The sequence below is a fragment of the Vigna umbellata genome, chromosome 2, assembly GCF_029865625.1.
Source record: "Vigna umbellata cultivar VRB3 chromosome 2, Vumbellata_1.0, whole genome shotgun sequence".
In the NCBI taxonomy this organism is placed as follows: Eukaryota; Viridiplantae; Streptophyta; class Magnoliopsida; order Fabales; family Fabaceae; genus Vigna; species Vigna umbellata.
The window spans coordinates 2,820,448-2,887,640 of NC_142166.1; the positions used below are offsets into that span (position 1 = coordinate 2,820,448).

The 67,193-nt window shown below is 30.4% G+C and overlaps 7 protein-coding genes across 11 annotated transcripts in view; 2 read left to right on the plus strand and 5 right to left on the minus strand.

The window, feature by feature from the left end:
- Positions 1 to 1,902: 1,902 nt before the first annotated feature.
- LOC124843116 (CBL-interacting serine/threonine-protein kinase 9-like) lies at positions 1,903 to 6,153 on the minus strand. 4 transcript variants are annotated; one of them, XM_047319757.2, is made up of 13 exons: positions 5,796 to 6,153; positions 4,933 to 5,004; positions 4,727 to 4,834; positions 4,540 to 4,614; positions 4,396 to 4,449; positions 4,182 to 4,307; positions 3,984 to 4,073; positions 3,749 to 3,871; positions 3,555 to 3,662; positions 3,153 to 3,269; positions 3,008 to 3,064; positions 2,584 to 2,658; positions 1,903 to 2,324 (listed from the first exon to the last, which is right to left on the minus strand). In XM_047319757.2, the coding sequence occupies exons 1-13, from the start codon at positions 6,033 to 6,035 to the stop codon at positions 2,262 to 2,264; spliced, it is 1,308 nt and encodes a 435-aa protein (XP_047175713.1). In that variant the 5' UTR covers positions 6,036 to 6,153; the 3' UTR covers positions 1,903 to 2,261. The 4 variants fall into 4 exon arrangements, with proteins under 4 accessions (XP_047175713.1, XP_087961870.1, XP_087961871.1 ...); XM_088105744.1 differs by having other exon boundaries at positions 4,933 to 5,032; positions 5,796 to 5,933; XM_088105745.1 differs by having other exon boundaries at positions 4,933 to 5,009; positions 5,796 to 5,931.
- A 5,468-nt stretch (positions 6,154 to 11,621) lies between these two features.
- LOC124843147 (uncharacterized) lies at positions 11,622 to 12,117 on the minus strand. The gene has a single exon (XM_047319794.2). It carries the CDS (start codon positions 12,055 to 12,057, stop codon positions 11,758 to 11,760), a length of 300 nt encoding a protein of 99 aa, XP_047175750.2. The 5' UTR covers positions 12,058 to 12,117; the 3' UTR covers positions 11,622 to 11,757.
- Positions 12,118 to 20,229: 8,112 nt separating this feature from the next.
- On the plus strand, positions 20,230 to 21,337 carry LOC124843143 (uncharacterized). Its single transcript, XM_047319790.2, has one exon. The coding sequence runs from the start codon at positions 20,339 to 20,341 to the stop codon at positions 21,227 to 21,229; it is 891 nt and encodes a 296-aa protein (XP_047175746.1). The 5' UTR covers positions 20,230 to 20,338; the 3' UTR covers positions 21,230 to 21,337.
- Positions 21,338 to 23,096: 1,759 nt separating this feature from the next.
- On the minus strand, positions 23,097 to 24,669 carry LOC124843104 (glucan endo-1,3-beta-glucosidase, basic isoform-like). Its single transcript, XM_047319742.2, has 2 exons — positions 24,547 to 24,669; positions 23,097 to 24,176 (listed from the first exon to the last, which is right to left on the minus strand). The coding sequence occupies exons 1-2, from the start codon at positions 24,632 to 24,634 to the stop codon at positions 23,209 to 23,211; spliced, it is 1,056 nt and encodes a 351-aa protein (XP_047175698.2). The 5' UTR covers positions 24,635 to 24,669; the 3' UTR covers positions 23,097 to 23,208.
- A 4,732-nt stretch (positions 24,670 to 29,401) lies between these two features.
- On the minus strand, positions 29,402 to 33,663 carry LOC124843105 (glucan endo-1,3-beta-glucosidase, basic isoform-like). Its single transcript, XM_047319743.2, has 4 exons — positions 33,576 to 33,663; positions 32,199 to 33,133; positions 30,703 to 30,795; positions 29,402 to 29,623 (listed from the first exon to the last, which is right to left on the minus strand). The coding sequence occupies exons 1-4, from the start codon at positions 33,661 to 33,663 to the stop codon at positions 29,402 to 29,404; spliced, it is 1,338 nt and encodes a 445-aa protein (XP_047175699.1).
- A 2,919-nt stretch (positions 33,664 to 36,582) lies between these two features.
- Positions 36,583 to 39,104, minus strand: LOC124843109 (glucan endo-1,3-beta-glucosidase, basic isoform). Its single transcript, XM_047319746.2, has 2 exons — positions 38,946 to 39,104; positions 36,583 to 37,675 (listed from the first exon to the last, which is right to left on the minus strand). The coding sequence occupies exons 1-2, from the start codon at positions 39,034 to 39,036 to the stop codon at positions 36,654 to 36,656; spliced, it is 1,113 nt and encodes a 370-aa protein (XP_047175702.2). The 5' UTR covers positions 39,037 to 39,104; the 3' UTR covers positions 36,583 to 36,653.
- Positions 39,105 to 49,523: 10,419 nt separating this feature from the next.
- The window catches only part of LOC124843146 (uncharacterized), a 24,679-nt gene continuing 7,009 nt past the window's right edge, over positions 49,524 to 67,193 (plus strand). The window contains exons 1-15 of one of the 2 annotated variants that reach the window (XM_088105746.1): positions 49,524 to 49,762; positions 50,029 to 50,123; positions 52,648 to 52,995; positions 53,133 to 53,287; positions 53,922 to 54,158; positions 56,027 to 56,136; positions 56,245 to 56,322; positions 56,427 to 56,533; positions 57,092 to 57,186; positions 57,264 to 57,379; positions 58,037 to 58,140; positions 58,223 to 58,300; positions 58,444 to 58,522; positions 58,682 to 58,850; positions 61,222 to 61,292. In XM_088105746.1, the coding sequence (XP_087961872.1) occupies positions 50,077 to 50,123; positions 52,648 to 52,995; positions 53,133 to 53,287; positions 53,922 to 54,158; positions 56,027 to 56,136; positions 56,245 to 56,322; positions 56,427 to 56,533; positions 57,092 to 57,186; positions 57,264 to 57,379; positions 58,037 to 58,140; positions 58,223 to 58,300; positions 58,444 to 58,522; positions 58,682 to 58,850; positions 61,222 to 61,292 (1,794 nt within the window). In that variant the 5' untranslated portion in view covers positions 49,524 to 49,762; positions 50,029 to 50,076. The remainder of the gene's footprint in view (positions 49,763 to 50,028; positions 50,124 to 52,647; positions 52,996 to 53,132; positions 53,288 to 53,921; positions 54,159 to 56,026; positions 56,137 to 56,244; positions 56,323 to 56,426; positions 56,534 to 57,091; positions 57,187 to 57,263; positions 57,380 to 58,036; positions 58,141 to 58,222; positions 58,301 to 58,443; positions 58,523 to 58,681; positions 58,851 to 61,221; positions 61,293 to 67,193) is intronic. The other variant, XM_088105747.1, reaches the window with a different exon arrangement.

The following is a 67,193-nucleotide window of genomic DNA, read 5'->3' on the forward strand; positions in this document are numbered from 1 at the left end:
TCATCTTTCTCCAACTACAAACGAATTCAATCAATGTGTTTGAAAATAATGGCAATCATAATCATGAACCACACGGCTTCACTTCCTCAATTCATTTAAGTGCAACAATATTTTTTTAATCACTTTCTGGTTAGCAAGTGAAAGTGAATCCACTTGTCATTATTTGGAGTAAAAATAGCTCATCCATTTTTATATAATATAATATAATATAATTAATATAATATAATATGAAGAGATTGATTAGTTTCACCAAAAGTTAACATCAATTATAATTAAGAAGTGATACTATAACAAGTGAAAATAAAAGTAAAGAGATATACAATTATGGAAAGAAATAAATTATCTAAATTATTCAAACTTTATCCAACCATATTATAATGTTAAAAGAACTCAAATTCAAAGTATTAACTTATAAAATTAAAACTAAAAAATAATTATAATGAAAATGATAAAAAAAATACTTTATAGGATTATGAATATTCTTATTTTTGACTCTGATCGGAATAGATTAAATAAATCAAGATTCCTTTAATTCAAATTAAAAAAGAAAACAACTAACTTTTTTCAATCCAATCAACTCAACTCAAATGTGTGATTGTTGCAAGATGCATCATTTGTCCTTTAATATAAATTAAGTAAGCTAAGTCACAATTAAATGATGATGTTTGAGATGTTGTGCTCTTAAATAGAAATATTTATTTATGTGTTGATTATGAAATATAACCTTTAACTTAATAATAAATGTCTAATTTAACAATTGATGTTAAAGTCAGGATAAAAAATGTCATTCCCAATTAAAACAATTGTTAAAGAGAAAAATTATTATAAATTACATATTATGTTGTCAGTATGATTTATAATTATTGATTTAGTAATAAAATGATTTAGTAATAATTATATTTTAAGTAGTAGTGCTCGCTTAGTTAATGTTAGACATCAACCAAGTTAAACAACTTTAAGTCAATATCATCTATTTTTAATAAGTAAAAATATTAATGCGGGTGACATTAAATTCTTTTAAAAGAAATTATTTTTTTATAGAAAAATATTAACGGTGATTTATTATATTCTATAATTTTAAACATTTTATAATATGTTAATGTCAACTTGACACTAAATTTATTTATTTTTAATATTTATATTTATTTAAATTAATATTTTAATTCAAAATTTTATTTTTAAAAACGAAGAAAATGTTGTAATCCGTTTTGATTTGACTTTAAATCAGTCGCAACACAAAATTTTTGGCTAAACACGAAGTTCTAGTTAAATTGATAACAATAGAGGAATTTTAGTCATTTTTTGGATTTTGATAAGATTTAATATTTAAACGTGATATTTCTATCATACAAAGGTATTTGTAGTTTAGTAATTTAAGAGTAATTACCAATAAAATCTATAAAGAATCAAGATATAAGATGCTGTTGAATTATTTTAAAATATTTTTAATTTCTGTTATTGTTTATTCGGATTAATCTGTAGACAAACTTAATGGAAGGACCTAATAGCAGATATTTTTATAAGGGAACAATTTGAGAATGTGGAATACCATGGTTGAATTTATAATTTATATAAAATTGCATGTATTCAAAATTAATTATAGTGTAAAATTTAGTTTACCAATCAGTCATGAAAATGATGTTTATAAATGCTCACCCAAACACAAAAAATTCTAGCCAATCCTGTTTTCGTTGTACCCGACAATAGGTGCAACCGAAAAGTGGCTACGCCAAACTTAACCAAAGTTTAAGGTTTTTTCTATTAATTTTACTAAGAAACAAGATATTTTTTTTTATAGAAATGCTAACATAAAAAAATTATGAATATGTCAGTAATTATGATTTTTAACAAATATTAATTAATATTAAAAAACATTACTAAAAATGTCAAGAAGATATTGCAAACTTTTATGGTTAGAATTATGTGCAGTAGTTTAATACAACAGATAGCTAAAATCTAAGTGCAAGTATTACACACACTCCAAGGCCTACTTGTATTAATTTTTCCCTATTTACATTCTACTCTACACTGAAGAAACAACATCATTTGACCATATACACACTATTTTTCTCTCATATCCAACACCCAACCAGACACTTCCAAAGATTTTGCAAATCACTGGGTGTTCCATGAACCACAGGATGATAATGGCACTAGAAACAGAACATAACAAATCATTGAAACAGTGACCCTATTCAAGAGCTTGCTGTGGATAAAATGTTACATGATCAAAACGTTCTCTTTCAAGATACTTTAAAGCTTCATTTTTTTTCTTCTGTATGCCAGAAAATATCTTGCAACCCTGATGAGAAGATTTTGTAGAACTGCATGTAAACCAGAGAGGGATGTCATCATAATATATTACAAGAAAAAATGAAAACAGACAGAAAAAAAGATGTAGTCTTTAGTAGCTTTCGTTTGTTAATGGAACTAAAAGTATAGGTTCAAGCAGAGAAAAGGGACAGGAAAAAGGCTTCAGCTTTGGTAAGAAACCCAAATAATAAGTTGAATTTGGATTCCAGATTTTGAAAAATTGGGTCTTGAATTCTGGATCCGAAGCAAAGAGTAGGAACTTTCACATGCCTTATGAAACTCAAGTGTATCACCCCCTGTCTTTCGAAGTTCCACCATGTGCACTGAGGGAGCCACTTCAAAAACCTGACGCCAAAGAAAACCAGTGTTAGCAATCAATTTCGGTCAGAGAATCTTGGAAAGAAGCCAACGAAAATGTATTGCTTCATATGTTCTTCTGACACAGTAATTGTGATCAAAAGACTAAAATTTATGTTCGAGATCATATTAAATGCTATAGTTAGAGAGGTGTATCATACTAATTCAATGAGAATATAACTCATCAAAACGAAAGAAGTTATTGGGGGAGACAATTTTTTGTACTGACTTGCCATCATTTCATCAGGGACAAGAAAAAGGGACAGATAATTTGTCGTGTGACCACAAATAAGAAAGAGAAAAAAGAAGACTTTATCATAAACAAATGTTTCAGTACCTCAGTAGCCATTGAAAGGTGACCCTTCCTTCCGTTCTGGTCACCTTGCAGCTTCATCTGCAGTATTTAGATATGCGTAAGAAACAATACTCTACAGACCAATGTCCAATGCATACCAAAATTTAAGAGAATCAATCACCTTTACCTTATAATTTTGGATTTGTACATTAAATCCCAGCGGCTTGGCTGCTTCTTCAATTTTGTGCATAATTTCAATTGCAGGGCACTGTGAAGTAAAACAGGTTTCTTGCTTTACTTCATCCTACAGTGTCGAGATACATAAAACAGAGAAACAACAAGCATCAAGCAGAAGGAATAAATATAAATATAATCATTTGATATAATGAGCAGGCTACTACATTGAATTTAGATCTGATTAAGAAATACAACACAAATTGATTCAAAGACCATAGTCCACAAATGATCACAGGTTGTTAGTTAAATTTCATGGATATTGACAGCTTATGATTTTAAAACAACATTAAAAAAAAACTATGAGATATGCATGAAAACGTCAACATGATCAAAGAACAAATCATTCACCTACCGTTTGCATCTCGAACAAACTGTCAAGATTGAAACTTTGTGACCTAGAAATGAGCTCAAAAGCATTCATGTAGACGGGTTTCACTTTTCTTTCTGTCACTAGATTTTTCTACAAACCAAAGTGAATGAATAAACAACAGAATTCCCACCGTGGATGAAAGAAGTTGACTACAAACGTTGACCAAAAATCAGTACATTAGACTCGTTGAAAGCGAAGGCTACATCATCCATGCTTAGGTCCTCTTCCTCAGTAAAAGATGTTGGCTTGTATCCTTTCTTGAACCACTCGTCTTTTAAGAGCTCAGGAATTTTTATCCTCTGCAAAAACGCAAAGACAAGAACTTGAAGGGTAAATTACAGAAGCAATCAGCCACAAACAAAATCAACAGTAATGATCCAATATGAAATGAGGCAAACATTCAAAGCTAACCGTTTGAGGATTTGGGTCTAGAATGCGTTTCAGCAGTGTCTTTGCCTGTGGTGGAAACCATGATGGACAAGTGAATTCTGCCTTGATAATCTGAAATGTAGTAGTATTATAGATTAGGACTTGTATAAAGAACGATAAATTCTCATGCCATAGGTAATAAAATATTAATAGTAATAATAATAATCTAAAATGACTTACTTTCTTGAACAGAGCCATATGAGTTGGCGCATCAAAAGGCATGAACCCAGCCATAAGTACAAAGAGAATGACTCCGCAAGACCAAATATCAGATGTAGAACCAACATAGCCTTTATTATGAATCACCTGATGCAAATGGCACATGACATACCATTTAATGAAAGTTTCAAGGACTAAAGACCAATGTAGTTTACAATGTGTGTGAAGTAGATACCTCAGGAGCAACATAATTTGGGGTTCCACATGCAGTGCGGAGCAGTTCATCCTCCTGCATTACGTAAGAATTTGAAGAAAGTCAGGCCTAAGGTCACATGCAAATGAATCCTGCATCAATCCAATAAGGAAAAAATTATCTTACTTTCTGCGTGTATGTACTCAACCCAAAATCTGAAACTTTAAGAACACTATTCGAGTCCAGAAGAAGATTCTCAGGCTGCAAAATACAATGAAGATGGCCATAAAGAAATTGAATCTTTATCAATTTTATCAATCTATATTTAAAAGTAATGGTGCTGGGAGAGAGAAGATCAGGGAAGTTGAAAGACCTTCAAATCTCTGTGATACACGCCTCTACTATGGCAGTAGTCAACAGCATTAATAAGTTGTTGGAAATAATTTCTAGCTTCATCTTCTTCAAGTTTCCCCTTTGCAGCCTGGAAATCGAAGAAGCATTCCGAGAATTGTATGTACTCAGATGCAAGAATATTAACAAAACAAAATGAAAAGAGAAATAACAAAACATAAGACTTACTATTTTGTCAAATAGCTCTCCTCCATCAAGTAACTCCATAACAATGTAAATCTTTGTTTTGCTCGCCATCACCTATCCTTTAATAAAGGACATATATTGACTGAATAAAGTGAATGCATGCAGTGGATTCAAAGAATGAGATAACATTAGTTACATTATATCCACCATTTGCAACTGATACGTAATCTAGGTAATTATACAATATATGCCTATCTATATATCTTTTGACATCAGATCAAAGTTTCAAGCATGATAAAACTCCAATCAGAAAGTTAGTTTCATAAAAAGAGTTTTGCAGAAGAGTCAAAAACGTTGATTAAAAGAAATAAAGAAAGTGGTGCAGTGGTTCAAAAGAGACTAAATCTCCCTCAGGACCATGCAATGTTTTTTATGAATTAACGTTGAACAGTTTTTCCACTAAACCAGATCAGTTCTGGAAGTTCTTAGTGAGCTTAACAATTTAGAATCCGATTTTCAAACCATCAATTATTTCACAGGCTTGTCTAAATCGGTGATGAACTTGTGTCAGCATGGTCGTAATGATGATTCCATCTAACTTTGAAATTACAGAAAAAGTTTGAAGCTTTGTGCTATATCGGCAGTATCACGTGTAGAGTATATATGTTTCATAGGATAGTGGGATACTTTTTGTTCTTTTTGTATTCATGCACATGCTATTTAGAGTGACCATATCCTAGTATTTTTTAAGTACCTTACTAGAATTTCTTATATTATATTATTTATCAGAAACATTAGAAACACGTTCTTTTACGAAAAAGATAAGATTAAAAAAGATAAGATTAATTTTGAATGAAAATAGATGTTGAAAGAGATAATATATGAAGAAGTGGTATGGTAGGAACCTCAAATATTTTAGTAACATTTGGGTGATCGATGAGTCTCATGGTGGATATTTCTCGCTGCAGCTGTTCCATCATGTTGTGGCGGAGGACATGTTTGCGGTCGAGGATTTTGATGGCAACGTTGTTGCCGTTGTTGACATCTCTGGCGAACTTCACCTTCGCAAAGCTTCCTTCTCCAATGGTTTTTCCCAGCTCGTATTTCCCAACCACGACACCACCTTTTGCTACCTTGAAACTCATTTTTCCTTCTTCCTATGTTGGTTTCTTATCCGTTTCCTCATCTGGTATATATGTGTGTACATGAAGCTCCTACATGTTTAATCACTCGCTTGAAACTTGAAATGATTGTGGTAGGTTTTCTCTTAATGGTGAGAAGCTGAGAGTACCAATGGGGAGCAAGGAAAGGAGATATGTATGGGAAAAAGCGAAAAGTGCAACAGGTCCCACACGACAGCCTGTGTCACTCATTCATTCGATCTGGTTTTTCCCTTAATGCCCTAGTTCCACGTTTGAAACTCTGTTGGCGGGTTTCGTTTAACAAATTAAATTAAATTAGAAATAAAAAAATTTCACGTAGCTTTTAAGTTATTTGGCATAATTATGAGAAGAAAAATTAAAATTGATGTTTGGTGAAAATTATGATGTCGGCACACACCATTAAGTAACTAATAATAAAATGACTAAATTAATTTATGGTATGTTATAAGTTTAAAAAGATAACACATTTTATACTAAAATATTTATGGGCAGTCTCACGTCAATACGAGAAGATTTTGATTTGTCAGAATTTAAGGAAGAAAAGAATGAAGTTCATAAATGTCTCATGATTGGCACAATGTTTGAGTAATCATATGATACATTTGATAAGTAAATTTTAATGATTTACTAAAAAGTTTACTAAAAGGTTAAAGAATGTTTGATGATGTTTGGTGGCATTAGAAAGGAAGAATAATTGAAGTTAGTACAATAAGTATGGAACATTAACTTGTAAATTATGTTTTTGTTGACGCATTAAATAAATTGATATAAGATTGAATTAGTTGAGTTATCAACTCATAATATTGCTTGATTTTTGGAAGATTGTTCTTTAATTAACTTTTGGAAGGAATCTTGGTGCTAGATTTGTCTATTGATGCTTTCGATATCCTTAGCTCTATCTACAATAACACTTTTGTCTATGTGAAATGATAAGTTGAATATTACTAGTGTTATTTCAATTTTTTTTTTTTTACAAAAGAAAGTTTTTTGTATTACAAGTTGGCAATCTCCAGTGTGAACTTGTATCGAAGTCGAGTTTTGATGGTATTTTCTTTTTTAAAGAAGCTTTGTTGAAAATAAGACTTTTTTTTTTATTCTTTAAATTTGAGTTTTTCTTCTCTTTTGGGTCTAAAGTCATTATAGACTCCATATGGACGGTTTCTTAAAGAAGAAAATGATTTATGAAAATTTGTAATTGTGTTTTTATGTTATTTCTGGGTAAGGATGTAGAAAATGCTCATAGTCTTTCGCTTACCCTATTGATACATATTATATTATATATGAAGCATTTGGAAAATGAGAAACCTTAACTAGTTTGATAAATTTTGTTTTTGGCTGTGTTTTCCCGTGTTAAATTTAAAGTTACTTTCTTTTTTTAAGTGTCGCTTCAACAAATATTGTGGTTGGCTCTACTCTTTTGGATGAGGTTTTTGGTATTATTATTTTTGGAAAATGTGGACAAATTAGGTTGGAGGATTCTTTGGTTAGAATGCAACTTCTTTTAGTCTTGATTGTTTTTATAATTACAAGAAAAAAGTATTTTATTTTGTACTCTAATGTGACATTTTTAAACATGTATTATGTATATAAAAATTTATTTAAATTTAAAATATAATAATTAAAAAGGTGTATTTTCAATATATATAATTATAAATATAGTTATAGATTACTAGGGAAGTATACGATTTAAGTATAGAAGTTAAGAGACAATGTTACAAGTCACCCTACAATTTAATAACTGAAAAGTAATTTATATATATATATATATATATATATATATATATATATATGAAAAAACACTAACAAATATGATAATAAAAAAGATGTAATAAATATATATAAAATTATAGTATATATGTTTGTCATTTGCATCTAAGCTTTCAGAAAAATATCTCTGATAAAAAAAAGTGTAGTGAATAGTCTTCCTGACAAGTTGCAAATATCTCTGTCCTTTCTGAGAACTTTTTGTAGTTATCCATGCACAGAAATCCATAAAATATTTAACATTTAACATTGCCGTAGATAGTGTTCATGTTGTTGGAAGTTTTTGAGAAACCATTACTTTTCACCTTTGTTACTGTAAGGATATGTACCTCTTTGATTCTTTTATATAAAAATAAATTACATATATATATATATATATATATATATATATATATATTCTGAAATAATATTAAAACTGCAAAACACCATGTTAACAAAATTTAAATTTGAAAGTAAACTCTAAAAAAGTTAAATTCTTTTATGTATCTTTTTAATGTTTTTTTAACAATTTTAAGATATTTCTAATCTTTTAGAAGACTTCACATTTAAGACAAGAATAAATTATGAAAATTAAAGAATTAAACAAATTTGAAGATTCTTAACAATATAATAATATGTTATAATACGTAATAATAGCATAATAATATCAATATAATAACGATACAAAATTATTATATAAAAATTTAAATAATTGAATAATGACATAGTTGAATTAATAGTATTAGAGATATTTTGATATTTTCTTTCAATTTTTTTATGATTTTCTATGTATTTTTTTAAAATTCAAATATATTTTTCTCTTATAAAATACCTAAGTTCTTTTTATGTTCTTTTCTGCTTGTGTTTTAAGGAATATTTTTGCTTCTATTTTATTTTTCTTATTTCTGTCTTTTTAGTTTTTCAAGATTTAACACATGATTAGCACATTCATTCGAATGAAAATTCATTTCTATTATAACTTTAATTTTCGAAAGCCTTAATTATTATAGTTAGATTTATACGATGACGATATTATTACAGGAAATAATTTTAATTTTCGAAAGCCTTAATTATTATAGCTAGATTTATACGATGACGATATTATTACAGATGAAGAACAAGTTTGGTTTTATAGATAAATTTATGCCTTGACCAATAAATTAGAATATTAATCCTAGATAGGACCAAATTGATGCAACGTTTTTATGCATGAATACGGAGTGACCATAAGCAGATTGAGGGATAAATCTATATCTATAAAATCAAACTTATTTTCTTATGTAATGACATCGTCATTATGCAAACTCAACCATAATAATTAGGACCTTTTGAGAATTAAAGAAATCTTTTATTGAAAGTATGAAAACTTAATTATTTTATAATAGAGAAATAGAGTTCAATATAAAAAAAAACAAGCAATAAAAAATCATAAGAGAAAACTTAATAAAAAACTTAATAGAAAATAATAAAATATCAAATATATCTTTAAAACATAAATTAAATAATTAAATATGAAAAACAATATTTCATTCAAAATTACAATACATTAATGTCAAATTGAAGATAATACAAATTTTGGAAATTAATTTTCTTTTGACAATTTTAACAATATAATAATATATTATAATAAATAATAAAATTTAACATTAATACAATAACATAATAATACCAGTATAATTGTATAATTGTATTTGCCGATGGCTATTGATAAAACTATCATGGCCAATATTAACATTTTTATATCATGCCCAAAAATGAAGGTGTTAGTGATTTGGAAAAGGAAATTTTTTAATAATTTTTTTTTATAATATTTTTACAATTATCTATGTGATAACTTGTGATTAGTCCGTTTCAAATATACAAACCAATAAAATAATGACATATAGTTTATTGTAAAAAAAATTATTAACACATCATAATATTTGAAAAACACCCAACTTTACGAAGTTTATTGCTTGTAGAGGTAATTTTAAAGTTAGTGTTATATATTATCTTGGACTTTTAATTTTAAACTTTGATCTATACAGAGAGAAACTTTTAACAAAAAAAATTACTAACTACTCAAAATTGATAATTGACATTTTTATTTTTATCTTTTCATTTCTATTTTTATTGTTATCTTTTTATTGGATTCATCTATTTAAATTTTCTTAAAATTCTTTAAGAAATTAATTGAGTCTTTGTGTTGGTTTTTAGATGTTTTCATATTAAAGACAGAGAGTGTTCTATATATAAAAACCATTATAAAACTACTTTGAAATCAATTTATTCTATTTTCTTTTGATGCTTAAAAAGTTTAACCTAAAACATTTAAATTGAAATAATGTACGATCGATAGAAATAAAAATGAATATACAAAATTTGATTTACTTTTGAGTTATATTAAGTTATTAAATTTTCCAAAGCAACTATCTAATAGAAATCTAATCTGAATCGCAAACTGAAGTGTTTGCAGAAAACCATGCAAAGAAGAAGAAAGCATGAAAGCGAAAAGCACATATATTGGGATTAAGATATCATTACAAAACCATTAGATTTATTGTATAGAGACATAAGTCGACATTATTTATAGGTTTGTAGAACAAGAAAATACGTAGTAGATCATGGTTGTTGCCGACCTTAATTATATGAAATACAGATAACTAATACAGACGGCGACCTTTGAAGCCATCCATGATAATGCCTCCATTACCATAACCGCTGAAAGCACCAGGATTATAAATCTGTTGTTCTTTGTAGTGCTCTGGGTTATGCCTGCTACGACGATCATTATTTTTTGGCTCTTTGCCTGCTTTCTCACCGTGCATCATTTTCTTCACACTCTGCATAAAGTCTACCATTATGATCTTCTCTCAAATTATTTTCTTGATAATTGCCTTAACGTTACCAACCAATTAGGGCAAATATATAGATGCAACCAACCAGAGGAATCCAATTCCTTTCTCGTTTATTCAAAGTTATGGCCATTTCTCGTTTACAGTTTGTTCCTGAATTAACTAGATGGAGAATATATCCATCTTCAACTGTTGCAAAGGAGAATATGTCCATTTCGAATTATACTCTTTGCAAAATCTGTGTTTAGACTGTTTCTTTACCGTCATGTAAAAGTAATGATATCTTAAAAAGAAGATATCAACTAAAAAGTCAGTTTTGCAGTGAATTTGCAGAAGAGAAGTTCCCTGCACTTACAAAGGTTCATTCTACACCATCAAAATTTCAAAAGTTCGAGAGTCGGTTAACAAATTTACTTAATGGGTGTTCAAACATCGGTTAAGAAATGTACTTAATTGCTGTTCGAACAACGGTTAAAAAAATTATTTAATTGAAGATTAATTTTTTAAGTAATAAAAATAATTATAATAATAATATGATAATAATACTAATAATAATAATAATACAATAATAAAATATATAAAAAAATTATAAAAATTTTAACCAATTTTGAGGATTTTTTTATAATTCTTTTAGTTTATTTTTTATTTAATAATCCTAATAAATAATAATACATCTCTTTAGGCTTAAATTCTTTTTGGACCAAAAAATGATAAGTTTGCTAAATTTTCAATGTCACCGTATTATGTTATCCTTTGATTTCTTTATAACCAAAGTCTACCGAAAGTCTTAAAAGTCCATTTCTATACTAGTATATGTTGTGTCAGAATAATGTAAAAAAAATTGGTATGAAAATATCTTTTTTCTTCACATAATGCCCCATAACATCATACACAAATATTCGAAAATTTTAATTCCATTATAACTTATGTTATTTTTATTATTCAAACATATTAGGGTTTAAATAACCCTCAAAATAATTAGGGTCTGATGTGCAGAGAATTAGAAGATTAGATTAGGGCTTAGATAACAGTCGAAAACCATTACATTTATTACATATACCATTAGAGCTGCAGCTCTGCATTATTTATGGGTATATGTATTTCCCAGTTCGTATGAAATAAAGAAACTAATAATAAGGACGACGGTAGAAGTTCCTCGTTTGGGCGTCAAAGCCACCCTGGATAGTTCCACCGTTGCCGTTACCATTAAAAGTACCACTGTTATTCAGAATCTGTTCATCGTAGTGGTTTGAGTGGTTAAACCTGTTACGGTTTCCAGCATATTGGCCACTGTTGATGGTTGCGCCGCCGAAATCCTGGCGACCGGAGGAGTGATTGTTGAATGAGTTGGAAGAACCATTGTTGGAGGCTTTGGCTGCTTCCTCAGCCTGAATCATTTCCATGATTCTCTGCATCAAGTCTGCCATTTTGATCTTCTCTCTGTAACTCACCTTTCTCTCTCAACTTATCTTCTTATTGCCTTACTGACTAGGCCACATATATATATACAGATGCAACCAAATTAAAGAATCCAATTCTTTCCTTCCTCCTTCAAAGTAAATTTGTCCTCAGATGAATATGATAATTGAAGAGTAGATTTTTTGATGATAAGAGTTTCAGAAAATACTCTTAATTTGAAGAATATATCCATTATGGAGTGTTGGAAAGGGTGATTGTTCTCCATGTATAATTGCTAAAGAGAATATATCCATAAGCAATTTGTGTTAAGGACGTTTGTCTCGGTCAGTTAACGTTTGACAACGACAATAATAGTATGGCGGAGTGGTGAAAGGTATTTTAGTCTTTTCCTGATATTATGGGTCTGCAATTAGTGATTATGGTGTATAGGAAGCAATAGCCCAAAAATTGGGGACTAAGGCTACGCAACTAATCTTTGGATCCTCACTTTGGACCAGCCCGATGGCTAAATTAAACAGGATTACCTTATCAGAATTGAAATTCGATCATTTCTTCTTGTAATATATTTTGGATTACGGAAGATATTTTTAAATTTAGAACTATGTTTTGTATATTTTGGAATACAATATTCGAAATGCATTCTAAAAAAATATTTTCAATTGTATATTTCTAAAGCTTTGTTCAGTTGAATGAATTTGAGAAGAGTGATTGAATGAATTTGAGAGGATTTGAACATAAATTTTTTGTTGTTTATATGAGTGAATTTTGGAGGTGAGTGAGAATGAATTTGAAAGTAAAGTTTTTTAGAATTAGTGTAAAATTTGATTGATGTGACAGATTAAAAAAAATTATTTCCAAATCCACTCTCACTTACCTCCAAAATCTACTTAAATAAACAACAAAAAATTTACCTTCAAATCCTCTCAAATACATTCAATCACTCTCTCCCAAATCCATTCAAGTGAACAAAGGGTAAAAGAAATTTCAAATTTAAAAATATTTTCGATATATATATACCGTTTTAATGTACTTTTTTTTAAGTTACATTTTTTATATTTTGAAAAGTATTTTTAGTTTATAATTATTTTCCAAAATATACAATTCAGAATATATTTTTTAAAATACATTCCAAATTATATGTTTTGAAATATAGTTTTGAATTCAGAATTACCTTTTTAAAATAGGCACTTCCATGGATACAACAGAAGCTCCAAAATACGAATTTAAAGCTTACAATCTATTAATAATATGACAGATTAATTATTTAGAGAAGCATTAGTGTAACCACTGGCACTAATATTGAAAATTTATTCGGTATTTCACTAGAAATTATAATCTTATTCTTAATGGTTTCCATACGCATATTCTTTTGAGTTACACTCAAATTTATATATTAATCAAATAACTAAATGTACAATTAACTTTTTATAAAAATTAAAATTACATATTAATAAAATTATAGAGGCTGAAAATAAATTTAAATCTAATCAAATTGTTACTATGATATATCACAATATAAAAGTGTAGATTAAAAAACTCTTAAAATTTTTTGCTTAAGGTTAAAGTAAATTCAATAGATAAACGCTAGTTATATATGAAACTTATTACTCAAACGTTCAACTCCATCCCCACTTTTTTTTTTGGTTTTAAGTGGATTTTAAGAAAGAGAAATAAAAATAAAATAAAATAAATGAAAACAAATAAAAGGAATAAAAAAGATGATGAAAAAGCTCATAGAGATGTGAATAAAAAGACCAATAATAAGAGATCTAAAAAGAAAATAGAAATAAAAGAGAGAAAAATTTCATATGTAATAAATAACGTGATAAAAAAGAAAGAAAGAAAAATAGAAATAAATATATCAAAAGTCGAAAGAAACAGAACACGTATTAGCACAAAGCACACCGTGTGTGGATTATTCGTCGTAGCAGCACTAGATAATGAATATGTTCTCCACGACTTTCGGTTTATATGTTTTTTATTATTAGAAATATACGTTGGAATATTTTAGGTAGTTAATTGTTAGATTAAAAATAAGTTATAGAAAATAATAAAATTTTAATTTTTTGTACTTCTTATCTTCCATATATTTAATACCGTGGAATAACTTTTATATTATGGTGCTCCATAAAAATTGAATATATACTCCAAAGTTATAAGTACATAAATATAAAGTACTTAAAGATTAAATGAGAAACGAATAAAACTTTGAATTATATACTTCATATATTTTAGACGAACGAATAACTTTAGACCCTAATGTTCCATAAGAAATGGATTTATATCCAAAACTCTTATCCAAAGATATGAATATGTTGCCAATTTATGTTAGAAAATTATTGATATAGATTTGTGTGGTCTACCAAAAGCATTGGATTCGCTTTCTTGCATGTGTACATTTCTGGCTTAGATCTTCATAACAATAACGTATAGTACAAACATATATATATATATATATATATATATATATATATATATATATATATATATATATATATATATATATATATATATATATATATATATATATATATATATATATTTTACTCATTCAAATAATTTAAAACAAAATTTAATGGAAAAGTAATAATATGGTAATATATATTAATATTTGACACATATTTGTTAGAAGTGAACTTTAAGCCTAACTCAACCTACAAAACCGGTTTGTTGGGTGAGATTTTTACTCACTTATAAACTATGAATTGGTCTTATTTCTAGTCGTGAGATTTCCAACAATATTATCATATTTTATTTATTTAGTATTTAGTTTAATTTTTTTTTTGAAATTGACTCTATTTTGATAATTATACGGAATAACTTCTTGATCATATACTGTATTACTGGTATCAAGATAAGATGGTTATGAAGTTTGATTAATCAATCAATTATCAAAGACAATTAATTCTCGTGCTAAACAACTTAAAAGTAAAATATAAATATTAATAATTAGACCGTTAGTTAATTAAATATCTATTCTAAAATTTATAAATATATAAATTTGAGTAAATAAGCTAGGTAAATACATGTTATGTCATTAATATCTGAATTAAATGAGCTAATTAGAATGTCTTTTACGTAAACTCTCAAGAATGATTTTTTTACATATACTTCCCCAATAGTTTTGGACCAAAATCTTGGAAAAAACTTGAAATAAAAGATAACTTTAAACTCTTAGAAGATTTTCTCTTGAAATCGAACCGTTTGCCAGGACCCTCCTGAAACAGTAAGAAAGGCTTTCCATGCATTTGTGATGAAGGAATAACTTTAAAACATAGGAGTGTGTCCCATCCGAAATGGATATATTCGCCGAAACTCTTTTCCGACCAAGTTGCTATTTCAACATTAGAATATTATTAATGAAGAATTTGGTGCTGTAGCAAAAGCATTGGATTCGGTTTTCTTGCATCTATATAGTGCTGGCTTAGTTGTTGATAACGTTAAATAGAAGAAGAAGGTAGAAAGCAGTACAGAAGCAAAAGATCTGAGAATTATGTCAAACTACTACGATCGTATGGCGGCTGAAATGGCAGCGAAATGGTCGAACAACGGTACTTCAAACTCATTCAACAACCATGGCAGTGGGAACCAAAATTTCTCGAATGCAAAGATCAACAGCGGCGCATATTCAGGCGATCGGAACAGGTATAACAATTCAAAACACTACGGTGAACGTGTTATTAATAACAGTGGAACTTTCAATGGTAATGGTAATGGAGGCTTTATAGAGGGTGGCTTTAACTCCTCCACGAGTAACTACTACTATTAGTTTTATGCCTTTCATATAAGCTGCACAATCTTATGGTCTAATGTGTTATGCTCTGTTGCCAATAAATGTAATGCTTTTCCAGTTATATATCACTAAACTTGTAAAGCTCGTCCTCAATAATAAAGACCTTTACGTTGCAGTTTATTTCTCCAATTTTTTTTCTTTTTTCTGTGTTAGAGATGTCCAAGATAAAATAAAAGAAATGAATGCTTTTTAATTTATGTGGGTCTATCGAGGAGAAAGTTTTTTGTGTATTACATAAGTAACAATGACATTGGAGCTAACACAAACAAGAATAATATCTGAACTAATTATAGATCTAACACCACTTTTTATTCAAAATCTTAAGATAATGGTTAATGGATCTTTTACCTTTATATACTGCTTCTCTTTCTTATTTTTATCCAACGTGGAACTTTCACTGAGATTATATTCTTAAGCGTGTGAAAATATATATACTTTTTTACTCTTATATCAATTCTGAGTTTTAATTGGCTGTTTATTTATTGACTAAGTACTTAATATGATTTCTTTTAATAAACTTAATCCATCATGATACAAATTTGAGTTAAGATATCACACATTTATTAATCTGATTCAAATTTGAGGTTCTTCGTTATGAAATTAAAATAATTAATAATAACTTGCATATGGTTCCAATTTCTAGAGTAATTAATATAACTATTTAAGGAGATTAAATTTCTAAAAAGTTTGTCATTTAAGTTTTCTTTTAGTATTTTTTTTCTTTTTTATCTATACCTGTATATAAAAATAATATATATTTAGTGTACACTTCTCCTTTTTCTTATTTTACTGTTAATAATATAATTCTTAACTTATTTATTAAATAAAATTATAAAAATGTCATCAATTTTAATTTCACTTTCTTTTTTATTCATTCATTCACCGGATTTTTATTTATTCATCTTTTTTATTTATTTCAATATTCACTTATAGGTATTTTTACTATTCCTATTATATTTGTTTTTATAAGTTATATTATTTGTTTCTTTTCTTTTAATTTTATTTTTCAGTATTGTTCACGTAAATCGAAAATATGAAAAATATTCATAGATAAAGAGAAACAGAAATTCAAAACTTTAATAGAAAATGAAATTGAAACGAAACTTTAGTGTAATTTAAGAAGAATTTAAAAATCATACATCATCATATTAAAATACATGCCAAATAATATCCAAACAAGAGGACTGTAAACAGCAGAACATGAATGAGAGGTTAAAAGTTCATTATGAAATAACTATCATTGTAAGATCCATAACCAGAAGACGAAAGACAATTATGACAAAAATAGAAAAAAGAATGAACCATTGCATTTGTTATACTTTCAAATTTGAATTAAAGTTTTAATAAAAATTATTTATATTTTATTTGATAATGCTTCCTTAACTCACCTTTTCATCATCTTTATAATCTAGTTACTTTTATTAATGAAAAACTTTCAACCTATATTTTCTATTTTATTTTATGTGCTTATAATTTTGCGCTTCCAAAAATTTGTAATTTTTTCTAATAATTTCATTAATTATTCATTATTTATAAATATTTTAACATCTCATTTTATGGTTTAGAAATCAAATTAACTGAACTTAAAAAATTACAATAATAAAATATTTAAAAATACGTAAGTACAGTCACGGCAATACCTGTGTTTATGCTAGTAATTTTAAAGCAATTTAAAATTATCATTTCATCACTTTAAAATTATTAATAATTTAAAATTATCGCGAGAGCAACACATCATTTTAAAGAATATTACCTAAATATTGATTAGAACACTCCAAATGCTTTATATATATATATATATATATAATCCAAATACGACAATAAAAATATAATATAATATTGAAACATGATGCTCCAACTCATTTCTAAATATATAACTATTACAAATTATTATATTTAATGTACACAAATATTATTTTCTTATTTTTCCTTCGTAATATTTTTAAGTTATAATGTAATATTCACAATAAAGATGTCAATTTAAAAAATAGTTAAAAGAATAAATCAAAACAGTGAAGAAAAACAGGAAAGAAAGCAAAATTTTAGAAAAAGTTCATATAAATTAAAACGAAGTAACTGCTCGTAGTTTAAATATAAGTTTTTAAAGTGTTTGATTTTATATAATTAAGCTTTGTATACAATACATAGATAATATATTTAAGTATTTTATTGGGTACGAAAAGTTTTATATTAGGTATGATAATATAATATTTATTGTGCATTAATATCATTCTAATCAGCTCAACAATATTTTTTAGAGGGAAGTATTCAGATATAGAAATTTGAGATTTTCATCTCAAATCACATTTTAAATATGTATATGTTATTATAATCTTCATTTAAGGGCTTGTTAAAGATTACTTCTAGCAAAACATAATAGTAATAATAATAATAATAATAATAATAATAATAATAATAATAATAATAATAATAATAATAATAAAATCACCAACACTTACCTTAACATTCTATCGCCTTAATAAAAAAATTGAATAAAATAAATATATTGTAGCGGAATCATTTTAGAAACCATACATAGATAATAAACAATGACAAAACTATTTTTTCCTTCTCCGCATGTGTTTTAGCAACCACAAAATGCAAATACATATTTTAATTAAAATGAAAATGGAAGAAACTTTACGATTACTTGTTGTGATCTTGGCTTTGGATTTAATAGTTCTTCGTTTTACTATTTATCTTTTTTTATTTGAGAACAACAATATTAAATTTTAATATTATTTTTTTTCTAACCTTTTTGTTTTACTTTGTGTGAGTTTATTTATAGACCAACAAAGTGTATTGATGGTCTTTTCATTTTTGTTTTTTTATTTTTTGAAAATGAATTGTGTCAATTTTTATCAGTTTTGATTAAGAAAAATGAATGACGCAACATAAGAGTAAAATACACGAAGCAACATAAGATAATTGAGAGTGATACAGAGAAAATTTTATTGAATAAATTTGTAGATGATTAGTCTTCTATCAACTTTGATTGAAGAAATTGGAAAAATGAGAATTAAAAGGTCAATAAATTTGAAACATAGTAAAATTACAAAAGAAAAATGCAATGTCATTGACTGATTGAGAAAGATAGTTGATGTTACGTAACAACAAGGATGGAAAGAAGAGAAAAATAGAGAAAAGTGTCTTAATAAAAAAAACGTGAATAATACTATTTTTTGTGTTTTTTAATGGGTTGTAAGATTTGATAAATAATAAAACAACTACTTACCAAACATTGACTAAATAACCTAACAAAAATATTTTTATTAAATTTTGAAAATGCTTTAATTCACTTTTAATTTAAATATTGGACTGTTTTTTTCATAAATTAAATAAATATAATTAAATCAATTTTATTTAAATTATGAAAATGTTTTTTATTTTTTTAATTTCAAGAAAAAACACAAAAACAAAATCTTTGAATTAACATTAGTAAAATATATATATATATATATAATATAAATGATTTAATTTACATTATTGTATAACCATGTGAGAAAAAAAAAATTAAAAATTCACATACACCTTCCATCTATTCTCTCTCTTAAATCTGTGCTCACAAAACCAATCGCTCTTCCTTCTCCATAAACCTTAAATCACTCAAATACGATGTTAATTGAAAATCTTAACAACTTTTACTTGCGTTAGTTAATTTATTTTAATTTATTATTTATCACGTTCAATAGTGTTTAAATATATTTTTTTCATGTACAATGATTAATTCCAAATTCGATAAATTTGAAATTGGACTATTTTTTTTTCTTAGGGATATTAAAAATGAAGAATCATAAGGTAACCTGAAACCACGAAAGGGAAATTGTCCTTATCATAACGTCTAATTTTTGTTTCTTTCTATATATATAAAAAAAAAGAAGAAGATGAAATAACAATGATGCTGAAGAAATTTCAGTGGATCCAAATAGAAATCTGAGTAAAGAGGATATATTCTCTGACCAAATAATAAAAGGTTATATATTATAAAAGGTTTGTGCTAATTTTCTTATTTGGAAATTGGATTTGAACAGAGGATTGATACCCTCCCCATTATTAATTCTTTGGTTTCACTCATTCTATTCTCTTTATTCATTTTCAACGATGTACAAAGCCCAATAACCCAACTCTTCCCTTCACTCGCATCATATTCTCCATTGTTATTTCCTATTATTAGAGCATCCTTCTTTTCTTTTATAATAATATAAATATAGTGTCCCAGTCCTCACAATAAAAAAAATAAAATTAAAATTTTAAACTCAAGTTATTGTTGCATTTCATGCTTCTTTTTTGTTCAAATTTAAAAGATGTTATTATATTATTTATGATTACATATGATATTATATATATATATATATATATATATATATATATATATATATATATGCCTCATATAATTATGTAGCTATAAAAAAATACTGAGACTCATTCCCAGTGGTTATGGCTCTGCTATAACCTTCTTTGTCGAAATTTAGTTACATTGTCGTGCTCATACATACATGGGAACAGCTCACAGTAGTCACACTAACCTTGGAAGCGAATGCACGTCTTATGATGCCGGTGCCACTGGTAGCATAGCACGTTGGGGGAAATCATTTGAAGTTTCCATGGGCCACAACAAAGAAAACGACAACACAGAAGTGTGGGGTGTGAAATACAAAACATGTCACAAAAAGAACACATGTGGTTTTAATCTGAAGGCAAGCCGTGACAGCAACGGTGTGGAGAGCATACATTTCGGATTAGGTGACTTTGGCGACAACAAAACCGAATTCGCGGTGAAAATCACGAGGGTTGGTCGTGATTGTCTCCGAGGAGGGATAAGCGGAATCGATTCTTGTAACGCTCCGGTGTCCTTCACGAGGGCGAAACAAGATCACACAATAGAGACAACCTTGGTCGCATACGGTTGTTCCTTCAGAGAGGGTCTTTTTGTTTTGGAGATGAAGAAAAAGGTTAACAGTGAGCATGCTTATATGGTGAACATGGCACACTATTATATCACGAAAGATGTTGGTCTTTCTGTCGAGGCCAAAATTCATCGCAGTAAAAGTTGTTTCAGTGTTGAAGTGGAAGGTCCTTTCAAGCACCCCAGTGAGGAGTTGCGTAAGGTCCTTGTCAAAACTCGTAGAACCGGGATTTTGTCGCGTAGTGCTTGTTCTCATTGTAACGTTGCAAAGGCTAATAGTAGCAGTGATGGTGGCAAGAGTGGAGAATCCAATTCATCTTTGAAAGCACAACCAAGTTCACAGAAGGGGCATGAAATTGCTAATAATCATGCTTTCTCTAGCATTATCAAGGAACAGTACAACAAAGGCCTTATCAATTCAACTGGATACACCACAGGTTCTCTAAATAATTCTATAATCTTCATAGATTGTAATTTTTGAACTATTTACTTATGTATATTTAAACATCACTTTATTCAAATAACAGATGTACAAGTAAATTGATTATTGGATTTTATACAAATCTCGGAACAGGAATTATGTTTGTAAACGGAGGCTAATTATATATCTTTATAAAGTACAACTTTTCTTTCTGATGAAACACACAAAAACCTAGTTACCTTTACTCTTTATATAAGGGTAATTCTTCATACCACTATTCTTAATAGTTCTTAATATATAAATTTTAGATAAATATCTGATAATCAAGAAGTTAACATTTAATAAGTGTACGAGGTTTCCACGAGTTTCACGATATGATGATAAGTATTTTTTTTTTTTTTCACAATTGGGTATGTGCAACATGCACTAAAATTAAAGTTTTTGATAATATGGATTGGTAATGTTAGATAACGTAAAGAATTAATTTCACAGTATCTTATAAAAAATTAATTCTGTTTTTACCTTACTCAATAAGTGTATTTGGAGAGTTTAATAATATGATTATTATTTATGAAGATGAATCAGTATATTGTTATTATATATTTAAAATAAATATTATTTCAATGAATAAATATAGTTGGTATTTTTTAAATACTCGGATATTCATCCAATGTTTTATACTTATAAATCTTAAACTCTTTTAAAAAAATTGAGTGGTAACATCAAATTCCAAATCTTTGAGTGGCAAGCTAATGAGGTGTCTCTTTCTCTTTCACACAAATCAAATGGTCTAACTTAAAGTATGGACATACAAAATATGGTATACGATTCGTTATGCTTGCAAATTCCATTTTCCTACAAATTTTATAACTAATATCATATGGACCACCTTTGCGAGTTGCCTACTTTGAGTCAGTGCAAAGCTTCTTATATAAAGAAATTGCAATCACAATATGTAGATTATCAAAATTGATTTTCTACTACCACTATCATATATTCCTATGGCTGAAAAGTATATATATCTAGTTATATAATTTAATTTTTTTTTCGAGGTTTGAGTTACTCAAATAGAGATTTTGGTTTCGATTTATTTTTTAAAAATAATTTTAATTTCCCTTTTAGTAAACATTTGAGAAAACATATGATTGTGAAGGTATATGGAGAGTTAATCTGGTTCGTATAGTAATGTTATTCCAAGTGGTGTCTTTCATAAAAGTAAAATTAAATAATAAATATATTATAATTGAAAAAAATACATTTAAGAATAAGTGAATATTTTACTTTTAATCAACTCAATATTTTAATTAATATAAAAATAATGAGTCAATACCTTTAAAAAATGTAAAAGAAATATTATATTTATTGAAAAAATTAAAAACCATTCATAATAAATCATAAAACCAATAATAAATATAAATAATAAAAAATATTAAAATAATTAATAATATATAATAATAAATGATAATAAATAAGAACAAATAATAATAATTATAAATAGTAATAAATAATATGATTAAAAATAATAGTAAATAATATAAATCTATAAATTTATTTAAATGATAACTAAGTTTAGAGACCAAAATGATTAGTTATAATTAGAGATCATTTTATAAACTAAAATTTATCATTATCTAAAATAATCTCAAAATTTTAAGTGAATTTGGTCTAGCAAGATTCAAACCTTTTGTCTTATGCACCACAGCTACAAACTTTTCATTAAAAAATACACACAACAATAATATCACACACACATATATATATATATATATATATATATATATATATATATATTAAAGATTCTTTGACACACCTAACTATTTTACATTCATTTGACATTATTTTTATTTATTTTTTATTTCCTTCTTTCTTGAAACAATACAAAAATTTATACTTTTTTAACCATTTTATTCATGTAGCCTATGTCAAATGAACGTAAAAATGTGTCATGATATTATTACTCATGTATAAATCATACAAAATGTATCATATATTATTAAACAATAAAACATAAAATTAGAAATTAATTTATTTTATTATTTCTATATGGATTTGACACAAGGAATTGGAAACTTGTTTTCCTTGTTGGGATGGAAGACCCCCCAATGTTTCTCTATTTCGGGAGTCTTTTGATTCTCATCAAACATACTAAATACATAGATCTCTGTGGGTTTCGAAGGTCTTCTAGGGCTACCTGTTTTAGCACGACGAAACAAACCCTCTAAGTAGGTCTTTGCATTGTCATCACTGGCGCCAAACCCTCCGTCCGACGGCCACCCACTCTCCGACACAATAACCTCAACATAACCAATTTTAGTGTTATCAATTGCAGCATGCACTGAATCCAACACAGCATCAAACAGATTCTGGTATTTGTATTCACCATCTGTTACGACAACATCCGGTGAGGTGAAAAGAGCATAAGAAAGTGCTACATGATCAGGGCTACTAGAGTAACCATAATAAGGGTAGACATTGGCTAGCAAAGGTGCATTTGCATATACCAAGTAACCGATTATGGGTTCGATGTATGACTTCACTGCAGCTTTAAAGGAGGATTGTGATGGAGGGTAAGTGTTTCCTAACATGGTCATGTCAATGACGGTTGTGACCTTAATTTGATCTTGAAGACCTTTAGCCCTAATAGCTTGGTATATGTTTTGGATTGCAGGTAGAACGTATTTGGCAACCTTGTAGGTATCTCCGACGGCGGGATTCACTTCGTTGCCGACTGCCACGTACTTGATTTTGACATTAGGGAAGAAATCTAAGACATTGTTTTGCACCCATGTAATAGCCTCGTTAGGGAAGGTGGCGAGCTGCTGAAGGTCGATGTTTGGAATTCCAAGAATGAGCTCGATGTTTGAATTATTCAGTGCATGTAGAACATCTCGTTTAGGATCAAAGAGTCTCATTTTTTGGATACAGTTGTCTTGGTAAAGACTGACAACTTCATTTGCTGGAGGTAAATCGTCGCCGAATGTACCATAACACATGCCAACTTGAGCATCTGTTAGCCAAAACATGAAAATTGTAATCTATATGAAATTAAAATGTTTGAAGCATATGTTATAAATAAATAATGCATATTAAGCAATGTAGGGAATGGATCCTTCAAACATATGTCCACATGTTTGAAACTTTACAACAGCGGTTGAACATCATTTTTATATTAGCTTGTATTCTTTTTCAAGATAATTTATTAACAAGTTTTACTACACTACGTTATAACTATGATGAGGACATATATGATATTTTTGTTAAAGATCTATGCTTTGTAGAATATATAGTATATGTTGTGAGCATTATTATTATTATTAGAAAAATTTAAAAAGTGATATGCTTCAGAAAATACTGTAATAGTGGAAATAAATGAGAACCTATAGTGCGAAGGTTAATTGTGAATAGCTGGAGAAGAAGCACGAGAGTGGAGAATGAGAACATCTTGGTAGTGAAGAGAGAAGACATGGTTGTAGTCAATTCAAAGAAGAAATTGATGATCACACTGCTTCCTACAATCCTCTTATATAGCTCACCATCAATGTCTTACAAGTATTTTCAATTATAAAAATCTATATGAATAAATATCGTACGTGCTTTCTATGTATATCCACATAATTAATACTCAATATCCTTATCTTATAATATCTCCATAAAAAAAGAGAAAAAAAGATGTAGCTGTGTTTGTCTTTAATTTAATAATATTGTGTGCTAGCACATTATCTATATTACATGATCACATTTTGAGTAAAAATAACAAAATATAGTATTTATCTTATCCTTTACGAAAGTTTGACTGAAATTTTTATTAATTATTTTTCCTTTTTTTAACTAAATTTGCAGTATATATATATATATATATATATATATATATATATATATATATATATATATATATATATATATATATTATCACATTTTTAGTCAAAATAAAAAAAAATATAGTATTTATATCTTATTCATTATGAAAGTTTGACTAAAATTTATATTAATTAATTTTTCCTTTTTTAACCAAATTTGCATGTTATTTCATCCATATAAGTGAACATATCCACTCATCTATTTTACTTCAAAAATATAATTAATAACTTTATAAATATCGAGTGCCGTACTCTGAAAAGGTATATGTTTCCCTTCTAAGAATTCCCAATAACACATAATCCATATTTTGTACTAAAAATTAGTAAAATATAATTAAGATGATAAACTGTGCAATTACTTTCTGCATTCCCATAATATCAAAAAATCTTAATATCATTAGTGTGTTACCAGTAAGTTTCTGTTTCGTTTAGTTTTTAAAAAAAATCTAAAACTTTTTATTACTTTTTTTTTCTTAATTTAAAAAAAAAATTCATGTATCAAAGTCAATATTGTGTCATATGACAATATCAATGTTACGTGATAAAAAATATTAGAATCATGTATCAAGTAATATCAACGTAGCTTATCAGTGTCATATGTCATTGTCTTGTATTTAATTTTATCTCAATTTTCGTTTCTTTTATTCAATTTAGTCTAATTTTTTTTGTTAATTTTGTTTAATACAATATTATTTTTTTTATTATTTTGTTTTCTTCCGTTCGTTTTCAATTTTAGAAAAAGATATCTTCATTATTTTTAAAATTAGATGAAATTTTTTTCATTATTATTAAAATTAAAAAAAGAAATTATTACTTTTAGAATTAGAAGGATAATTATTGATTATTTTTAAAATTAAAAGAAATTTTTTTCATTATTTTTAAAATTAAAAGAAAAGTTCTTCATTGTTTTTCAAATTATAAAGAAAATTATTTACTTTTTTTAAAATTAGAAGAAAATATTTTTAAAATTAGAAGAACAATCCTTCGTTATTTTTAAAATTAGAAGGAACATTCTTCGTTATTTTTAAAATTATAAGGAAAAATTTTCATCATTTTTAAAATTATAAATAAAAATTATTCTTTATTTTTAAAATTAAGAGGAATATTCTTCATTATTTTTAAAATTAAAATTAAAATTATTTATTATTTTCAAAGTTAGATGGAAAATTTTTAATTATTTTGAAAATTAGAAGAAAAATTCTTCATTATTTGTAAAATTAGAAGAAAAATTCTTCATTATTTTTAAAATTAGAGGAAAATTTTTTCATCATTTTTAAAATTAGAAGGAAACTTTTCATTATTTTTATTAAAATTAGAAGGAAAATTTTAATTTATTTCTATAATTATAAGGAAAAATCTAATTTATTTTTAAACTTAGAATGAAAATTATTTCATATTTTAAAAATTAGAAGAAGAATTCTACATTATTTTTAAACCAATTGTAACCCTATTTTTTACATGTTGAAAAATTAAATATAAATATAGCAATTATATTTCAATGATATAGTTAGAGTTGGTTTAAAAATAATAAAAATATTTATTAAAATTATGAATTTTAATAAAATTTAAATTTAATTTCAATTTAGAAAAAGAAAAAATTAGAATAAAATTAAAAAAAATTGAAACTAAATTAAAAAATAACGATAATTGAGACTGAATTAAATACAATAGACTGACACGTAATATTAATGTTGACCTACTAACTCAACGGTGATACTGACAATGTCTTGACATTGTCACATGAAACAATATGGTTTAATACCTCTTTTGGTCCCTCGAAAGGGGACAAAAGTTCAATTCGGTCCTACCTTTTTTTAGAAGTTCAATGTGGTCTCAACTTTTGTAAAAAGTGTGCAATCAAGTCCTTTTTGGAAACGGCGTTGAGTTTTTAACGGAGCAGCTGACAGGGTGGACTGAAGTTAGCTACGTGGCTGTGTGTGGGTAATACGTGGCTGTGAGAGGGTGATACGTGGCTGTGAGAGGGTAAATGTGATAATCTGAAGTGTGTTGAAATCTGAAGTCCCCCTTCGCAGTCCAGCCCTGGGACTCCGGATCCCTCTGCTTCAAGTTTGTTCTCGGCGGCGCGTCGCCCAGTCCCTGGGAGGACTTTCAGTCGAACCGCAAAACTCTCGGCGTCGTCGGCATCGTCCACTGTCCTTCCTCCTCCGATCTCGACGCTGCCGTCGACCTTTTAACCAATGTCTGCAAGTCCTTCCCCTCTTCCCTTGTTGATCGCTATTTTGCCTTCTGCCCTAACGATTCGCAGGTCGTGCTTCGCTTTCTTGTTCAATTTCTTATTTTCGTGTCGATTTGGTGAAGAAATGGGTAAAATATGAAATAATAATGTAATATTTCTTTGGTTTAATTTCCCACTGAGGGAATGGATCAGAAGAAATGAATTGTCTTATCGGATTTTATAACTTTAATTTCATTTATTTTGGCAATTCGATAAACAAGATGAAGCAATGTTATAGGTTTTTTCGTAATTTTCTCTGTTTTTGGTGATATAGTAAAGAACTGGATCGGAACAAAACTGTTACGTTTTTTCTTTTTACTTTAATCTCCCCTCTGGTGCCAATTTAGTAAAGAAATGGATCAAAGAAGATGAAGGTTCTGTAGGTTTTTTCTCTATATTTCCGCTGTTTTTTGCAATTTAATGAAGAAACAGACCAAAGAAAAAGTAGAAATGGATTGAAGAGAAGTCTTGTATGTTTTTGTCTTGCATTTCCTCTGTTTTTGTCTGTGTTTTCAACACACTTCCTCCACGATGATAAATCTCAAATTACCAATTTCTCTGCAACTCAAACCCTAACTTCTGATTTCTTAACCTCAGTAATATTATCATATTTACCCTCTCACAGCCACGTATGACCCTCTCACAGCCACGTATTACCCACACACAGCCATGTAGCTAACTTCAGTCCACCCTGTTAGCTGCTCCGTTAAAAACTCAACGCCATTTCCAAAAAGAACTTGATTGCACACTTTTTCCAAAAGTTGGGACCACATTAAACTTCTAAAAAAAGGTAGGACCAAATTGAACTTTTGCCCCCTTTCGAGGGACCAAAAGAGATATTAAATCAAACAATATTGACTTGACAGGTACATTTTCTTTTTTAATTAAAAAAAATTAAAAAAATTAAAAAACTCTTTTAAAAAACTATAAAATAACACATGGCACACACCATTTATTTATCATCAATTATTTAGAGGATATCATAAAAAAATGGAATTGAACATAAACTATGAAATTGGGAGTAAATATGAAAAAAGAAATCTCGCATTATACAAAAATCAATATATATATATATATATATATATATATATATATATATATATATATATATATATATATATATATATATATAAGGAAAAGACTCAAAGAGTCTTCACTATTGCACCATATCATATCATGACTGTTATTACGGTCAGTGTCGTCGCACGGCTACACAGGAAGAAGAAAGAAAATGTGGGAAAAAGAAACGCTCATTTCGTGTCAAGTTTTTCGGGAACATGTTTTATACATTAAAAAGTTAATATGTAAAAAAATAATGATAAAAGGACACATATTTATATATTTTTTATGATATATTATAAAAATAAAATAATTAAAAAAAATTATATATTTTAAAAAAGAAAAAAATTATAATATTAAAATATTTATGTATATCAAATTATATATATATATATATATATATATATATATATATATATATATAATATTACGTGTAGATGTTCCCGAAAACTATGAGTTTTGGAAAGTTTTTTCTAGAAATCCCATTCCCAAAAGATTATTTTTCATTTTATACGTTCTGGAAAAACTCTCTGTTCCGAAAATCACATTCTAGAAACTTCATTCCAAAATTTCTGTTCCAGAAATATTATTCCAAAATTTTTGAAAAGCTTATATTAAATATTTTCAAAACATATGTAATTTGAAAATCACATTTCACAAGATAAAAATGATAATTTCGGAACTCTTAGAAATGTGTGAAGAAATTGTGAGAAGAGTCATTCTCCCTGCACCTCACTACCCTCATCCTGCACCTCCAAAAAAAGTTATAATTCCAAACGTGCCCTTTCACAGTCAACGAGGAGAGAGAAAAAAAATTGTTTAAAAAAATTAATAAAATTTCAAACCTTATTTAACTCATCTTCTTCACTGCCGCATCTCACTCCTCCCTGCCGCATCTCACTAAAACCCTAGATCTACACCCCTCCTTCCTCCCTCTTTTTCTCTCCATCCTCTGTCTCTTGCATCCGCTGGTTTGGTCACGTTCGTCGCTGGCGTCCAGTCTCTGGCATCCGCTGCTTTGCTCGCGTTCGTCACTGGCGTCCAGGTTAGTAGCTTCCATCTTTCCTGTTATGTGCTTGGTCATCCTTTCCTGTTATGTGCTTGGTTGGGGTTCGTGGTTCGTGGGTCGTGATCGGATGCGGAGCTGCTGGAGGTGCACGCCGCATTTGGAAATGCGGCAAGGATCACAGCCGCAGTTGGAAGTGCGGCTCGCTGGAGGTGCACGCGCATTTGGAAGTGCGGCAAGGACGTGGAGGTGCACGCCGCATTTGGAAGTGCGGCAGGTGCACGCCGCATATCGAACTGCGGCAAACTATAACCGGAGTTCGATATGCGGCAGATGGCGTTTTTCAGTTTTTTAAAATTATATATAGATAATTTTAGGATTTAGTCTGAGACTGTTTCTTTGAATTTGAATTGAATATGTGGTTTGATCTGTTGTTGGCATGGTTATGATATTTATTTTGAATTCTTTATATTTTTTTTTGAAATGTTTTCTTATTGTTGAAGTGTTTTTTATTTAGACGAAGATAGTAATGAAAAATAATTTTTTTATACTAGTATATACTAATTTAAAATGGTTATTGACACACTATACACACAGTAGATACACAGTAGATACACACTAGTATATAGAAATATAAAGTAGATACACAGTAGATACACACTAGTATTTTAGAATCCAAATATGGATAGTTATCCATCTCATATAATTAAATATGACCTACAATAAATATTAAAATTTAAAAATTTATAAATTACAAATAAAAAATTCAAAAACACTCTCTAATAAAAAAAATTCATATAACCTAAATATTATTAAAAATTCATATAACCTAAATACACTCCCCCTGATCACTCCGTAATGACTAACCATAATCCATGAAAAAAAAATTTAAAATAAATAATCATAACATAAAACAATAAATTTAAATTAAAAATAATAACATAATAACAAAAACATTAAAAAAAAAATAAAAAAACATGTAAAAAAAAAAGGACTGCAGGAATTTCACTAAAAAAAAAAATCATGCATAACCGCACTTCAAAGTGCGGCGAGAACATGAAATACGCACTTCGAAGTGCGGCGGCTACAAATTGTTAAACGCACTTCGAAGTGCGGCGCGGTTACCAACGGCGAGGTTACCAGAATACTACCCACACCTCACTACCTATACCTCACTGTCTTCTTCCTCTCTCGCTCACATATATAAATCTCCCAAAACCTAAACCACCACCCCACCCCAGCATTGTATAATTAAAAAAACATTAAATAAAAAATTTGCATAAACCCTAAACAAGAAAAAATTAAACAAAACATGAAAAAATAAACATATACCACAACGCACTTCAAAGTGCGTCACCCTAATTTAAAAACGCACTTCGAAGTGCGGCGAAGTCTTTCCGCACTTCGAAGTGCGGTTGCGTACCTTCGCCAGCGCAGAGTCTTCTTCCTCTTCCTCCTGCTGCTGTATCTTCAAATCTTACAATTCACTAAACCATAAATTACTTGCTATTACTTGCTACAGTAAAAAAACCATGAACAGTGTACGCACCTAAGGCAGCTCAGGGTTTATAAAAAGGGAATGTGGTTGGGAGTTAGAAAAATGGTTGGGGGTTAAAAAAATTTAATTTATTAATTACGGTTTTGACTTTTAATTAAATGAAGGGTATATAGGTAATTTTGGGGGTGCAGGATGAGGTGAGGGAGGTGCAGGAAGATTCACTCTTGTGAGAATGCAGAGTAAAATCCTGCAAAATAGATTAATCAGATTTATTTAGGCCTCACCCGTTATTGGTCACAAAATGGAAATAGGTTGGGTTGGTCAACGAAGACAAGGTTGTTTTTTTCTGCACCCCCATAAATTTCTTGTTTCACCCTTCATTGTTCTGAATTTCATTTCTACCCTTCTTTATTTAATTTGAAGTTGTCTCCTTCGTGGAGTCGCGCCCCGCCAACTTTCTTTATTTTATATTATATTTTATATTTTAAATAAGATAATAAAAGCTCATCTTTTAAAATAATTTTTTATTTATTTTAATTTAAAAAATAATTCATTCCACCTTGGTGTTGTAACATCAATCTAAATGGAAGTATACTCACAAATAAAAACAAAAATATAAATGAAAAGCTCACAGCACATACAACATTCCACATTAGTATTACAAAACCAATATGACCATAGGAATACTAAAAAACAAGAGAAATATAAATAAAAGACCCTAAGAAATTTAACACGAGGCAAACCCTTCTCGTGTAATGTTTCTGATTAAAAATTGTAAATTTTCTTACAATTTTTCTAGCAAAGATTACCAACCTTCTTTGCAAATTTTCTGAATAAAATAGTAAACAAATATAGGTTCTATATATTTAACTCTCTTATATACCTAAAAATCCAATTAAGTTATGATGGTAACTCTAAAAACAACTATTTACTTTTACACGTATTTTTATGTTTTTCTCTTCATATTACTTTATATGAAATTTTGATGAATACTCACTGGAGAATTGATATATTTTTCTTTCATAAAAAGTCTCTTATTCTGAAACAAACATCTTACACCACTCTTGTTATCAGTGATCTACGGCGAAATCAATGTAACGATAACCTTTTCTTGTTATCAATCCTTATTCTTTGTACATTAGATTTATTGTCGACGACTTTCGTATCATTGTAACTAACAACTCATTAATACTCAGAGAAATCTATTACTAACACCTCAATCAAACCAAACCCAATCACGCATGCATTATATTATGTATTGGCAAAATCATTACACAAAAAGAATGATCTAGACAACTTTTTGATTTTCTCGTGCCGACAAACATTGCACAATACTTCCTATATTATATTTCTTTGGATTTTACACAACCAACTGGATACTTCTTGTCTTTGTTAGGAAAGAAGATCCCCCAATGTTTCTCTAGCTCGGGAGTCTTTTGATTCTCATCAAACATACTAAATAGATAGATTTGCGTGGGTTTCGAAGGCCTTCTAGGGCTACCTGTTTTAGAACGATGAAACAAACCCACTAAGTAGGTCTTTGCATTGTCAACACTGGCGCCAAGCGCTCCATCGGACGGCCACCCGGTCTCGGACACAACAACATCCACAAAACCAACTCCAGTGCTATCAATTGCAGCATGCACCGCATCCAACACGGCATCAAACAGATTCTGGTATCCGTATTGACCATCTGACACGACAACATTCGGTGACGTGAAAAGAGCATAGGGAAGTGATATGTCATTAGGGTTACTAGAGTAACTAAAATAAGGGTAAACATTGGCTAGCAAAGGTGCATTTGCAGATACCAAGAAGCCGAGTATGGGGTCAATGTATGATCTCGCATCAGCTCTGAAGGAGCCTTGCGATGGAGGGTAAGAGCTTCCTAGAATGCTTGTGGCAATGACTGTTGTGACTTTAATCTGATCCTGAAGGCCTTTGTCCGTAATAGCTTTGTATATGTTTTGGATTGCAGGTAGAACGTGTGGGGCAAACTCACCGACGGGATCCACTTCGTTGCCGGCTGCGACATACGTGATTTTGACACTTGGGAAGAAATCCAAGACATTGTTTTGCACCCAAGTAATAGCATTGTCAGGGCTGGTTGCAAGAGATTGAAGGTCGACGTTTGGCACCCCAAGAATGAGCTCGATGTTTGAATCTTTAAGTGCATTTAGAGTATCTCGATTAGGATCAAAGATTCTCATCTTTCGGATACAGTTATCTTGGTAAAGGCCCACAACTTCATTTGCCGGGGGTAGATTGTCGCCCAGTGTGCCATAACATACGCCAACATTTTGAGCATCTGCTACCAAAAACATGAAAATTGTTATAAAATTTAAGCTGCTGCATGCTCATATGGGAAAAGAATAAGTTATATTTCGTTTTGTATATATTACTTTATATATCAATTGAGCAAAATAACATGTTTGAACACTTCATATATATTTCTTATCGTAAAAATTACGTTGTACAAACTTTACACACAACAGATATTATAAAGATATATTCAATGTAAAAGTAATTTACATTGAGAAATAAATAATAATAACTTTTTATAAAAGCAAATAAAGAAATAAATTTGATTGATATTCGTTAGATCAATTCATTTAAATAAAATGGCATTTCTCAAAAAAGTATATACAACTTTTAAAAAAAATAGAATTATTAAAATGTTTAATAATTATTTGAAAAAATAAGATATAATTACATAGTATACTTTTGCTTAAAAGAAAATAAATGAGAACCTGTAGTGTGAAGGTTAATTGTGAATATCTGGAGAAGAAGCACGAGAGTGGACAATGAGAACATCTTGGTAGTGAAGAGAGAAGACATGTTATACGAAATATAACACAGAAGAAATTGATGATCACACTTGGTTCCTGCAATCCTCTTATATAGACTCACCATCAATGTCTTAAAAAAGTAATTTGAATTATAAAATTCTACATAATAAATATATTGTTGTCCATGAATATCCACATAATTAATACTGAATATTATAATATCGCCATAAACAAAGAAAAAACAGATTGTGTTATTAAGAAGAATACCGACCAGTTGTAATGAAGCCAATTTATTCACTATTAAATGTTAATTGTAGAATCAATCTCCACTGTAATACCTTCTATAAATCCATCAAATTTATTTACTATTACACACTAATTACGTAAATGAATTAATATACAGATCTCACATATTATGAATTGATATACAAAATCTCATTTTAAATGTTAGAGACTATACACAGAATGAAATTAGAAAGGTCAATGAAGATGATGAAATTGAATTGATCTTGAATTAACCTTTGTCTGAAGGCGAATATGCTAATGACTTAGCTCTTTATAAAGATGAGTAAAGGTTTGAAGGTTTATTATTTTTTTTAGTTTTGAGAATGAAAATTATTCAAATACTCTTAACCTTAAAACTTAGAATCCTTAATATATGAGAACATTTTTGTCTACTGAAATTCGGTACATATTGTTAAAATGTACCAACTGAAAAAAGAACATACGCGAATTAACAAACCCTTATATATAAATATAAATAAATAAATATATATATATATATATAATTTGTTGATAATAAAAACTCTTATAAGTATATACATATATATATTTAAAGGAAATATATATATATATATATATATATATATATATATATATATATATATATATGTATTACATTATTATTAATTAAAAATAATAAAATATAGTATTTATCTTGTTTATTATAATGTATTTTAAATATGTGAAAGTTTCTCAAATAATAAATATAAAATTCGATACATATTGTTAAAATATACCAACTGAAAAAAGAACATATGCGAATTAACAAACCCTTATATATAAATATAAATAAATAAATATATATATATATATATATATATATATATATAATTTGTTGATAATAAAAACTCTTATAAGTATATACATATATATATATATATATATATATTTAAAGGAAATATATATATATATATATATATATATATATATATGTATGTATTACATTATTATTAATTAAAAATAATAAAATATAGTATTTATCTTGTTTATTATAATGTATTTTAAATATGTGAAAGTTTCTCAAATAGTAAAATTTAAAATTTTTAGAAATATAAATATCAATTGTACTCAATGTTGTTTTTTTTTTACGTGTTATTTAAGTACACACGTGTATTGTCATAAGTGGCACCAATCCTTCCATTATATGGCCATCCACTCTCACATATACAATTTTTCAGTTTCAATGTATATATTTTAAGAAAAATATTTTTTATCAATTTGTTTTTGATAATTTTTTTACAACATTTATACGATACGGTGACTTGTGATTCGTTTCAAATATTATTTTAAAAATAAATTTAAACCTATTAATAAAAGAATGACACATAATATATATTATTAAAAAGTTATTAACGTATGACATCACAGTTCATATTTTAATTTTGCGCTTATGATTTTACTCATTCTTTCTTTTTCGATCTAAGTCCGAGAATATATAGTGTAACCGAGTTATGTATTTGCAAACTAAATCCTTCTAGTGAAATATCTAATGAGAATGAAACCAAGTTATACTCGATTTTCAGGATAACGTTAAAACTAATGTTTCAGAATAACGTCACAAAGTTATGTCTGAAAATGTAATCAACTTAAGCTCAGTTTCTTAATATTTCTCTGGTTGCTGGACATAGAACTTATGATGCTCACTTTTACAAGAAACAGAGTTAAACAACTTTTGGTTAAGCAGAACATGAATATACAGAGAAAGTTGCAGCAAATTTACTAGGAATATATAATATCAATAGTAAAATATTATGTGGTAGTTGGACATTGACCTTAAGATGCTGACTTCTACAAGAAATAACAAATCTTGTTAACAATGCAGAATCAAATCACTGCACATATTTAACAGAACTGAATAAACTAGGAGAAAAGACTGGCATAAGTGTGCATTATACTGAAAGATGTTTTACTTTTGTACCCGGCGGATGTGTACCAGAATATGTTTGGAGGTGACTATAAAGTCAAAAGTTTTTAATATGAAAATACGACGGGAATTGAAGTTATTTTCTTTCTGGTATAATAAATATATAAATATAAAATAATTTGATTATATACATATTTTAGTTTACTTTTTATACAACTTGGTCACCTCAAATACATGGTTTTATACAACATTTTCAACTTGGGCAACAAGTACTGTATTATATTGCATATAAATGATATTATTTATGAGTTGCCCACGAAATAAACCAATAATATATACATTAATTCCAAGTGGGTTTTCTAATGATGCCATTTAGGGGCGGCTACACTGTGGACTTAAATGATTGAACATTCACGCGTAATAGGAACAATAAGTACAAAAGATGTATCATGAAACTAAAAGATATCCTTGAAGATAATGCTAGGATTGTAGCTATGATAAGAGAAACTACAGAAGGAGTTTGAAATTTGGAAAGCAGCCATTGACCGTGATTAAGATTGTTCTCCTTTTTCAAAGAATACGCGTAATGAATTGATATATACACCAATCTAAAGTGGGTAAAAAAAACGAGAAGATACAACAACATCTATTTATATTTGTAAATTAAAAACTCATACTTATATAATCAATTACGAATTATCTTTGAAGTTATTGCTACTTATTACAAAGATTAAAACAGCTTATACTACACACACACACACATATATATATATATAGTATTCAATGTTTGAATGATAATAAAAAAGCTGATAAATCCAACAATTATAACAAAAAGTAAATTTTCTCTTATTTTAATTATGGGTGGAATACAAAGTATAGGTTTCAATCTTACATTACATGTCACTCTTAAGAGGATTTGTTGCATTGAAGTCATCCATAACAATCTTCCCATCCCTTTTGCCACCAAATCCAAAGGGGTACTTCTTCTGTTTGTTGGGACTAAAGAGTCCAAAATGTTTCTCTATCTCTGGACTCTTTCCATTCTCATCGAACATGCCAAAGATATAAATCTCTGTGGGTTTTGAAGGCCTTCTAGGGCTTCCTCTACCAGCACGACGAACCAAATTATCCAAGTACACACGTGCATTGTCGTACGAGGCACCAAAATCTCCATCCGAGGGCCACCCGCTCTCAGACACAACAACCTCAACATAACCAATCCTAGTATTATCAATGGCTGCATGCACTGAGTCCAACATAGCATCAAACAGATTCTGGTACCCATATTGGCCATCCCACACCAGAACATTGGGTGCAGTGAAAAGAGCATAAGGAAGTGATATGTCACGAGGATTACCATAGTAAGAAAAATAAGGGTACACATTGACCAGTAAAGGTGCACCTGCATATAGCAGGTACCCTATTATAGGGTCTAAGTATGATCTAACATCACCCCTGAAGGAACCTTGTGATGGGGGGTAGGAGTTTCCTATTAGGGTCATGTCAATGGCTGTTGAAACCTTGATTTGATCATGAAGACCTTGAGCCCTTATAGCTTGGTATACATTTTGTACAGCAGGTAGAACAAACTGTGCATACCAAGACGACCCTCCAACAGGACTCACTTCGTTTCCAACTGCTATGTACTTGATTCTGACACTTGGCCAAAAGTTCAGCACGTTCCTTTGCACCCATTGACGAGCATTATCAGCATTTGTGGCAAGACCCTGAAGATCAGAGTTTGGCACTCCAAGAATGAGTTCGATGCCTGAATCTCTTAGGGCTTGTAGAGCAGCTTGATTGGGATCGTAAAGTCTCATTCTTCTTATGTTGTTCGATCTGTAAAGACTTATAACTTCGTTAGCTGCTGGTAGATTGTTGCCCATCATGCCGTAACACACACCGATTTGAGCATCTGCTAACCAAACAAAAATCGTATCTGTCAAATTCAAATTCTGCAAAAATGACAGCTTTAAAGACCTTTTGAAAAATGATAATTCGAGAAGAAGAAACTATTATAATGTCCCCTCACATTGAAAATGATATTTTTTGTATATATAAAATATGTTGTAATATTAAGGAAGATAAAATAAGTTAGCTTCAACAAGCCGGTCCTCTGCTCATCTAAGTGGCCAAAATAACAAGATTAGCTTGGGATCAAAATAACTTCTCAAAACTTTGTATCTACTTCTCTATTTCTTCAACCAGGTAAACTAAAAATATTAATTTTTTTAATGTTTATGTATTGTATTAATTTACGTAGCAAACACTTATTATTAATGGACATAAAAAGATACTAAATAGATATATGGGATTTTAATCCAATGAACTAGATAAGTTGAAAAACACCTAACACCTAGCTACCATGTCTGGTAATGGCAAGCGAAGTTGACTTGTCTATCTGTTTTATTTTATTGATGAAGACTTTATAAAGTATTTAAACTTAAAATTTTTAATATAATATATATATATATATATAAATTTTAATGTTATTATAAATTAGCTTTACATTTTATTATTATTGTTGATTTATTTTAAATTTAAATATTTTTTTGTCTTTAAATTATTATAAAAAAATTATGTTCTATCTCTATATTGAATAATAAAATATTTAATTATTATATTTCATAAAAGTTATGTAAAATATTCTTTTTTTCAAATGGTATGTAAAGTATTTTTTATATAACAAAAGAAGTTTTACGGTTGATTATAATATAACTTGTTTGTGAAAAAGATATATGATTTTTATAGATGAAATATCTTATAATTTAGTTTAAAAAATATATATTTTTTATAATAATTTGGTAACAAAGAAAATATTTAGCTTGTTTATTTTATAAATTCAATCTCTTTAATTTGGAAACAAAATATGTTTAAAGAATAAGTTATGAATATATATATATATATATATATATATATAATAAGTTTTTAACTATATTTCTAAATTAATTTTATGAAATAATAATTTGGTTTTTCATTTTAATTTTTCTATTAATTTTCAAACTGCTCAGTGTACTGTTAATTGGTGAACTGATACATCATAACTTATTTTTAAGAGACTGATAACTAGAACAAAATCAGATATAAAAAAATCTGACTAACTATAGTATGTATATATATTATATATCAATCTCTCAGCAAACTTAATAATGAATGAACAGAAAGTAACAATGAGAGAAACAGACCTGCTGTGATAAGGTTTACTGTGAATAGTTCAAAAAGAAGAAGCACAGCAGCAAATGAGAACCTCTGGTTTCTGGGAAAGTGAGAGGCCATGGTGGAAAATGTAAGAACCACATATATGATTAAACTTCATTGCTGCAGTTCTATAAATAGAGTGTTTACACAGCTAGCAACTTGACCATGTCTTAGAAGAAACTTCAATTATTAATATAATCTTGATGTCTATGTTTACCCACCTATTATATTTCCACCATGAAAAGTCTTGGTCTTGCCGATTTTCTCTTCCAATCTACATCTCAAATAATCTCGTACGTATGTAAAAAGACAGTCTTAAAAATTATCCATACACTTTTCTCATCCCTCTTTATCATATTATTTATTTTACTTTAATTTTTTTTCGTTTTTTTTCTATATTTTTTCTACATTTTGTAAAAATAGTCACAATAATAGAATTATTAACGAAAAAAAAATTATTTAGGCAAATTGATAGAATAGTCAAGCCATCGCACCCGGAAGTGCCAAGGTGATCATGATATATATACTTTAAAGCTTTATCCTATCGACAACTTGGTATAGTAAGGACCCACGTTACCAACTCCGAAATATATTGTATTATATAAACCCAAAATAATACGTGTATGTGCCACAAAATAAATAAATAAAATATTTATTGTATTAACTAACTAGCTTCTCAGCGCAGCCATTAAGTGCAATTGGCTTTTCTAAATTATGCTAGGGCTGCTGAATGAACTTGAAGTGTTTTTTTTTTTTTCATCTAGCAAAAAGAATATATTTAATATAGAAATATTCGGAGTATTCTAACCCATTACAACCATATAGACATTGTAATTAGGAAAAAAAAAATTACATCAACCTTTCCTTAATTTTAACCCCTTTTAATGTTAACGTTTTCAACAATATACCTCCAACAAAACATCCTACATTTCCACAAAAGAAAAATATGGCATGTATTTGATTTTGCCTATTCTTTACTTGTCGACCTCATGACTAAAAGATTGAGTGAACTTGAAAAATTAACTTGAAGTATTAGCCTAAAACTTTTGTCATGTGCAATTTTTAAAGTGTTCAACATGATATAAACACAAATTACATATATTCTATAATATAATGTAGTGATTTATTCGAATTAAGAAATTTAATGGAGCTTTTGATTTTTCTCCATTTTTTTTCTTGCTCTTTATGATAGTGTACGACTTTTTGATAAAATTGTCTCCTTATCTTTTTTTTTTTCTTAAAGTAGGGTTGAGTAAGTGAATTGTTCGGTGAGGTAGCTTGTATAAATCAATTTAATAAATTGAGTTGATATTTGTATGTCGTTAATTAACCCATGTTAACTTACCAATACTCAGACCATTGGTAAGATGAGACGAGTCATATATATATATATATATATATGATATGATAAAGTAATTTAAGAATAAAAATTCTTTTGATTTATCTAATTATAAATATTAATTTTGAGAGCTTTTAGATTATTTAAAAAACATACTATCCTTATATACAAAATCATTTACTTTTTATAACCTCCCTGTCAATCAAATCATATTTTCCTTAATAAAAGTATACTTAATAGAATGAAAAAAAAAATATAAGCGCAAATCATATTTTTTTTAAGGTATAGGTAAATTTTTAAGGATGGTAAATAAACTTGTACTTGAGAGTATTTTTTAACATGTATTTGTGGATACTATTTAAACGTGACTTTGAGAAGAGTACTGATATTCCTAACATAAAAATTACCATTCACGTCATTGAATTGACGAATGACATATAGACAACAGACATAAAAAATCTGTGGTATTAATTTTGTAGATATTTGTGTTTGACGTCTAAAAATTAGACGTATAAAAAATGTTTTTTATATCTGATTTTGATAGATTAGGAGTAAATTTACGTTCAATGTTTACGCATATAATAGTATTATTTCTTTATAACTCTTTCTATAATTCAATATTTGAATATTTTTATTAACTTTTTCTTTATAATTAGATATGTTCATTAATAATAAGTAGGACAATAAAATCAAACAATTATAAAAAAATATAGGTAGAAAAAATAAAACATAAATCTAATTATATTTTAATAATATAATTAGAGTTAATTTAAAAATATTTAATAAAATGTCAATTTTAATAACAATACCAAAATAATATTTATATAAAAAATAAATTTGATTTCAATTTAAAAAGAGAAAAAATTACTTCATTTAAATTTGTCACAGCTAAATGCATGTTTATGGATCAAATACAGAACTCTTCATGTCACATTTTCATATACTGATGACTGATACTTTGTGTTGTCAAATTGAATGGATAACAAAGATATGCACAAATCTGGTTTTTGCCGATAATAGAGTTATAACATGTACTGTTCAAGGAAATAATTTTTCAGATTGATATTACAATATAGTCAATTTATATTGTTTACTTATATTACAGATTGATATTACAATATATTGTTTGATATTACATGTATTGACTCTTTTAACTCTAGAAGATATTTTAAATTTATATATCTAATACTATCTCTCTTTTTTCATTTTATATATATTACTCTTTGTATATATACGGGACAACTTAATTACTTTATTTAAATATATTTATTATTGCTAATGAAAAAATATATGTAATACTTATAAAAGTTTGTGAGTTCTGAAAAGTTGAAATAAATAAGTGAATCACTTATTTACATTGACATTAATTAAATCCAATTTTGAGGTAAAATATTTAAATAAATCTATTTATTTATATATCTCTTTAAATAAATCAAATGTCATAACGACAAGTGGGTAAACATTTGATAAGTATTAGGTTAGTATATCATATCATCGTCTAGTTAGTCTCAATCCAAACAGTTAACTATAGTTTAGATGATTATCCATCAAATCAACTTTGAATCACGAGTTCTTATGAATGACCAAACCACCATAAGATGAGAGATTGAGCCCAAATAGTTATGCATAAGAGTGTGTGATCAACCACCAACTTGGTGAACAAGCTCTTCAACTCGAATAGTCACCTAACAAATCGTCCAACCTTGCATTTGACCGATCGGATTGAACATATCTAAGAAAGATCAATCCTAAAACCAATTAATTTAAAATTATAGTATGATTACTCACATTTGGACCGTAATTAAGCCAACTTAAATCAAAAGTCCATCATCAAACTTATAAATAAATTTTTAAAGTAAAAAGATATGTATTAATTATAATATTCAATGTTATTTATTTAAGTTGAGCTGACTTTGACATTGAAATATCTTTTGAACGAGCACAATAAAGACTTTAAGAGTTGACCTTAGCTCCATTGAAAAAGTTTTCTTATGGAAAAAGGAAGCGTGTGTGAATAATTGGCAAGGACGTATACTTGTCATTTTGTATATAAGCCTTTTTTATGTTTTTTCTTCATGCTCATGATGTTTGGTTTGCAATCTTTGCTTTCTCCCTCTTCCATTTCATGGTTTTGCGGTACCTTTACTTTTATGGTTTTAATTTCCAAAGCTCATATTAATAGATGTTTTCTGCATTATTTTGACTGCATTATATCAATTGTTAATGTTGAGTTTAATCTTTTTTATATTCTTGGACATTCGTAAGTAATTTTGCAGGGATAAAAGTTATAATGTCATTTTGGAGATGATTGTGATTTGTTTGATATATTTTGAAAATTATGTTAAAGATTTGAAATAGTTTATATATATTAAAATTTATTAACTTTGATGTTTTGATGAATGAGGTTATTCATTAACATTTATTGTGTAGAAAAGCTAAATATAAGTAAAAAATGTTTTTGTTTTTTTAATTAATTAATATACAAAGAAGAATCATGTCTTTATACACAAAATATTTATTTTGTAATTGTTTATTTTAAGTAGTAATTTCATAATTTATTTTTAAGTATTAATAATAGTAAAATAAATAAATTCTTTACAAGTTATTTTGTCATTTAAAAATAATAATGATATAATTTTAAAAATTTATTGTAAATTTTTTAATAGAAAAAATATTTATAACTTCATTTTCGCAGAAAAAATCACTTGTGTATTTTTTTTTAAGAAATTACTTGCCAATTTAAAACATGCAAGAAAATTACTTGCGAAATTTAAATTTGTAGGAAAAAGTATTTGCTATTTTTTAAATTGATTTTTTCATAGAAAAAAATGTTGTGAACTTTTTTTCTTAAAAGAATTTGCTGCGAATATTTTTGATAAATAAATTTACAAGAAATTCCTACGATTTTTTTAATGTATGGTAATTAATTACCTACTAATGCATTGCCTATCTATTAAAATTTGTAGAAAAAATGGTAGAAGATGCTTTTTCTATAAATTTTTGTAAGAAATCTGCAAAAAAAAAAATAATCTTCATGAAATATAATTTTTTTAGTAGTGTATATACATATATAATATGTAAAATTTTCTCGTAAGCTTTTATTAGAGTTCTTTGTATCCTGTAATGAATATATAATATGTAATTCTCTCGTAAGCTTTCATTACTTAATGTTTTTGCTCTTTCTAATATGTAGCATTTTATTTTCCCTTTGTTCTGTTATTTATGTATGGTTCTTTTGTTTTAACAAAATTGAATTGATAGTAAGGTAGAGAAATCAAGGAATCATATGTAGTCGCAAAATGGAGAAGAAGACACGGTGATAACAATGACTACAGTGACAGTGATGACCGAGCCTGATGTAATGAAAGGGTGCAGTGGTAATCATACGGGTGCAGGAAGCAAAGGGCGGAAGTGAATATGACAGCGTGTACTGGGCTTTTATGAAATATAGGGATGTTCAAGCAAAAGGGTAAGGCTGTCACTTTCTACACCTCACCCAATTTCTTCCTATTCTATATCATTTCAGATTTTATTTTCCCAAACACATTAAATCAATTTCAAAAATATTTTTTCTAGAGACACTTATTCACATTTCTGGAAAAACATTTACTCACTCATTCTAAATATGACTTTTGTTTGTTTATTTATAGTCATGATTGTTATTCAACAATGATCACTTTATCAACTGAATGTAAAAAATGTGATCCTCAATGAATATTTGTAAGAAGAGATTTATATGAAGCAACCTTCAGGATTTGTTGCTCATGACAAGTCTTATGGATTGATATGTTGTCTTTGTAAATCTTTATATGTCTAAAACAGTCTCTTAGGGTCTAGTTTGGAAAATTTAGTAATGTTATTCAACAATTTGATATGACATTTTGTGTGACAGATCATTCAATCTTGTATCGTCGCTCTAGTGTTAGGTGTGCTTACTTGATATTATAGGTTGATGATATTGTTCTTACAAGCAATGACAACCATGACATCTCCTAAATGAAATAACATCTTTACCACCACTTTTAGATCAGAGATTTTTGCAAACTCAGATATTTCTTGGATATTGAGGTGACACAATCCAACAATGGTATTATTATATCTCAAGAAAAATATGCATTAGATATTTTTTGTTTGGAGATTTTTGGGACTTTCTCTTGTTTATCGATCTTGAAGTTAGGCTTTTCAAATTTGGGAATTCTCCTTTGGGATTTTGGAATCAGTTCTTACCAATTAGTGCTTTTGGATCTTGCTATCTGATTCTTGCCTTCTGACCTTGAAATTTGGGGGTTGTTCTGACCTTGCGTTTTGGATTCTCGTGGTGGTTGCGATGGCAGCGACAACCGATTCGTGGTGGTTCGCAGCAAAGTTGCTCCTTTCACTGACCTGGGATTTGTCGTGGGCTTGACTTGAGTTGGATTGGATTAGTTGGGCCGCAATATCCATTTGATGAAAAAATTTAGAATTTGCAATCTTAAAGATTAATAATAATATTAATAATAAGAATTTTTAATTGGGCTGTAGGCCCAGAGTCTGGCACGATGGACTGTGGTTGATTCAGTTTGAATCTAATCAGGCTGTAGGCCCAGAATTGGACTTGGATGGGTGGACTTGATTTTACAAATTGTAAAGACCCAAAAATAATAATAAGAATAAGATAAGAGAATTTAAAATAAATCTTAAAATTAAAGTAATGGAAAATAAATTAGTAATTATTGATATTAATTAATGAAAATAAATTATAAAGGGAGAGAGATGAAAAGATTAATCTATAATAATAATTATTATAATTTTGAGAAGAAAATTATTATTATTGATTTAGCAATTAATTAGCAATCAAATTAATTTAAATTAAAATTGGAAAGAGAAATTAATTTGATTTAAATATAAGAAATTAATGGGATTTTAAATTAACTGGGAATTTGACTTTAATGATTTATCAAAGTAATAAATGATCTATTATTTTGGATTGATATTGAATTATATTTATTTATTGTTTATCATTTATTGTTTTAGTATAATTTATTGAGTACATTGTATTATTGTATTTTTGAATGAGACTTTAGATAATGATGAATGAATAATGTTAGACAGAGAATGAGAATGGTTGTTGTACTTAGGTATATGATGAACTTTGACTGATGAGTGGAATGAGTGAGTGTTGGAGTTGTACCTGAGTGTGTGGTTGATGAGCATAAGAGTGTGGGATAGGTCCACTTATTGTACCTAGTAAAGCCTGAGACTATCGACCGGTCGAGATAGCGACTCCCTTTGACCTTGTGTGCGAAAAGGGAGTGCTCGAGTATTGAACCTTCTATGTATGGAGGTGATGGTGTTTTCCTTGTTGTGACAGGGAAACATGTTCCTTAGCCAGGTAGGCGGGACTACTCAAGCAGACTTGTAGGAGGGGCTACAGGTTTGAGGTAGGGTATAGGGGCGTGACTAATTCTTTTCACTATGGATTTATGGTATTGTGGAGGCTCATGGTGTTATTCATGATGAAAGATTCATGATGAGGTTAAATCTGATGGAGGTACATGTGATGATGATTCATAGGGACGATGTGTTTGGAGACGATGTTGATAGGTTAACGTTGATGGTATAATCGTGATAGGGTTAATGAAGATACTGATGATGGTAAGAGTGTAAAAATGATTATGTTAGTGGGATAGCGCTATAGATGATTGATTTATTATTAAGTTGTGCTTGTTTCCTATGTACAAATTTTATTGTCTTTGGTTGTGCTATGATAGCTTACCCATATTTGTTTGTGTTGTGGTTGTGTGTATGTTTTGCGATGATCGTATGACATTTGGTTATACGGGAGCAGGGGATGTTACAGATACTCCAGATGCATGATAGAGACGCGAGAGTGGGAAGTCGACTTGGGTTATTTAAAGCTTTTGTGCTATAAATTTTAGAAACAGTGTAATAGGGTTTGTTTTATCTTGATTTTATTAATTTCGATATTATATAAGTTGATTTCCGCAATGGTATTATGATTTTAAAAATTTAAAATTTTTCCTCGTAATCGAGACATCCCAAAAATCGGGATGTTACAAGTTGCGCTGATGAATTCATAATCTGTTGACAAACTCATATACCCTAATACCTAACTCCTACCAAATTAGAGGGTGCCTATGCTAGATCTTGAACAATATAAAAGACTAATTGAGAAATTGAATTATCTTATAGTTACTTGACCTCACATTTCATTTACAATTAGTGTGGTAAGTCAATTTTTTAATTCCTCATGTCAGGATCATTAAAATACACGCATTGGAAAATGATTGCTATATGGTTACAATAACCATATAAAAGTTGTTCGTTGTTAAAATGTTGATTGGGTAGGATCTCCCTCTGATAAAAGATCTACTTCTGGATATTGTTTCTCAATCAGTGGTAACTTTATTTATTGGAAAAGCAAGAAACAAAACGTTGTTGCAAGATTTAGCGCAAAAAGCATAAAATAAAATTATGGCCTCAATTACTTGTGAACTTGTTTGACTTAAGCAATTGTTTTAAGTGTTACAATTTAGAGATGTCACTCAAATGACACTTATATGTGATAATTTATATGCATCAGGAGGAGTTTTAGATTATTAAGTATCTTATATTTATTTTTTATCTTTACTTACTAATCGTTTGTTATTATTCTTTATCTTATATTAATTGTTACTTGTATTAGATTATTGGCTCATATTTCCTTTAGTGTTAATAAAGTATCCTAGGTGTGTTTTCTACATAATGGAGATTAATTATATATAGATGTTCACTATATTCAATATAACGCATTTTTTTAACGTAATTAGGTTAAAAGAACTGTATCAATTTTTTTTAAGGTTCGATGACCAAAATTTATCAAAGTTTTAGATAAGAACAATTTTAAATATCTTATCTAAGTATAAGGACTAAAAACATATTTAACTCAAAAAACTATAATAAAATGGATTTTTTGAAATGTTCCATTTTTTCGTGTTTCGTATCACGTGAATGAATCTTTACCGATTTAAAAAAGAGTTATTGACTAATGAAGTCAAATTCAGGACAAAGGTTGAGCCACTCAAGAGAATATTGAGTTGTACGAGTTCAAGGATACTTAAGCAAAGGATAAACTTCTACTTCAATGTTCTCGAACCTCTACAACTTAATTTTCTTTTGTAATGACCCAATATTTTTCTTAAGTTTAGCTTCTCTATTGAACAACCCTTTCTCAACTTGATAAAAACTTCTTTTGATAAGAATATACAAATTGTAAAGTTTAAAAATGTTAATTTCATAGTCTTTTTTATTGGATGCAGAATTTTTTAAATCAATTTTTTTAAAGAGTTGACATAAATTAATGTCGGTCATTTACAAGGTTTGACATAAATTTTCGTAGACCATTTCAAAGAACTGACGTAAAATTATATTACTCGTTATAACGTCAGATTTGTATTAGATGTAAAAATCCTAAAATAAAGTAAAAAAAAACCTTTCTTGTGTACATCTTTCAAAATTATTTTTATTTATTGAGTATACATTTAAATTTAATATATTTTATTTTAAGATGCTTAAAAAATGAAAAATAATGAATCATATATTTGTTTTGTATCATGATACTATTATGAAAGTAAAATCCTTCACAACATTATTATGATTTTATGGTATAAAACTAAATTCATAAGGACTAGTTAGACTACTTTTTATTCTATAAATGAGATATATAATTCAAATTCAATTTATATTTTTTATATATTATAATTATTAAATTATGAAATACATAAATATTATATTAGGAGTGTCAAATTAACTAACCATTTATTGATTGCCAATTTTAACTTGACACAACCAAAACCTCTTTATACATTATTAATATTAAATTTTATGAAATAAACTTTTTAACTGCATAATTTCTTATTAGTTATTAAAAAACTAAATACTTGAATTAATAAGTATTTAGTTTATTTTTTACTCGTATAAATTTAAAGTTAACTTTATTATTACTTTATAAAATTACTAAAACAACTAAAAGATAAGAAAAATTATATTAAATGATAATTTGATTTAATTTTTTTTATTTAGAACTTAGTAATTTATTTTAGTAAATATATATACATTAAATTTTTTGTTTTAAATAGTTTTAGTATAATTTATTTATTTTTATATTTTGAAATATTCAAATTATTAATTTTAAACTAATAATTATAATGATCTTTTTGTAGATGTAATTGAAAAACTTACCACTCTAAAAAAGTACTACAAAAACATCAACTTTTAACCTATCCCTATAAAACAATAAATTAATAAATCATAGGAATGGATGAACAAAAGTAATTAACAGTGGCGCAAGTGTTACGGAAACAGATGACATTTTAATCAAGATTGTATTTCAAAAATATTTTTATCTAATTTTGTTTCAAAATAAAAAATCTGATGACCGTAGCACGACATCAAAACCCGAAATTGTCAAATAAATTCATATTTGTATGAGACTATATTCATAAGCACATTAATAAAATAATTATTGGTTTAAAATTTATTGTCATGTCAGATTTATGTCTTATACTTATCATTCCCATTTTTTTTTATCAAAATTTAAAATTATTAATAATTTTTATTAATTAATAATTTTTATTTTTTTACCGCCACAACTATCTATAATATTTAATATTGATAAAAAAAATTAATATATATTTATACCTTGTTTTATAATAAAAATAATAAATTCTCAAAATAAAATATAAATATTAGAAGGAAAAATATTTAACTTTTCAAGGTTCAAAGCTTCACGCATTACTTTCTCCACTTTAGATACTTTCTATCAGTTAGTTATTAACGGTATTTTCAAAAGTCAATGATCTTTCTATAATTTTTTATTTTATTAATAAAAATTTAGTAGTAGTTGATGTGTATTTTTTATCTAAATAACTCTATCTAAAAACATAAACTAAATTTAAACAAAAAATTGTATTAAAATATGTATGCAAAATTTAAAATAGTTAGGTTTTATAATTCATTTATTTATAATTTCAATAACATTTAAAATTTTTAGCAGTAACAAAAAATTTATTCTGATTTGTTGTGTTTTTAACCTGTAATTACTTTAGTTTTTTTTAAATTACATCTTAAACTAGATTAAATTAATTTTAAATTTAAGAAATTAAAACAATGTCTAAAATTATTATTTTATTGAGAAATGTACTCTTAGGCCGTGCCAGGAGGTACCGAAAGACATAAAACGCATCGTTTGATTCAATCCCTTCTCTTCTTTGGTCGTTCTCTCTCATTCCTTGCCCCGTTCTGTTTCTGTGCCTCTCCACATCATACTCCTATGGTAGATACTGAAAAAACTATACGCAGCCGAGTTTGTCTTTGAAATCTTAATTCGCATTGTGTCGCGTGATTTACACTCGACACGTCTTGCGGAATTTGACTGGCCCGGACACCATTACTCTTTTTCAAATTTCACTTCTTCAACCTCTCAAGGTATAGCATCCAAGAACAACCCTGTTTATTTATTCTTATGCATACACTATCCAATGATGAAACTGATTTCAATAAAAGTTATTTATTTTGTTTTTACAATTTGAAAAAAATTGGTTCCAGATTTCCCATGGATTGATGTTCTTTTTGGCGTGTGTTGTATTTTCTTCAATTGGTTGTTTTTTGCCATTTTTTTTGCGTGTTGTGGTTTGTTTGTGTGGTTTTTAAGCTTTGTCACGTTGAATTTAGGGTTTATTTTAATGGTGCAGAGGAATGTGTGATGGATTCTCTGGAGGGTCAGGGTTTCAGAGGTGTAGATGAGAGTTCTGGAGAGTGCTTCTCTGGTTGAACTTGTCACTCTTCTGTAAGTTTTTTTTTTTTTTTTTGTTTTCTCCCTTTGAGTTTTAATTACTCTCCGGTTTGATTGATGCTGAATGGAATTTGAGTTTAAGTGGGAGAATTTCTTTGCAAAATGGAGAATGTTTGTTTTCATTTAATGTCTAATGTTGCAGATCATTTGCTTTAATTTGAGTAGTTTCTGAGTGTGAATGTAGGACTGACATTTTGGTGCTTAATTACTTGTGTGCTGACCCCTACCTCGGTTCTATGTGTAGACTTTTATGTGTGTATGCTGGATAGGTTTTATGTTGACAAATGTTTTGGATTTGATGGCTGACCATGCACTGGAGTGGAAGTTGCTGTTTTAAACTGAAATATTTGAAGGGCTAGTAGCTTTGGGCAATGTGTTGCTTGAACAATTAAGGGTTTTCTGATGCTTGAGCATTTCCATATGCTACATATAATGTGGGTAAGGTATGCTGGATGAGGGATAAAGTGGGCAACTCAGTTGATGAGGCACCTAGTGGGGTTTGAGGAGGGTTGATGTATGCAACCTTAATTATGAATGTGGAGTGGAAAAGGGCACCAGAATGCTAGAGTATCAATTTGGAAAAATGTGCTTGCTGGTTCATCTCTTTGAAAGTAAATAAAGATTACAGAATCTGAATATCTTCTTTGTACTGTGATTGAGTTACTTATGGCTTTACAAAAATTTCACTTACAATTTATTAGGAATTAGATTTAAGTCTAACTCAACTTTACAGAAACAGCTTGTAAAGTGAATTTTTCTTCCCTTTATGTATTGTAATCTGACCTCATCTATTTAATGTGGGATTTTCAACACACTCCATCATGCCAAGTACTTGACATCTTAAGCGTGGGACTGAATATTTGTGGATGGTATGATAGTGGCCTAATAATGAGTGACACGATAGGCTTAACAAACTTCGTTAGGATAGACGTTATCATATTAGAAAGTAGTTTTAAACCTAACTCAATTTTATAAAACTGACTTTTAAGGTGAGATTTGCTGTTATTTTTATATTATAATTTGACTTTATCTTTAGTTAATATGGCATCTCTGACACAATTTCATTGAAAATGCTTACTTTCGAAGGAGGTTGATTTCTTAATTACAATTTTTTGATAGCTAGATCATGTAATGTGAAGGATGTTTTGACAATTTTAGGTGATACATTATAAGCAGTGGTAGCTGAGAAATGCATGAGAAAAGAGGGGTACAATATATTGTCCTGTTTTTAATTCATGCTTGTTATTATGCCAATGCCATCATCCAAAGTGCATTCTGTAGGCAAATACTTTAGCAGATTTTGGATCTATTTCCAAAAAAATTATATTTTTTGGAGTTAGATGTTAAGGACCTACACCTGATGCAGAGGACTTGTTGATTGAAAGCAAAGCAAGGACAGTGTTCTGTGTTCCTCGAAGTCAAAGCAAATTGAGGGTTTACCATTAACACATGGGATTATTTGCTGTGATGCGTGGTAGGATCTGGGATGAAGGAGGCTTCCTAGTCCCCAGATCATAGATGAGAGGGTCTGCTGGTAGCACAGCAGGCACAACAGACTTTTTCTAGACCAGTACTAAAGTATTGGGGTGGTTACTGCTGACTTAGTCAAAACCTTCAAACTCTGCTTTAGTTTGATCTTTTTTCCTCCCTGTCTATGTTTGTAAGGGTAGTGTGATCTCATTCTCACTGTTCTCTCATTTCATTACACCTTCCTGCTTGAAACAATTAAGAGTTCAACAAACTTGTGAGGAGATGATTACTTGGTTTATATTTGGATCATACTTTACCTTCTTTGTGAAGGTCTTGAATTTTATTTGTGGCATTCCATTTTATTTGTTCTCTTTCAATTTCCAGCAAGGCAGTCTTTGTCTCTGATGGAGATTACTCTCTCTCTTCTGCAAAGGAACCCTTCCTCTGAAAAATGACATTGTTTTCTGTCTCGGGGACGAGGATAAATAAGCTGTATTTTCATTTAAACATTTTTTTTTTTTGTTTTCCGATGTTATTCATATCGTGGTTAAGCCTTTGTGCAATTGCAACCTTTTTTCTGCGATTTGGACTTCATGGATTTTGCTTGTGGGGTTTAGGTGACATTGGGAAGCCCTTGTGTGTATCTTACAACTGTATTGTCAAGGCTGTTAGTATTAGACAGGGTTGGTGGTTTTAGCTGCTATTTGGTCATGTCTCTTGCTTAACTGCTTAATTTTGTGATAAAAATAATATTTGTGTGTTTGGGGTGAAGGTATGATAGGATGGAAATTGATAATTATCATTGTTTTTCTTGGGACAGTGGAATCATGGGAAACAAGTACGCAAAAGAAAATGCTTCTAATGTTTTATCCTATATTCTTTCTTGATAAATGAAATCAAAATTAGAATTTGGCCATTCTCTGCATGTTATCATTCTCTGTACGCTACTAATGTTTAATTATTTTATTAAATTATTATCACTATTTTACTCAATTATAGGTACAATTTATATGATTAGTATTTTATTTGTTCCTCTGGCGCTTTACAGGAATATGGCTTTGCAGAAGTATGCTCCTTCTGGCCATGCACCTCCCATTAATATGAAACATTTGACCTTTTCCAGTAAGATGCCTAAGAAAGCTGAGCATGACACGGCATGTCAGAATCATAACATGGATGTGGATATTGACCTTAGGGAAGTTTATTTTCTCATTATGCACTTTCTTTCAGCTGGGCCATGCCATAAAACTTATTTACAATTTTGGAATGAGCTTCTTGAGCATGAACTTTTGCCTAGAAGGTATCATGCGTGGTATTCAAAGACTGGAGCATGTAGTGGAGACAAAGATGATGATGGTCTATCATTCCCTTTAAATTACAATATGTTAGTGGAGAGGTATTTTTATGCATCCCATCTCCTTATGATTTTTAGGTGATTTATAGTTAATTATTAACTATTATATGGGTATCCTCCTTTATGCACCACTCCTCTTTATAATATCTTCTTTGATGTTGTAATTAAATATTATACAGGTATCCTCATATTGAGAAGGATCACCTGGTAAAGCTTTTAAAGCAATTGTTATTAAGTACAACCATTCCATCACTGGGTATGAATCTTGGAAATGCCCCAAATGCGGCTGATGTACCTACACTTTTAGGAAGTGGTTCATTTTCACTGCTGAGCTGTACGTGTTCTTCGTTTTTTCTTTAAATCATTATCTACTTTTCACACTTTAGGTGGTTTGCAAATTCTTACTATGAATTTACTGATTGTTAATTATGGAAAAAATGAAAATTTTCTTGTGTAGTAAATTGATTGGTGCTTTTGGTGAAAATTGGGTTTGCCCTAAGAATCTCCACAAGTAACTGCTTGTTACTTTAGAGATTTTGGGTGCCAAAAGGCTTTGGGGTTGTTCTTGATTTGCTGTTGTTTGGTGCATGTGGTTGTAAATAATGTTAGATGTTAGAAATTTTATTGACAGTGTATTGCTTAAGTTCGTTTGGGATTATTTCTCCTATCTTCTTTGATATATTCTACAATTGGTCTTTTTGGTAGATCTCTTGACAGATTGACTTTGTCTTCTGCATTACATGAGCTGTGTTCTTTTTCTTTTTGGCTTCTTTATCTTCTGCTAATGGTTTTTTAATGGGGTGTCTTTGGCATAGGGTAGTGTTTGGCTTTGGCTGCTGCATGTGTTGTGTTCTTTTTTCCCTCCATTTTATTCTTGGTTTAGCTTAAGATAATTTGTCTTCCTTTTGCATTTGTATCTATCATTTCTTTATAAATTCTTTGTTGATTATATTGCTTCTCTACTACAGATGATAGGGATAAAATGAAAGAAGTCAAACGGCCACCTCCTCACATGCGCTGGCCTCATATGAAAGTCAATCAAGTTCATGGGCTTAATTTGAGGGAAATCGGGGGTGGTTTCCCAAGACATCACCGTGCACCATCTATACGTTCTGCATGCTATGCCATCGCAAAACCTTCCACCATGGTGCAAAAAATGAAAAATATCAAGAGGTTAAGAGGACACCGCAATGCTGTTTATTGTGGTACGCTATTTTATACAGTAGTAAACACTTGAGCATACATTTAGACCTATTTGTTTAACTTAGTAGTACACTTGTTGAAATGAAAAGTGTTCTTGTTTCCTTTCCTTTTCCTGTAGTGATTATAGTAGACACATCCATTGGTTAACATTAACCAAAGCTCCATTTTCCACCTCTTGAAAGTAAAGAAACTGAACTTGGGAGAAAAATTAAGGGAAACGATAATCTCATAAAAGCAGTAAAGGTGATTTAAATTATCTGCAGTGTTTTAGGGATTGTATTCAGATTTGGTAGAAGATATACATAAATGTCAGGAAAACTGTTTTTGACATCATTGATAGAGAAACAATTGCTCTTAAATAGAATACAAAGACACAATAACCGAAAATCGTAATTTATCGATGGATATAATCTATTCCTACAATTCATGATCATTTGTTCGTATACAATAAATATTAAATATACTGTTAGCCTATTAATCATTCTAATTATCCTCTTAAATATGGAATGCAATTAATTCCTAGTTATGTAATTAAAACTGTACAGAGAAATATTAGCTGCAACATAAATCATAGGATTCTGACAGGAATAAATGGGATTACAAGAATTGTGCTTGTTACACGCATTCAATCTTTATTTATAGTCAAAGGACAATAAGGAATACATTAAGGAAATTTAAAAAGTATCCAAATTACAAGATTTCCTATTTACAAATATCTAATAAGATCTCTTATACTTCCCTTCAAATTGGAGCATATATGACAAATGAACAAAGTTTGTTGCAAATGCTACCTAAGAACCTTTTCTCTAACAAAATGACAATCTATCTCTATGTTTTCGCTCATGGAGGATTGGATTAAATACAACTTGTAGAGTTGCTTTTATTTTTTTGACAAATCAATTTAGCCTCTTGAGTATTGAATGATGTAGGAAAATACAGTAGCAAGCACACTACTTTCCCTGAGGAAGGTTCCTATAGGGTGGACTCTAAATCAGTTTGTAAGGTGAGGTTTATACCCACTTATATACTGTAAATTCACCTTATCTTTAGTCAACGAGGGAACACAGACCGTTTATGTCGAGACATATACATCTTGAGCGTTGAGACTAAACTTTAATGAGTGGTTTGATAGCGGATGAAACAATATTCCCAATAAATAACAAACTTCGCTAGGATATATTCTAACCCATGTCTCTAATACTATCTTAAGAAGTGAACTTTAAGTCGAATTCAACCTTACAAAACCTATTTGTGAGGTGAGGTTTGCATCCACTTTTATATTGTAATGGCTTTATCTCTAGCCGATACAAGACTTCTAACATTCATAGGTTTCTTTGGCCACCAACATTTTCTTATACTTTACAATGGCTCCATCAATCCCATATTTGGATATATCCTCTAGAACCCTCCGATTGTTTCTATTTGGTAAGGTGAGAAGTTCCAAAGTCCTGTTTTTTTTTTAACATGTTTGTCTCCAAGTCTATGACTTGTTTCTATTTCTGTCAAATAATACTTCAGATGCACAACAAGGTGTGGTTATTGTGTTTAGGTTTCTGAGATATGTTTTGTGGGTAGGAGAGATTTTTTTTAAAGGACAGGAAAATCTTAAGAGGGTAAAGTGGCTATTGGTTACACTTAAAATGAATAATAAACTGCTCTAAAATAACACACTGGAGATTCTTGTTTCCCCTCCTTCCAAATATTTTGGACATTTTGAATGAACTCAATTACTGTATATCTTTTCCAAGATTGGATGAATTCATTCTGCCCTATCTTAGTCTTGGGTATTCCATTTGGTTTTTTCATGTCTTTTTGGAGGCTTGCTGCTTTTTGACATGCAACTGAGTTTAGTTTAACATATGCTCTACAGCTATATTTGATCGGTCTGGAAGGTATGTGATTACTGGTTCAGATGACAGACTTGTAAAGGTTTGGTCAATGGAAACTGCATATTGTTTGGCCAGTTGCCGTGGACATGATGTGAGTCTGTTTCTGTACTATAAATATGTATCCTTCAGTTTGTATAGATATATACATTGCCTTAATGTTTGTTAGCCAATAGATTGAACTACATGCTCTATTTAATAGGGTGACATCACTGATTTGGCCGTGAGTTCAAACAATGCTTTAGTTGCATCCTCGTCAAATGACTGTGTCATTCGAGTTGTAAGATTTCATGTCACTAAACAAGTTTATTGTTTTCCTTTTTTTATCCCTTCTCCCAGGCATTTTTTTTGGCTACATTATGTTTGACTATTTCATTTTCATAGTGGCGCTTGCCAGATGGCTTGCCAATATCAGTATTGCGGGGACATACTGGAGCTGTTACTGCCATAGCATTTAGTCCCAGACCAAATGCTGTATACCAGCTTTTATCGTAAGTTTTCTGCACAGAGAAAAAAGGAGTTGATAGTATAATCTTATTCCCAGAAATGTGAATGCTATGTCATGTCAGTAACATTGAAGGTGCCAATTCAGTGGTGATGTATATTTAACTACAATTTGTTGAAATAACACGCAAGCTTTCTCAGTGCAGTAGACATGCAATGCAATTATGTGAACTGTATATCATCCTGCTATTATTGCATACAGTGAAGTTCGTAACTGTCTCTTTCATTTGTTTATCAAATTCTTGATGAAAGCTCTCCTATTTTTCCTTTTATTTTAGTTGTTAATGATTGTGTACTGAGAGATGATCCATGTCAGTTGGGTTGTTCCACCAAATGATTATCACGATTCTTTGATTTCTTCTAGTGATACTTTGAACTGCTGATGCTAGTTTTGTGATTATGACACTGGAGTTTTCCCTTTCAGCTTCAGGCTACATGTTTTTGTCTGCATTCATTATTCTGGCATGATTTATGTGAATGATCCTCACCCTTCGACATTCATGGTTTTCTGTTATAAATAACATGATATTTTGTTTACTTTGCAGTTCCTCTGATGATGGAACTTGTAGGATATGGGATGCAAGGTATACCCAGTCAAGTCCAAGATTATATATTCCAAGGCCTTCAGATTCTGTAATTGGTTAGTTGATTCTTTTGTGAACTATTGATTGATTTATTGGTGAAAAGAACTAATTTGGGATACCTTATTGGCTTTAGGGAAGAGCAGTGGCCCATCTTCAAGTACTGTACCACAGAGCCATCAGATTTTTTGCTGTGCATATAATGCTAATGGAACTGTCTTTGTAACTGGTAGCTCTGACAATCTTGCTAGGGTATGTGTTTGTGTGTCTGTGTTTGTAAGCGCTTACCTGTAGTTAAGAGACATGGATAAATAACTCTTTAATATTCACTGCTTAAGGTAAATGTTGGCTCTATTTGCTTTTTAGAAACTACTAATTTGTATTTATTTCTTACACTTTTGTTCTTTAACCTTTCTGTCGATGTTCTGGTGAGTTTGTGAATTGATGGTTTGAGGAAAAAATAACCTCAAAGAATCAGAAGATATTCCTTTTCTATTAGTAAAAGTCTTTTTCTATCCCTGTTCAAGCCTCTGTTGTCCATTTATGATAAACATCACTGCATGTTGATTAGTGCTACATGATCCCTCGTCCCACTCTCTCAATCATTTGTTAGGGCCTATGTGTTACTAGCCTAGCTTTGAACCATTTTCTGACCACCTAGACATGGTCATTGGGCATTTTCTTTAGTGCTAAGAACACATACAGTTGGTTACTTTTTTTGGACCTGAAATTTACCCCACAAATAGTTTTGAGGTGCTTGAACCTTTTTGGTATATAATATTTATCCATCTGTTATCAAACATATTGATGACATCTATATGGTGAGTATAAAATGATGAAAGCCAAACATAACTTTGTTCAAGATATCCAGCTTCACAATTTTTTAAGCTAACCTAAAAGGTTTGTCAGGTTTGGAATGCTTGTAAACTTAGCACAGATGATAGTGACCAACCAAATCATGAGATAGACGTGCTATCTGGCCATGAGAATGATGTGAATTATGTGCAATTCAGGTTAGTATGTTGCAGAAGTTTGTTGTGATCATTGATAAATGAAATTTTAGCATGCTGATGTCTGCCACTCCTTATTTTGCAGTGGTTGTGCAGTTGCATCCCGGTTTTGCACAACAGAAACTTGGAAGGAGGAAAATATTCCCAAATTTAAAAATTCCTGGTGTGTTTGTGAATTAGAAATAGCTTCTAAAATGATCTAACTGCTGGCACCCTTCTTTACTTTTCACAACATGAAATGTTATATTCTTAATTTTCTGTGCCTTCTCTATGATCTAATATCTGAGTGACTATATTTTATTCCAGGTTGAATCATGATAATATAGTTACCTGCTCTCGTGATGGGAGTGCTATAATATGGATTCCTAGATCTCGTAGATCACATGTAAGTCTTCATCAAATATGATTTCCTTCTACTTTATCTTTCTCTTTAACAGAAAGTTAGAGTTGTTGGCCTTCATTTTTATTCAAATTGCCAAAGCTAATGGTTATTGGATAGTGAGTGCTACTTTATATTTCAATTTGTTAAAATTATTCCATTTAGGGAAAAAGTGGTCGCTGGACACGGGCATATCATCTAAGAGTTCCACCTCCACCTACTCCTCCTCAACCTCATAGAGGTGGTCCTCGTCAGAGAATTCTACCAACTCCACGTGGTGTAAATATGATTGTTTGGAGCCTTGACAACCGCTTTGTTCTTGCAGCTATTATGGGTTAGTTGGTTTTGTTTCTAATCCTAGGGAATTAATGTGTAGGATAGGATAGCTAAAAAGGAAAATTTATGTATAATGGCTTATCATTATCCAATATAGCTACACGGTTTAATTTTTGCTCTTAAATGTAATTCAATCTGAATGATTATAAGTAGGGATGTGGCTGAGTGCTTCTTCACTCAACATTTTCACCAAAATCTAGTCTTCAACTTGGTATTAGAGTGGGTTGAACCCCATATATCTTGTCTCCTATTTTGGTTGAGTTTCTGGTGCTGTCTGCTGCCATCCACCATATTGCACTGTTCACCAGTGTTCATCCACTACAATAGTGAGATCAATGAGTTTCCCATCAATCTCCTACATCTCTTCGGGTTTGAGCAAATCTCTCCTTGGTCTCATTAACTTTTGATTTGAGTTCATAGACTGTTAATGGGCTTGCAATTTTCCAACCATGTCTCTTCCAAAATTTCAAGAGTATATTTTCTTTGTGAAAATATAATACCTTTTTTTATTATGCTGCTTCCATACCGATAAAGTATTTTAGATAGCCAAGATCGTTGGTTTGAAATTGACTGAAGAAATGTTTTTTAATTGAGCAATTCTAGTGATATAATTTCTTGTAATAACAATATCACTAACTTAGACTATAAGATAATTTCTTACCAATCTAGTCAATATGAGACTTCCAACACAGTCTCGTCATGTAGAGACATACATCTCGAATGTGGGACTAGACACTATGAGTGATTCCGATAGTGGGAGGAACAATAGATCCAACAAACAATAAACTTCGCTAGGATAGACTCTAACCCATGGTTTTGATACCATGTTAAGACATGGACTTTAAGTCTAACTCAACTTTACAAAATGACTTGTAAAGTATGGTTTGCATCCACATATATATTGTAAATTGACATTATTTCTAGCCGATGTGGGACTTCCAATTTCAACATGTAGTTCATGTATCTCTAAAGTTATAAGCTCAACATTGCTTAGTGGAGCCATGCTTAAGTAAACAACAGAGATTCCTTAGCCCTCTCTTAATTAAAAGAGAACAATAAGACAAAAAGCTCTAGAGGTGGTAGCAGCGATGGACAATTCTAACGATGGCATTGGCGGAAGCTCTGCCAAAAAGGAATGTGTTGTAATATTTGCATAGAAAATAAGTTTTTTATTTTTTATTAACTTGGAAGAGATAGATTTGGCAAATTTCAAGCCCATTGATAATCATGTGGATCCAAATCAGAAGTTAACAGTAGACCAAGGTAAAACTTTTTCCATATTTAGAGAGATATATGAGGCTGGTGAGAAAACTCATTTATCTCCCTATTCTAAAACCTGATTTTCTTGTGCAGATGGAGTTGTTAATAGTCTATTCATACATAATCATCACATTGACCATTGTAATGTTGTGATTTCCATTCTAAGATGTGTGATAAAGACTCTAAAACAGGAATTATTGAATGAGGAGAAGGGAAATACTCAAATGTGACAGTATTGTGATGCAATTTGGGCTGACTATTTGCAGAAGCTAAATATAGATTTGTGGCTTTGTCCTCTTCCGAACTTGTGTGGATTAAACAACTTTAAGAGTTGAAATTTTGTGAAGTTAAGCACATGAATTTGTAGTATGATAAAACATGCAGCTCTCATATTGCGTTTAATTTAGTGTTTTATGAGAGAACCAAACACAAAGATCAATTCTCATTTTCTTAAGGAGAAACTACTGCCAAGGAACGTATTACTAAATTCAACAACTTTAATGACTAGCTTATAGACATTCTAACTAAGTCTTTGAGTCTGCCTTGAGGGGAAGTGTTAAAGTAGTTGTTAATTATTTGTTGTACAGCTTCAATAAAGCTGCTTTTTTTTTTTTATCTATCTAGCTTAAAGGGTTAAGTCTTTAGCCTTTTCTTTTCACTGGACGAGGTCTCACCTTTTTGAATATCTGAAATCACTTTATGAATAGTTGGGGCTGTCTTGGTTTGATGGTTTGAAAAAACTTTTTTTACTGTATATTTTTATTAAAAGATTTCATAACCACCACATTGTTTTCAAGTTATTTTTTGTGTTTAGATATTTGATTTGAAGAGGAAAGAGTGAAAACAACTTTCAACTTTTCGGTGTTTTCATCCTTTGACGTGCAAATGTTTGAAAAAACTAGCTTCTTTTGTTATCAGTAATAGGACAACTGATGAAAATGTAAAATCATTTTCTTTACTAAGCAAACCCTTAATTACTTAAGCATTGTTCTTGTTATCATACAACTCTTGTGTAAGTGTCAGGATAATGCTGCAGCCGTTGTAATCTTCTTTCATGATTTTGAAGCTAGAAGATTATTATTTTATCTGATTGCATGATATTCTTGCAGATTGCAGAATTTGTGTTTGGAATGCATCTGACGGAAGCTTAGTACACTCATTGACTGGGCATACTGAATCTGTAAGTGTTTAATTGTTGGTTTTGGTTTCTCTTCTTACTTTGGTTTGATATCATTTTACTCTTTTGTAAATATAACGTATGATGTGAGACTCTGGCTTTTTATGTGATATGTAACTCAAGCATGTTATCTGATGCCAAGTTTTGTGTTTCAGATTTTGTTTCGGAAGTTGCTTAGGATTTAGAGTATAATTTGATTAATGTTTCAAATGATTGATCTTTTCATTTATGATTACATCTATAAGTATTTGTTTTCTACTAGTTTGGATACAAACATAAACTTCTTTCTTACTGTTAGGATGTGTGCACCTCTGGAAGAGATTTATTGACATTTTCTGAACTTCATGTTTATCCAGCCTTTTCATACCAAGTTTTAAGTACTCATTTACAGTCTTTGGGAATGAGAATGAATGTAAGGTCTGTTAGAACACCTAGGAAATGTCTTTATAATATCTTCGTTTTATCTTTAAAAATATCTTTTACTATGCTGGATGATCTCTTAAGAGCAGTTTCCGGAGTTCATTATAGGTCCTATAAAGAGTTTCTCTATTGTTGTGAATTGTGGGTTGTTACATGCAAATACTTTGTGTTAGATATTAAGATGTGTGTTTTTGTTATTTGGGCTTAGTCTATTCTGTATTAGGGCATTGGCCCATATCTTACAATATAAATAAACTACCCTATGTGTATGCTAAACACACAAGGGATATTTTCTCCCAATCTTCTCTATTTCTCATATGGTATCTAGAGCACAGGAATAGTTCCAGTCAACTCCACGGTCTCCGGCACCTATCACTGTCGCCGTCGTCACCGCCGCCGCCGTCGCAGCCGCCGTCGCCGCCGTCGCCGCCGCCGCCGCCGCCGCCGTCGCCGCCGCCGGAGTTCCAGAATCGACCGGCGACCACACCATCGGGATCGTCTCGGCCGGGCGACCACCGTCGCACGAAGATCGCGGCGATCGGAGAACCCACGCGCCGCCACGCGCCGCCGCAAGATTCGCCGCTGCCGCCGCTGCCGCCGCGCGTGCCGGCGCGTCGCCGGAGCTTTCCGCCGCCGATCAGCACCGCCGTGATCGCCTCCTCGCCCTCTTTCCGGATCTGTGGTCGTTGCGTCAATCGGAGCACTTTGAATTTTTAGGGTTTCTCCCTCTCTATGGCGTCTTCCTCGTCTACAAACACCTCTGTTGGTGGCTCATCTTCTGATCCCTCAATATATACCAATTATGTGAATGTACACTTGTCCATTGACAAGTTAGATGGCACAAATTATGCAACATGGGCGTCCGACATCAAACTTTGGTTGAAGAGTCAGGGGTACTTAGATCATCTTACTCAAAATGTGACTATTGCTCCCATAGATGACACTTCCCGCTGGATGAAAATTGATGCTCAGTTATGTATTGTTATAAAGTCCACCATTCACTCCTCACTGAAACAAATGTTTCGATCCTATGAAACATGTTCAGAAGTATGGGCACAAGCGAAGTTGTTATACACCAATGACACTCAGCGTCTTTATGGTGTTTGTCAGGACCTATTAACTGTTATTGGTCCGCGCAATCCTGGTCCCATGGCAGATTATTTGGGTAAAATTCATGCCCTTCTTCATGACTTTAATGATATATTACCTCCTGCTTCCACTCCTGCTGAAGAATTGGAACAACGATCAAAGTTCTTCATGTTGTTGGCATTATACGGACTCTCTGATGATGTTTCTCATGTCCGTGATCAGATTTTGGGTTCTCCTGTCATACCCAACTTTACTTCTACTTGTTCTGCTCTTTTGCGTATACCGAGCAAACCCGTCACTGAGACATCCTCCCATACTGATGATTCCTCTGTTATGGCTGCTCAACGTGATGATCGAAGTCGGTCTCGCAAGCCAAGTAAAGGACGTCCAAAATGTGACCATTGTGGCAAGTTAGGCCACAAGATTGATAAATGTTATGCTCTCCATGGACGTCCTCCTCGATCTGTAGCAATGGCAAATTCTGATCCACCTCCCCGATCACCGTCTGCAGACCATCCTACTTCATCTAATACCATAGACAAACCTGCACTCTTCAACGAATTTCTCAGATGGTATGAGGATCATCAGCACTCTGGTTCCACTACATCTGCATCTGTTGCACGTACAGGTACACCTTTTGTTGGTCTAACTCACTCTCTCGGACCTTGGGTCCTTGACTCAGGCGCCACTGATCACATCACCGGTAACAAGTCTTTGTTTTCTTCCTTGTCATGTCCTGATAATTTACCCTTGGTAACAATGGCTGATGGGTCTAGAGTCTCATCTCATGGTATTGGTACTGTTAATATTTTTCCATCCATATCCATTGATCATGTACTTTATGTCCCTGGGTCTCCCTTCAACTTACTGTCCATTAGTCGTTTAACTCGCACTCTTAATTGTGTTATTTCATTTACTAAAGATTCTGTTTGGTTGCAGGACCGGAGTTCGAAACACATGATTGGCACAGGATGTGAGTCTCATGGCCTTTATCATCTTCGTCCTTCTCCACATGTTGGCGTAGTCATGGAGTCACCATCCCTTCTTCATGCTCAGTTCGGTCATCCTAGTCTTGCCAAACTACAACAACTTGTCCCGAGGTTGTCCACATTATCAAGTTTGTCGTGTGAGTCTTGTCAGTTAGGGAAGCATACTCGTAGTTCCTTTCCTCGTAGTGTCTCACAACGGGCGTCGTCTCCCTTTTCATTGGTTCATTCTGACATTTGGGGACCTAGTCGTGTTAAGTCCATTTTAGGTTTTCAGTATTTTGTTACTTTTATTGATGACTATTCCAGATGTACTTGGTTGTTTTTAATGAAGAATCGTTCTGAGTTGTTTTCTATTTTCCAATCTTTTTTCAATGAAATAAAAACACAGTTTGGGGTTTCTATTCGACATTTACGTAGTGATAATGGCCGTGAATACCTTTCTCAACAGTTTAAACAGTTTATGGCTTCTCATGGCATTCTTCACCAAACCTCATGTGCTTATACCCCTCAACAAAATGGGGTGGCTGAGCGCAAGAATAGACACCTTATTGAAACAACTCGTACACTTCTGATACACGGTCAAGTACCCTCACGCTTTTGGGGTGATGCAGTTCTCACAGCATGTTATCTTATCAACCGCATGCCATCTTCCGTCCTAGATAACAAAATCCCTCATTCTATCTTATTTCCTCAAGACCCTCTGCATCCATTACCTCTTCGAGTTTTTGGGTCTACATGTTTTGTTCATGATTTTAGTCCTGGTCTTGATAAGTTGTCTCCTAGATCTCACAAATGTGTCTTCTTAGGATTTCCCCGGTCACAAAAGGGCTATAAGTGTTTTTCCCCATCTCTCAATCGTCATTTTATCTCTGCTGATGTCACTTTTGATGAGTCTTCTTTTTACTTTTCACATCTATCTTCTAGTTCTGTACCTCTCCCTGTTACTGTTGATATTCCTCTTGTCTGTGATCCTCCTGGTGATACTCCACCCCTTTTGTCTTCTCCTTCTTTAGACTCTCATTCACCACAGGCTCATCCTTCACCTCCACCACTTCAGGTTTATAGTCGCCGTAATTGCCTACCTCATGACTCACTTCCGGTGCCGCCTCATGTGTCTCCTCCGGCTCCAGCAACTGAGTCTGACTTGCCTATTGCCCTCCGTAAAGGTATACGCTCTACCCGTAACCCTTCCCCCCATTATACTGTTCTTAATTACCACAGATTATCTCCATCATTTTATACTTGTCTCTCATCCATTTCTTCTGTGTCAATTCCCAAATCTGTGGGTGATGCCTTAACTCATCCTGGTTGGCGTCAAGCTATGATGGATGAATTAAGTGCCTTACAGGAAAGTGGAACTTGGGAGCTTGTCCAATTACCATCTGGAAAGTCTGTTGTTGGTTGCAGGTGGGTGTATGCTATCAAGGTTGGTCCTGATGGTACAATTGATCGTCTGAAAGCTCGACTGGTTGCCAAAGGCTACACACAGATTTTTGGTTTGGATTATGGTGATACTTTTTCTCCAGTGGCAAAGATGACCTCTGTTCGCCTATTCATTGCCATGGCCGCTCTTCGACAATGGCCTCTTTACCAACTTGATGTCAAAAATGCTTTTCTCAATGGTGATTTGCATGAAGAAATTTATATGGAGCAACCGCCTGGCTTTGTTGCTCAGGGGGAGTCATCTGGATTGGTATGTCGTCTTCGCAAATCCTTATATGGCCTAAAACAGTCTCCTCGGGCCTGGTTTGGTAAATTCAGTTGTGTTGTTCAACAATTTGGTATGTCTCGCAGTGAAGCGGATCATTCAGTGTTCTATCGCCACTCGAGTGCTGGATGTATCTACTTAATAGTGTATGTCGATGATATTGTTCTCACAGGAAGCGACTATCTTGGCATCTCTCAGATGAAACAACACCTTTGTCATCATTTTCAAACCAAAGATCTTGGCAAACTTCGGTATTTTTTGGGTATTGAAGTAGCACAATCCAGTGATGGTATTGTCATATCTCAGAGGAAGTATGCGTTAGACATCTTGGAGGAAACAGGGTTAATGAACTGTAAATCTGTTGAGACACCTATGGACCCTAACATCAAACTCCTACCAAATCAGGGGGAGCCTTTCTCAGATCCTGAACGGTACAGAAGACTAGTTGGTAAATTAAACTATCTTACTGTTACGCGTCCTGACATTTCCTTCGCAGTTAGTGTGGTGAGTCAATTTCTAAACTCCCCATGTGAAGACCATTGGGATGCAGTTGTTCGCATACTGAAGTATATTAAAAGATCACCTGGGAAAGGTTTGCTATATGGCCCTAACAACGATACAAAAATCGTTTGTTATTCAGATGCTGATTGGGCTGGTTCCCCTTCTGATAGGAGGTCTACTTCTGGATATTGTGTCTCTATTGGTGGCAACCTGATATCTTGGAAAAGTAAGAAGCAAAGTGTTGTGGCAAGGTCCAGTGCAGAAGCAGAATATAGAGCTATGGCATCAGCTACTTGCGAGCTTGTGTGGCTTAAACAATTGTTGAGTGAATTGAAATTTGGAGATGTCACTCACATGATACTTATATGTGATAATCAAGCTGCTCTCCATATTAGCTCTAATCCTGTCTTCCATGAGAGAACCAAACACATTGAAGTTGATTGCCATTTCATTCGAGAAAAAATCATATCCGGAGATATCAAGACTGAGTTTGTTAATTCAAGCAACCAGTTGGCAGACATATTCACTAAGTCCTTACGAGGACCTAGAATTGATTATCTTTGTAACAAGCTTGGAACATATGATTTATATGCTCCAGCTTGAGGGGGAGTGTTAGATATTAAGATGTGTGTTTTTGTTATTTGGGCTTAGTCTATTCTGTATTAGGGCATTGGCCCATATCTTACAATATAAATAAACTACCCTATGTGTATGCTAAACACACAAGGGATATTTTCTCCCAATCTTCTCTATTTCTCATACTTTGTTTATTAATCATTCAAAGTACAATATAGGGAAAGCCGAATAATGGGTAACAATGGAGAATATCCCTAATTACCAGTTGTTCATATTTCTCTTATTACTAAGATCAAATTATATCTTTTACACTCCTTCTCAAGTTGAAGTATATATGTCATGTGTTGCAACTTCAACACTAGATGTGTCTTGCTCCACCAAAAAATCAAGTTCCATCAATAAGAAGACAACATCTAGAACTGGACCTTCTATCTGAAGGTGATCCTACCTAACCAACATAAAAAATAACAAACAATTTTGGAATTTCCTTTATCTGAATATATTAAAAATTGATATGGTGCATTCTTGACGTATCAATGAACATCACATGGGACCTTAAGGAATTAGCTAACCACACTGGCTGTTGGTTGCATACAGAATAACAAGGGTTCTCTTTGTATA

What these genes read in the sequence shown, in the direction of transcription:
- LOC124843116 (XM_047319755.2), bottom strand. Translation starts at nt 6,035, where the DNA reads ATGAGTTTCAAGGTAGCAAAAGGTGGTGTCGTGGTTGGGAAATACGAG. An exon ending in TGTATCACAGAGATTTGAAG is followed by an intron (nt 4,615 to 4,726) that starts GTCTTTCAACTT and finishes TGTATTTTGCAG; the next exon opens with CCTGAGAATCTTCTTCTGGA. An exon ending in CAAATTATGTTGCTCCTGAG is followed by an intron (nt 4,308 to 4,395) that starts GTATCTACTTCA and finishes CATTTGCATCAG; the next exon opens with GTGATTCATAATAAAGGCTA.
- LOC124843147 (XM_047319794.2), bottom strand. Translation starts at nt 12,057, where the DNA reads ATGGCAGACTTGATGCAGAGAATCATGGAAATGATTCAGGCTGAGGAA.
- LOC124843143 (XM_047319790.2), top strand. Translation starts at nt 20,339, where the DNA reads ATGGGAACAGCTCACAGTAGTCACACTAACCTTGGAAGCGAATGCACG.
- LOC124843104 (XM_047319742.2), bottom strand. Translation starts at nt 24,634, where the DNA reads ATGTCTTCTCTCTTCACTACCAAGATGTTCTCATTCTCCACTCTCGTG. An exon ending in AATTAACCTTCGCACTATAG is followed by an intron (nt 24,177 to 24,546) that starts GTTCTCATTTAT and finishes TTTGGCTAACAG; the next exon opens with ATGCTCAAGTTGGCATGTGT.
- LOC124843105 (XM_047319743.2), bottom strand. Translation starts at nt 33,663, where the DNA reads ATGTCTTCTCTCTTCACTACCAAGATGTTCTCATTGTCCACTCTCGTG. An exon ending in AATTAACCTTCACACTACAG is followed by an intron (nt 33,134 to 33,575) that starts GTTCTCATTTAT and finishes TTTTGGTAGCAG; the next exon opens with ATGCTCAAAATGTTGGCGTA. An exon ending in AGACTTCGCCGCACTTCGAA is followed by an intron (nt 29,624 to 30,702) that starts GTGCGTTTTTAA and finishes AGTTTGCCGCAG; the next exon opens with TTCGATATGCGGCGTGCACC.
- LOC124843109 (XM_047319746.2), bottom strand. Translation starts at nt 39,036, where the DNA reads ATGGCCTCTCACTTTCCCAGAAACCAGAGGTTCTCATTTGCTGCTGTG. An exon ending in AGTAAACCTTATCACAGCAG is followed by an intron (nt 37,676 to 38,945) that starts GTCTGTTTCTCT and finishes TTTGGTTAGCAG; the next exon opens with ATGCTCAAATCGGTGTGTGT.